We start from the raw sequence: 72089 nt of genomic DNA on the forward strand, positions 1-72089 counted from the left end.
TGAAACATTTTAGGTGCATTATCTTGGTCAAGGAAGACTTTAAAACTGTACACTGAGAGAATACATATTTGTACAGTTTTGCCTGTGGTGTCTGATAGTCTGTAGCTATCTTTTTTCTTATGGTGTGCAAGCAAAACTACTAAAATATAATTTTTGTTTGACCTTGTTTGGGGCACACAATATGAATGTACAAAGTGTGACTGACTGACCAGAGAAATTTGAGTGAACAATAAACATATTCTTTCATGGTCTCTAATATTGTTTTTCACATCTTTATTATCAACGTTACCAACAATTACAGAGAGTTCTCTGGATGGTTTTCATTAGAAAAAGCAAACGTTGCTTTGATGGCCATCAGCAAACATATTCTATGGAAAATATGAACTTGCGATGAACTAGCAGTACTTTGCTAGTATATGCTTGATACAGGTTATTTTAGCAAACATTCACAAGGGGAAAAGTAGAAATCCCCCAAAACTTGTGTAGCTTGCAGGATCATCATAAACCCAAGTCTTGTCCCAAAGCTTTGTGAAGATCTGATCTCCTTTCTCTAGAGTAAGAACAATACCATTGCTTGCATTGCCATTGGTGTTGGTAGGCTTCCAAGAAAACACTGAGCATTGCATGGCACCATTTTTGTAAAGACTGACAGCCATTTTGTTGCCAACATGACAATGAGCATAAAATCTGAAATAGTACACTCCTTTTACTGGTGCAGTAAAAATTCCTGAAAAAGAAATAGACACTGAGGAATTAGTTTACAGATTATGAACAGAAAAGCATTATTTCTGTTGACTGTTTTGGACCATACTCACACACAGTGTGTGATGGCATAAGCAATATATCACATAAAAGTAAACATAATATAGAGTATACCTGTGCTTGAATCATAACCATTTCCAAAGTTAGTAAAGACGTTTTTGTAGATCATTGGAGATGTCACACTGTTGAAAGGGCCATTATGTCCACTTGCATATTCTAAAAGTGATGCAGAAAATGCCACCTTTCTGGCTGGAAACAAACAATAATGAATCCGTTTTTGTTAAATGGCAGCATTACAAGGTTTGAAGAATGTAACTGACAGCTGTGACTATTTATGTCAATGACATATGATTCACCTTCATTCTCCTTATGTAAAGATTCAACCATATCCTGTGATGTTTTGGCCAACATCTTCACAGCTGTTTAAAACAATCATTTATACATGTAGCCATTAATTTTTTTGAAATATCAAATGATTTGCAAGCATTGTAGTTCCTGTGTTGCCTCCTAAAGAAAAACATCTCCAAATGGTATTTGAAGATGTTTTTTTCTTTGAATTTGCTTCTGAAGCACCATTTTTGGATAAAGATCATTCTTCTAATCAATAAGGCTGTATATTTGTATATTTATATATATTACTTTAGCAAATGTACTAAACTCTTTACCATGTCAATAAAGATGCAAGTACACATCGTTAACTTCATTTTCCATGGTTCTGAATATGGCAACACATTAACCAGATTTATTCCAGATTTTATCTTTCTTTCTTTATCTCTGTCTGACCTGTTAGAACTGGTAGAATACATTTAGATTCATAACCTTCACATAACTTTTCATGAGTGACGTATACAACTATTGTCTAATTCACCTTCATTCTCTTTCTGCAGTGATTCCACCTTATCCTGTGATATTAAGACCGTTGCTTGCAGAGCTGTTTGGACAAAAATAATTGCTTCACACATTACCAGAACAACAATTATGTATTGCTCACTTTAGGGAACACAACCTTTCATTCTAGTTTTTATAGTTTTATTTTTATCAAGAACTTTTATTGAAATACAACAGATTTGAAAGTCATCTCTGGATTTGAAATTTATTTAAAAGTAAAAATTCAAATCACTCAAATCACTGAGAGCTACTATTACCTCCCATCAGTTGCTTTCAATATTTGAGACAAGAAAAGAACAACTTTGAGCAGAGAAAAAGCATCATTTTGTTAAACATGATTTTGGCTTTGTCTCTTTTAAAACTACTGATCAATCAAAGTAAAATGTCAAAGTAAAGCAGACTGAAAGTCATATTGACTTTTACCTTTATTCTCTGTCTCCAAGCCTTCCACTCTGGAGTTTAGTTGAGTCACTAAGTTATTCTGGTTCTGCAACATTGCTTCTGATGTTTTAAGTCTTTCTTCCATATTCTTTACTTTGGCCAGTTCTGCAACAATGTTCACACTGGGTGACATGAAATCCTGTGCCTGTGTACTCCATGCACATAGCAGCAAAGCCAACTGTGGCACGATGACTGTCTTCAACATTTCTGCCTTTGTTAACAGCAGTATTCATAAGAAGTTTGGCTTGATAATAGTCAAAGTGTCTCTTTAAAGTCTTTTAAGGGGTAATACTAGATTCTGCTCAGATTGTGATGATCAGTGTTACTTCCAAAACAAACAAGAACTTTGTACCGTGGCAATTTGTACTTCTGTAATGTTCACAGTATTGTTTGCTTACTGGAAATCTGTGGACAATGTTCACAATGTTCACATTGGGTGATATGTGCCCCATGCACATAGCATCAACATTTCAGTCTTTGTTAACAGCAGTAATCTTAAGGAGTTTGGCTCAATAGTAGCCAAAGTGCATCTTTAAATTGCACTTTAATGGATAACTCTGAACTGTGCTCAGTCCGGGATCACTAGTATTACAGAAGTGTGTTACTTTCAAAGTAAACATGTACTTTTAATTAAGTGTGTTTATTTGAGTATGTGTAGCATCTTTTCTATATGACAATTAGCAGTTTTTGTGTAACAACATGTGTGTTTGCTCCCTCCCAGAACTGACATTTATGGGGAATGACTTGGAGATTGTTGTTCCATGAACATCACCTTCAGACATTGGCACTAACTACTGGATAGTTTTTAATATCTCTCTTAAGATATTAACACAGCTTCCCGTTATTTTAGCATCCTGGTACCTAAATAGAGAAACAAGCTTCCTTTTGTGGTTTGATTTTGTCTGTCTACATCTATGAAATGGCGATGAAAACAGAAAATAAGAAAGATGATCAACCAGCAGCTAAATGGCCCAAGTAGCCTATACTACAAAATTTGGGTCTGGAAAAAACTGCAAATGGAGTGTTCAGTTGGTTGCACTGGTAGGCGTAAACTAGGAGAATGTTAGTTTTGTAATATAACTGTGTGACATTAACATGCAGCATAGAACAAAGTCCTCTTTAAAAAGCCAATATAGCAACAAGTCTTCAATATTATTAGTGACATTATTCTTTGGTATTTTCTATTGTGGTATTTATATTTATATTTTGGTATTTTCTAATGTGTATATGTTGGTGCACTGAGCAAAAAAAAACAAACAAAAATGCAAAACAAAAAAAAAAAACAGAACAAAAAACTACTTCCTGTTTTATAAACATAACAATGACAGAAAATAAAGAGAAGGGGGGAGAAATTAAACACCCTAGACTGAACACCCTAAAAACCCAGATTTTAAACTAATACATAATAATCAAGCTTTGCTGAGCCAGGGAGAACATGTACTTTTCTGCAGGCTATGCTTTAACATAGTACAGGGTAGTAGCAGGCTTCCGTTACCATCATCAAAGCCATGTGGTCTCGCTCTAAAGTGATAGAATAGTAAGACAGTGGCAACCAGCCTCTTGCCACAAATGTCACCCTTTCCACAGCTATGGACTATGTGGAACCAGAGGCTTGCTGAAGGTGTATCTCTGCCCCATCTAACAGAAAACCTGAAGCCTCAGCTTTCTGTGTGAGTGACAATTCTGTTGGAAGAGAGGTTATTTCCATCTCCATCAAGGCCCAGGCCCATTCAGTTGGAAAATGATTCTGCTCTTGTAGGTTCCTGGACCCATGGCATGGTAAATACTCTTGTCACACGATTTCCCCAAAAGCTTACTTTACGCTGGAGAGGTCAATGCCATCATTAATAAATTCATAATAAGATATGCTGGTTGGATTTGCTACAAGTAATCAAAGAAATACTTTTAAATAATGCATAATAAAAACGACCAAGCAAATTAACACAACAAAAGAAAACGATCTTAAATTTAAGTGTCACAGTAATTGTCTTGGCAAAACTGAAATGGACAAAAGATTTACCCCCCCCCCCCCCCAACAAACAAACAAACAAACAAAAAACAAAACAAAAAACATAGTATAAACTACATTTACATTTACATTTCATTTACGACTCCATCGGGTAGTAGAATGATGACGCAGCTTGTCCTTGTTTTGTTTTGGCTGTATCTAATATCGCGCGACCACTCAGAAGAAAGGGGCCGATCACCTAGAGGTGAGAAGTGTTTACTTGGAGCTCAGCAATTTTCCCTAGTGGAGTGTCGTTGCGAACTTTATGAGAAAGTGATGTGCATCTGCAATATGAAGAATGGAAGAAGACGATGTCACGATCAGAGAGCAGAATTTCCACAGCCAAGTTCGAGAGTACATTGTAAGTAAAATACCATACAGTGTTAGCCAACTAGCTGGGCGATAACAAGATAGCTAACCTAGCTAACTGAAGCTAGCTAGTTGTGTGTTTTAACCTATCTTGTTTATTAATAGCTAGATGCAGTAGTAATTTCGCGTTCGGGGTATTGTGCAGTTACACAGAGACATCAGCTAGATAATGTGATTAAGTATAATGTCGTTTATCGCTTTACCGCACATTATAAATCCGGCTAGCTAGCTAGCGTTATTGCTCTAATAGGATAGCTTGAGTAGCTGAAGTCATTGGGTGCATGTTAGGGAGCTAGCCTAGCTAGCGACACGTTTTTCAATTTAGAACCGTTAAACTAGCTAGCTAACTCTTTGATTAATTTAGGTAGCTATCTAGCTCTATGGATTAACATTACATAGACTAACGTTACGTTAGTAACTAACTAGCTAAACACCTAACTAACTAGTTATCGGTACACCAGGTAGGTAGCTGGCTATCTACCCCATTAGTTATGTTTGCAGCTAGGTTTTCAACCCATTATAAACAAAAAATAACGTCTAGCGATTATCCACTGATTATCCAATCAGTACGTTTACTTGTCGTAATCTATGAGAGATTTTGATATGTCGGTTGAGAGTGATGAGGAGTGTTCATAGTCATAACTAGCTAGTTCAAGCAAAAATTTAACTCAATTTAGGTTGATGAATAAGAACGCACCTCACTGTGATCAGAACAGTGCTGACCGCGATCAAAGCAAAATTGCTCTGGAAATACAAATCTTGCATGATTTTCTTGCTTGTGGTTATTTCACAGCTTCAACATCCAAAGCCTTTTTTAACTAGTGAAAACACTCAAGTTTCTGTGCTGAAGTGCAATAATTTAAACAAATGATCCTCCCATGTGATGAATAGCCTGTTAAATGACATACAGTAAACTATCTGGTAATGCCAGTTTGTCCTGGAGGTTTGAGCTCTTCTAGGTGTAAGACTACTTTTACGAAAGGCATCCAGATATGTACAACCATTAAACTGTCCTCTTAAAATAGACCTGCATCCTTTGTTCAGAACACAGTAGGCTCAGTTATGTAACAGGTCATAAGTATGCTGAGTTAGAATACAGTGAAATGAGATTTAAATATGCCCTTTACACATTGCTAGATTTGTTTTTAAATAGGCCATCTAAAATAATGACCACAGGTTATTTCTTAAGTAGAGTACCAGTCGTCTTAATTCCAGGGTCTAGCTGTTTTACTGATAAGTTAATATTATTTATTATTTTGAATAATAAAAATATTTATTAATAAGTTTTAGTATTCTAAAAATGAAAATGTATTGTGTACATAATGTATGTTTATATATTTATTTATACCGCATTCTTAAGTTCTTGTAATTGGTTTTCTTTTTTTTCCCCCTCTTCAGATCTGCTTCCTCCTGTTTGCAGTGCTTTACATCGTGTCTTACTGTATCATCACTCGTTACAAGAGAAAAAGTGGTGAGAACTCAAAACCCACTTCTAAAAAAGAAAAAAGGTTGTTTTAATGTGCTAGCTTTGATGTGGGTCTGTTAACAGAGTCTTTGTACATTAGCAGATATTTAGATGTTGTACTAATACCGGTGTCTCATGTCAACAGATGAACAGGAAGACGAAGACGCAGTTGTTAACAGAATATCGTGAGTCACTTAATGCAACTTGATTTTGTTTGGCTCTGTTTAAACAATTTTTTAGTTTTTTGTAATGCTAATCTGCCACCCCTACTTTTATGTAATAATTAGAGAAAATCTGCTTGATACATTAACAAATTTGGACACTATTGCATACAAACTTAGACACCTTAGACCCTAGACACAAAGCTGAAAATCAGCTGCTTTGTAGTACAACTGATGTTAATTACTTCTTGGCATATTAATAACTTTTCCTGTTTCTCACCTGCTCTTTTCTGTCTGTTTGTCTGGCTGGCTGCATGTCTCCCTCCCCTCTCTCCCTATCTCTCTCCCCCTCATTAGCATGTACCTGTGTACTTTTACCTTGGCAGTGTCTGGAGGGGCAGTGCTCCTGCTGCCCTTTTCTATAATCAGTAATGAGATCCTCCTCTCCCTCCCCAAAAACTACTACATCCAATGGCTCAACGGATCCCTCATCCACGGTCAGTGTCAGCCCCCGCCCACACAAACAGTGCCCTATTAGGTGCTGGAAGAGGTTGCCCGCACTGTTCTCATATGGGATTAATTCTGTTTACGTTCTTGACATTTGTTTCACGATCAAATTGTGGTCATTGACGAATGCACATGCACAACATTAACAGTTTTCAGTGTTACTGGTGATGTTTCTAGAGATACTCATTCACTAAAATAGCTGTGTTTCATAAATCTGTCACATTTGACTTTCTGCAATAAAGTTATTGTATTATATGTATATAATTAGAGCCTGGTGTAGAAGTAGTTCCAAGGTTTTGCAGTGGGAATATAATGAGCAATTTCATTTATGATCAGCAGGGGGCATCAGAATTTAATATTGGTGCAGGCTACTGTTTGCTTAAAGGTTTGAGGACAGAGAACAAAAAGTCAACTTCTGAGCAACACCTTCACATACTTAATAATTAACAATGATTAAACTATACATTGATTGTATAGAGTTTAAATATATAAAACGACTTCTTTCATCTGATACCTTCTGTAACTTATGTATCTGAATGAGGTTTCTTGAAAAAAACTATTTTTCATGTGTTTCCATAGGCTTGTGGAACCTTGTGTCGCTCTTCTCCAACCTCTGTCTCTTCGTGCTGATGCCTTTCGCTTATTTCTTCCTGGAGTCTGAGGGTTTCGCTGGCTCAAAAAAGGTGCACAACACATGTAACAAATGTCAGAAATCACATCCTCTTACATCACTAGCCAGTGAATTATTCATTTTAAATAAATCTGCAGTTTGCATATTGGGCAAATTTTATGCAAGCATAAATGCTTATTATCCTCTCATGAATATAGTGAAAGTGCATTGGAATTTGAGCACTTACCTTAGCATTTCATAACCTTGATGCTGGACTCAAAACACAGACACAGGTTGGCCTTTGGAACGGCAGAAAAAAGCGACTTATTTAGGCTTTTCACTTCAAGGTAAAACATAATCAATCTGTTTGAAAGTTAAAAAAAGAAAAAGCGGATTACATGTGAGTGGAGAGTCGAGTCTTATACATCCCGCAAATGTACATGGCTAAACATAGTCCTGTTTTATTTGATGGCATACCAGGGATGTTAAAATCTGTGTGGAAATGTATACTTGGGTGTCAAAGAACCCAAGGTGTGATTATCACTGTGTGTGTACCTTTCCAAAATTCATTGTGTAAATAGGACATGCACACCTCTATAAGAGTTTCATGTATTCTCCACATGATCTTCATTTCATTGCAGTGTTTAGGGACGGTGGAGCAGTCGCAGCCGGTGTCTCCTCTGTGTTATTAGAAGGGAGTGTCATTCATTACTGTCCCCCTCAAACAGTCATAAATGTAAAGGACTTGCTTCTCGATATGCCACACAAATTCACACATGCCCCTCATGTCACCTAGTCGCTGCAACAAAGGGGAGCTTCACTTCTACGTATTATTTAAGGCTTCTAGTCTGCTCACTAACACATTTAGCCAAAGATGAATAGTGCCAGTACTCACAGGTCTTGTCAAGCTCCCTGTGCAGTGCTCTGAAGATGGCTACCTTCTCAAAAGCACTTGCTATTTAAGGGGATGTGACTGGGAGTGGGACTTTTGTGTGTGTTTGTGTGATAAAATACTTAATGGTGATGCTTTCTTTTTGCTCGGAAAAAACAGATCATTTTAGTCCCAACTATTTCAGATCAAGTCATGTGGAAGATGTGTTTCTGTCACAAGGTCTGTATAGCTGAACTGCTCTGAATTGTTTAGAATTGATTCAACCAAATGTGTTGTACCAAGGTTCCGTCTGTGAGAGCAACCCTAGAGGCTCTTTGGTAGTTTTTCACTCACATTCTCTTTGGAAAGTTTAGGGTTTTCGTGCTAGTTTGACAGTTTACCTGGCATATCACAGTGTGAGAGCCTGGACACAGCTTTAACTGAGAAACTTTAGTACGAGAGAACTCTTTGAGGTTAACTGGGGTTTTATTTAAAATAAATAAATAAATATATATATATATATATATAAAGCAATAATTTATGCTGTTTTGTTTAGAGGTCAGTGTGGCTTTATTTAATATGTATAATTCAGTTAATTTACATATTTCACTGTCTATGAAATATATTTAGCGAGATTTGATTTATTCTGTAGTTGGTAGACTTATAGGGAATGCCAGATATGCTTGCCACAGTAAATACGAGTAGCAATTCTGCTTAGTGCAAGTACTATAGTAAACTGCCATTGTTACGCATTTCACACGGATGTGCACTGGTCTCAGTTAAGCACAGGGCATATCATTACTTGATGCAACAGGCATAAATTCCTCACTAAAAACAAAAAGGTTTTGCAATTATGGCCATCTTGCTTAAACCCTGTTGGTGTGATCGGGCTGTTGCAAATTTGGCCTGACATATGGGGGGGCACCAAAACTAGGATGCTACAGCCACAGTACAACTTAAATGGAAAACTACATGAACATATTCCGCATTCAAATAGTTGCCATATCAGGACAATGGTTTGTAAATCCTTATTTACTTGCACACTACGCTGATGTTACTGATCTTGTGTGCAAACATTTCATAGATGGTGATCCTTCCATTTGTGGTTTATTTTATATAGAGTGTGCTGGTGGTAGATGATGGGGTGGTTGGTAAATTTTGTGAACAGGGAAGCTATCATTTAGAGCCAAATCTCCGAGCTTTGAACTTTAAAACTCCAAGCTCTGCACATCTTACTTCAAATACATATGATCCAGCTAATCACCTCTTTAACACCTGCCTGAGCTGAAGTATGTGAAAACAGCTAAAGCCCTCACAGGATGAAAGCTGGGAACCACACACACTAGATCATCTCCAAGGAGAATTAACTTTGACATAGACTGTTTTTTTAAAATATTGCTTTTTTGTTTCTGGGCTATGAATATCAATATGAAATGTAAACTTTAAAGTCATTGTCTTTTTGACCTTAGCATTCTTAGTTAACTCACAACCACATAAAACTGACTTTCCAGTTTACTGGACCAAGCACCATACCGTATACGGAACCAAAAAACGTTGGAGTGGCATTTGTGATCCGGAACTAATCGTCTATCATTTGTACCTTACCTGGCAGAATTAAACCAATCCTTACAGAAGTGTTCCAATAATTTGTGTAAAGTCTTTCTAGAGTAGAGGCAGTTATAGCAGCAATGGGGGCAAACACTATGATAATTGTTATCACTCTACTAACTGGTTATCCTACTGAATCATTAGGATAACATTATCATTACAGCTATCAAAACAGAGTTGGACTGTGAGTGTGAATCAGTGTGAGACTGAAGGTGAGAGAAGGTGATTTTTTTGATACTCTGGTGATGAGAGCGTGTGGCATCCCTTTCCAGAGCTTATATCCACTAATATGGCATCACAACCCTTGTATCATTTCTCAGACAAAACCTGGTTTATGGTTCTTTAAAGGAAAAAGTATATTTTTACATTTTTTATTGGAAATGAAATGAGCATGGATTCATGTGCTCTCTCTCCCCCCCCCCCATAACATTCAGATGTCAGCTGCCAATATTTAGTGTTACCACGATGGTTAATTAAAGTATTAAAATTACAGTCATGCGAAGAAGTCGAGTCCAAACATTGGTTACAAAGATGCAGGTAATTGGCAGGCATAGAGCAGACGGGTGGAGGACAGGTCTGCTTTCTTTTTCTTTTTCTTTTTTTTTTACCTAAACAGAAGACCCAAACACCATCTTTCTGTGTTCATTTGCTAAAACAAACTGCTAGCAGATTTTCTTTGTTAAGATGGTGCAGTCTGACTTTGTGTATGTGGCAATCTTTGGAGACATTTCTGTTATTGTTCTTCTGAGGTGTTCAGCCTTCTCGGATCACTGCAGCTGTGTTCTGCCTCAGCAGAACCTAGAAGCAAAGCATATTTGATAGAGGAACCTGGAATGTAAGCAGGGGCAACAGCCGAGATTCGTTTTGGTGGACTTTGAAGGTGGGGAGAGAGTGTTGGGCTAAGTGTTAAGTGTAGCAAGAAGCAAGATGATGTTCTTGGATTTCACTTATGTTCTTTTTGCCTTCAGTGCTGTTTTCACACATTTGACTGCAGCTAGCATTCCATAGTTTCATTCCTTTTCTGCAGTGTGGACAGCATCTCCTCCCAACGTGTAACTTCTCCCTCGTTTTCTGCTGTTCCTTTTGGATACAGGTGTTCATTGCACTCCTCTCTCTTCTGCTGTCTGTCTCTACATGTGTCTGCATTTCCTTATCTGCTGGGCTGCATCTCCACCCTCGTCAGTTCCGCTCCCTTTCTCTTTCGTTCTTTCTCACCCTCTAGAGGTTCTAAAGGTATTATAGAAAATACATAAGTATATTTTTTGCGGTGGCTTATTTATCAGTGCTGATTAACAAAGCATTTGTTGCATTCCTAATTTGAGCTGGAATTATTCCAGTATAGGTTTTAAATGTATAAATAGGTTGGTTTTTATTTAAGGATGCTCAAGGGTGAGAATTGAGAAAATTAAATGTACTGACAATAGTTGATGGTGGCAAGGAAAAACTCCCTAGAGCAGGAGGAAAAAACCTAGAGAGGGGCCAAGGCCCAGGGGGGCATCCTACTCTGGCTGACAACGAATACCACAGTAGTAATGATGTAGTCAATAAGAAGTAGAATAAGTAGTGAAAGAGAAAAATAAATAAATAAATAAATAAATAACAGTACATTAAAAAATAAGCATTAAATGTCCAGTCTGGTTTTCTAGAAATCCTAGTCTGGTCCCGATGGAGTGCACGTGTCTGAAACCCTGCGCGAGAATGTCTATCAAGGGCTTACAGCAGGGGACATCAAGGGGGTGGGGTGGGAGTAGCCATGCCAGCTGAGACGGTTTGAGGCTCAGTAACATCATGACATCAGAGGTAGTTGTACCTTGGCAGAAAGAGAGAATGGATTATTAGGCATGTCCAGGTACGAAGGTGTGTAAATTGGGGAACTATAATGTGCAAAGATGGGCTCCGGCAGATCTAGCTTTGGCAGCATAGCTAAAAGGATAGAGCCAGAAGGAACCACAGGCATGACGGCACCCTGGAACATCAGCACTCAGTTAAGAAACTTGAGTGACAAAAGAGAGGTGAAGTGACGGCATCATAACAGCCCAGTTTACCATAACACTCAATGCTAATGCACCCCAGATCCAGATCTATACCTAGGCATTGGTGTATAGCTTATGCACAAACTGGGGGCAGGAGGCAGCAGTGATTCACCTGTTTGAATATAGAACAACACTGCCACTGGCTTCTTTCTGTCCAGTGCACACTCGTTCACAGTATTTGCTAGCCTGATCGGTGGATTAACAGCTGCATTTTATTGCATTTTATAGTGTCCCACATAGCTAGCAGTGTACAGCACACAGGCCTCATTAGAGACTGTACTGTGGACTTAATGGAAACATCCAGACCGGGTGAATTGTGAACTCCTGAAATGTTTTTTCTGAGTTTGATATCAGAAATGACTTGTTTTTAAACTGTGTTCCAGTCCCCCCCTACACACACACACACACACACACACACACACACACACACACACACAAAATTCTTGAATACTTATTCACTCCCACTTATTCACTCTCTCATGCTTCTTATTGTTATTAGGGGCACATAACTACAACCCCTTAAAAATCCTGAAAAATAAAACTTCAGACGTCTCCCCACCTTCCCACACTAAAAAAAGAATCTACCGCTCCTTCTGCTTCCTCATATCATAAATTAGTGTGAGGCCCAGCAATGCTGCTCTCTCCACGGAGACAGATGGTGAAAATCCAAATCAGACTAGCAAAGGGGGGTGGGGGGGTGGAATGAGGGAGTGTGTTAAGGCCCTCTCCTGTCCTGCATGGGTCACAGTTGGAAGTGGCTCCTGGTTTGTGTCCTTTTTGGCAAACCTGCATAAATGTTAGTTGCTACTGTAGTTTACAGGGTCCAGGGCTCATTTGCGTGGGGCCAGGGGAGAGAAGCCAGCCTCTGCCGCCGTGCTCCATCACCTTTGATTTGGGCCGCGGCCGTTTCTGCCTACTGATCATCCATAAACATGGCACAGAGGGAAGCACTGCTTTATGTTGGCTTACACGTCTTGGAGTAGCCTTTCGTGTAGTGTGTGTGTGTGTGTGTGTGTGTGTGTGTGTGTGTGTGTGTGTGTGTGTGTGTGTGTGTGTGTGTGTGTGTGTGTGTGTGTAAAGAGAGGAAATGACCAGAGAGGCTGCAGTTTTCATGAAAGGCCCCTACACATGCAGTGGAGGGTCAAGTCTTTAGCCATAGAACTCCATAAAAGACAGATTTGAGGGTTTTTTCCGTTAAAAGCATTAGAACCTTACCTATGACTGGAGAGGTTTTTAGTGTTTTTTCATGTTGAGTTTTACTGCATGGTGCTAAGAGAAACACTTCTGGGAAGGTATAGCCTTTTTACTGAGAGTGCATGAAGTTGCTTTCTTTGTTCCCTCTACGTCATGGTTATAGAATTTAGTCTAGTTTAGATTAACCTACTTTACCTGTTCTTTATTTTTTTAAATGCCAGAGGAGACCATGCACACATTGTATCTTCTTTCTCCATTCTCCTTCTTCCATAGTTTTGAACTAAACTCTGAGCAACCTGAAATATGCAAGGATCACAGTTTTACTACTGATAGTTTAGTTGCAGGTCTGGATCCTAGAGCATATATCACAAAATAATACAAGGATAATCTCTGAATAACTATTTGTATGTAAATGTATTTTTGAAAGTAACATTTATGAACTACATATGCATATTTAGTGCTTTGCTGTTCCTAGGTCATGTTCTGATCTCTTGGGAACGAGGGTGAGATTCCAAACATTCTGCATAAAGCCAAAGGTCAATTATGGTGGCAAGACTGCAGTGAGAGAGATGTAAAATGACCTTCACTATGGCAACCTGGGACATGCTATTCTTACATTCCTGAGAGGAAACAAAACTGCATTAACCACTAACATAGTACTGAATGTTGGGCTATAACACAACATAACATAAAGTTTAGCTGACCTTTTTAATTGCATTGAAAAAACAGAAATTTGTATAGGTTTATACTGTTAAATTGTTAGCGATGTAAGGGTTATCTACAGTTCCATTGACGTCCTAAAGGTGGCACTGTTGCAGCTTCTCTATTAAAGGAGTTCACGCATAAGCGCCTAAACGTAGTTCTTTCTTGACCAACTCTGATCATTTGGACCACTACCTAAATTCTGCAGAAAATAACAGAAAATTGACCAGTAGGTTGTAGTCCCCAAAATGAATCAGTACAGCAATCTTGAGTTAGGGGCTCAACTTTAGAGATGACTAAACAACTGTTTACCCAACATTCTGTGTGTGTCTGTGTGTGTGTGCGTGCGCGCTCGATGACACTGATTGTCTTTCTTTGTGGACGCTCTACAATAGCTCGGGTGTTTATGTTTGAGCTGTGTGCTTGCTGTTTTCGTTCCCAGGGCTCAACCGCGACACTTCTTGTTTGCTCAACTCTGGCATTCTGCGCCAGTGTCTATGGCAACATATGAGCTTCTCTGCTGCAATGGTAGTAAAGAAAAATTTACACAACGCTGAGCCAATTCTTGCATTTGAAGGTCTCCTGGCCTTTGTGGCGAGATTGGTTTAGTATGGGCATAGCATCGCCTGCTGACTACAGCTTAGTGGTTGTTTTCATGTTCCCTCAGAAATTAGCGTTCAATTGTGACACTGCTGTTATATCCAGGAATCGTAATTTGGACTGGTATTTATGCACTTTCCTGAAACTTTGTGTGAGAGTGAAGCACCAAATAGTTTTATTTGCTGAGTAATGGTGTGATGCTAACATGCTGTTTTAATCACATTTTGCATTCCACTGCACATCTTAAAATGATTTTGAAATTTGTGTTTATTTCTGGATAAATGTCCTTGTTGTGCCTCCTAAGTATGATTTTGCCACTTGCCAAATGCCAGGTGATGGTGTGTTTTGTATTTTTTGTTGTTTTTTGTTTTTTTTTTTTTGAAGACATATTTGTATGATGCCCCATGCTAACAGGAAAAAGATTGGTTTACTGTAAGAGGCATGAGAGGACAGGACAGTTCATTTACACTTCACCAACATACACATTCTGGTTGTTGTTTTTTGGTTTGTTTGTTTTTTGGTCGTTCACTGTCTTGTAACATGTTCGTGAGAATTACACATGAATGAGCTGTAAAAGAGCGAGAGGCATGTGGGACTGTGATTTTGTGTGTGTGTGTGAGGGAGAGAGAGAGACAGATCGATCAATCAATCGATCTGTGTTTTGTCTCGGACACTGCTCTTGGTGTTACAGGCCCAGCTAGACAGGTACAGCCACTATCTGCTACTATCTACTATCTGTATCATCTACTAACTCTTTATTGATGAGAGTTAGTGATAAATTGAGTATAAGGGTGTGGGTGTGTGTGTGTGTGTGTGTGTGTGTGTGTGTGTGTGTGTGTGTGTGAGAGAGAGATCGGTTAATGTATATGTCTGAACTGCTGTTTTCTCTAGGAGTTTGATGGTATCCACATGTTTGCCCCCTGTGTTATTTTCTTGTTTTTTAATTCTCCTACTTTCTTGGTTTCTCTTATTCCTGTGCACACCCCCCCCCCCCCCCACACACACACACACGCATGCACATGCACACATACATGTATATGTACAATCCCTCCTCAGCCATGTGTGTCCCTCATTATTGCTAGGGATATGCAAGGTCAGCAGTAGCTTTGTGAGGATGACTAGGGCCAAAAAAAATGCATATGTGCACATCCACTCCCTCTCTCTGTCTCTTTTCCTGGTAAGCAGTGTAGTGTTAGCAGGAGCTCTGTCCAGGTTTGTGTATGTATTACAGAGAGATTGAAATGATGTGGACTGTGAATATTTCAGAGCTGCTATATTTGGTGCTGTTCACTTTTAGACGTGCTAGAATAGTGCAGCTCACCTCATCTCTGGCTGCCAGCGGAGAAAACTCCTCCTTCCTTCTGCTTCATCTCTTCCCTCGTTCCATTTTGCAGACAAAGTGCACTTCAGGCTGTTTTTAGAATGTGTGTGTGTGTGTGTGTGTGTGTGAGTGAAAAAAGTGTGTGTGTGAGGGAGAGAGGGAGCGTGAAAGAAGTGGTGGTATAGATGTGTGTGAGGAAGAAAGATATGGTTGTGCGAGTGTGTGTGATCTTGCATGTACGAGCGATGACCCTGAAAGTCTTGATGCAGTATTTGTGATGGTCAGATGGAGGTGCTGTCGGTTTAGTGACTCTCAGAGTCTGGAAAATTCCACACATGGCCCCGAGCCCATGGTCAGTGAGACAGTCGACCAGTCGATAAGCTAGACGGCTGTGAGCCAACGTGAGCTCTCAGACCAGTGGCCATGTTAAAGCCTCCTCCAGCACCTCTTGGCAGGTGTGCTTCCCTGAGCAGCTACATGCATCTACAGCTTTGTGCAGTCACCTAGCCCCCTGGAGCAGGATCGCCTCTGGGTGGAAGCACTCACCCAGATGTGCTACCATTCATGAATGCTAGGGGGCGATATGTACATGTACGCCTTGCTACCAGGCCCTCACTGGTGTGAATGTTTAAGTAGCATGTTGGGATGAGACGGTCCTACAGGGGCCAGCTTCTGGAGGAAGGGGGAGCCACTCACCTGGGAACTGGCCCTGACAACCACAGCCAGACTGCAGGCTGCCATACCATTGTGGGTCAGTAGCTAGGTGGGATCAACACCTTTTGAAGGAGTGGGTGGCTTTTTGATTTTGATTATGGGCAGAGGTGCTTAAAAGGTTATGACCGTTTACCCAGCACTTTTAGATATCTCACAAACTGTGGCATGGGGAATGTAAGACTTTAATGTCGCGAAAAACGTCCTAATGTCTTGCTCTCTCCCTCACTCTCTCGCACTCTTTCTCATTCTTTTTCTCTGTACGTAACACTGCTGAGTCTACACAGTCCCACACACCCACTTACTTTTATGATCCACTCAATTCTTGGTGACCCGGAAAAGCTCAAATGAATCTGCTAATAGACTCCAGCTGGGTTTCTGGCCACACTCTCAGAGTCTACGGCAGCGAGAGCTCCTCCGCTTCTCCAGGAACTACTCACTTTTTTTGTGTGTGTGTGTGTGTGGGGGGGGTGGGGGGGGGAGAGAGAGAATCATTAGTCTCTTTGAGTCTGTGGTTTGTGGTGTTTGTGGGTATGGGTGTGTGTGTGCAGACAGTCAGCTGAGTCAGTATGTAATGTATTATAGGGGAAGTCCTGCAGCTTTTAGGGCTAACTCCCCAATTAGAACCTCATTTACACCTGCTGTACACTGCGTGTGTGCGTGCTTGCATGTGTGCACATGTGCACGCATGCGAATGAGTGAGGGCATGCCATCTTATCACACATGCAGTAGTAGTGAGATTGCATTTGGGTGAAAACATCTGCTAGACACAGTTATAATGGTGTGTCTGCACACCCATGTGTGTATGCATGCGCATCCGCATGCATGCAAATGAGTGAGTGCATGCAAACCTATAATACATGCTGCAGTAGTGAGGTTGTATTGAGGTGAAAAACATCTGCTCGATGCTGTTGTAATGTGTCTGGGTGTGTTGTGTATTTCTCTGTTCTAGGGCATTAAGGCACGTGTGCTGGAGACCTTTGTCATGCTGTTCCTGCTGGCCCTGCTCATTCTGGGGATTGTATGGGTGGCGTCAGCTCTTATTGACAATGATGCAGCGAGCATGGAGTCCCTCTATGGTGAGGGGGTGTGTGAGGGACTGATACTCCACTAAGTTTGGCTGTGTAGGGGGAAAAAAATGACGATTGAAATTTGTCAAAATGAAAATTGACATTACAGGTACATTTTTCTACAGTTGATGATCAAGTACTGTGTGGTCTGTGGGATGTTTTTATTTTTTTGTGAAGATCTGAAAGGTCCAGTATTCTTTTGTTGTTCCTAAGGTCTGTGTCTGTGTGCGCGTGCACGTGCCACGTGGAGTGTGTGAGTAACATAGTCTACCGTTGTGTGCAGACCTATGGGAATTCTACCTGCCCTACCTCTACTCCTGCATCTCTCTGATGGGAGGCCTTCTGCTGCTGAGTAAGCCCTCTGTCAGACACACACACACACACACACACACACACACACACACACACACACAGACATATACATACATACATACACACACATACACACACACACAGACATATAGAGACACGCTTTACGAAAAACAGTGCAGTGTGGCAACTGTTCCCTTTGAGTAACCCAAAAAATTGTGTGTGTGTCTTTGGCAGTGTGTACTCCAGTCGGTTTGTCCCGAATGTTTACTGTAATGGGGCAGTTGCTAGTGAAGCCCACGGTATGTGCACCCAGAAAACTCTTCAACTGTTAACTTGAAATGTTTTACAGTAAAGTAGTTCAAATACAGCTAGTCTTTCACTCTTCTTTCTCCCTTCTCTCATTCTCTCAGATTTTAGAGGACCTGGATGAACAGATGTACCTTATCCAGCTTCAGGAGGAGGCCCTGCATCACAAGCTGAATGGTGAGTGTCTGTTCATTGTGTTAGCCAGATCGATGTCTGCAACAGTGGCTGGACAACTGCATTGCTGGACTTACTTTGAATCTTTGACCCTTAATCACGTTTGAAATAACTACATTTTTAATGAAGGAGCTTGTGTGAGGACCTGCGAGTGAAAGATGTCGAGCTGATAGTGGAACGACGGCTGTATTTGTAATAGGACCTTTCTCTCATGTGTGCAGGCACACATTAACACGCACTGCCTCGTCATTCGACTTTTATTGCTGTGGGGTGGGGGCAAGGTTTTTCCTATCGCAGGAAGTGTTCAGGCCTCTTGCCAAACTTGACTTTAGAGTCCACTCAAGCACGCAGTCAAGTGTATAGATATCAGCGAGCAGCAAGAAGAAGCAGGAGCTGCTTCTCTATAGAATTCGCGGAGGTAAGCGAGATGGTCCCGGTTGATAGAGCCCAGTGCCTTCGCTCTCGCAGCTGCCTCTCAATAGACTCTCATTTAGTTGTTTAGTTTCGTAGCGTTAACGCCAATGGCTCAGCCGCTTTGAAAACCCGATAAAAAAGTGTAATCTGTGCCAACCATTTTTTCCTTTTTTTTTCTTTTTTTTTCTTTTTTATAATGCATGTTTGATGTGTGCGGTGGTGGCAGTCACCGAGGCAGAGCAACAAAAGCCCGGTGGTGTTGCAGAATGCCTAAACACTCCACAACCTGGGAAGATACCGTTCAGCCCCAGAGGGGGAGGACAGAGCAGACCTTATCAGGAATGTAAAGCGTTTTTTTCTTTCTGTTTCTTTCCGTCTTAGTGGAGTTTGGAAATGACAGGTGATGCAGGCTCCGATTCAGAGAAGGTCCCCTGCCCCGCTCATACCCCACCCCTGCCCCTCTGTGTCAGTGTCTTGTCCTGCTTTCTAGGTTGAGCCCAGTGTGGGTGTCCATCTTTAACCTTCAGTCAGATCTTTGGCTTTAGTCTGCATGCAGTCTTGTGTGTTTATCAGATGCATCTGGGGAACATTGATAAAGGAGTCTGCAGCGGCAGAATCTGAACTTTGCATGTAAGACTTGAAGCAGACTTTAAACAGTATTCACTTAGCATTCACCAGTAAATTGGTGGGACCATAATATTGTTCAAAAAATACAAGGTCTGGGTCTGCTTACCACCAGTTGGACAGAGATTGGAGTGGTTTATGCAGGCATGAGCAGGAATGTATCCTGTAATTGTAACTGCTTTATGGGCCCAGTAATATGAATTACTGGCACTTGGTATCAGAACTCAGAACAGGGCCAAATACATCATGGTTCTTCAAAAGCGACACCCCAAGAGCCTTTGTGAGGGTCTTGCTGGCACAGCATGGCATCACCCTTATTCTTCCTGCTTCAGCCTGCTTCCCTCACTTACAGGGGTTAGGGCGAGGGTTGTCAACACGATCCCAATTCTCCCTGTTTGGGAAGTTTAATGGCTCTGGCCTTAGAATCTCTTGTCTGGCTCCTGCCTGTTAATGATGTGCACAAGGTTTAGGAGGATATTAAACACCTTACAGTGTTTTACTGCCTGTCTGTTTATCTGCCTGTCTCAGGGTTTTTATCCAGGTTTCAAAATAAAGGTTCAGACACACAATTTCTAGGTGCTGTATGCAGTTGAAGTCTGTCTGTCTCTCTCTCTCTCTCTCTCTCTCTCTCTCTCTCTCTCTCTCTCTCTCTCTCTCTCTCTCTCTCTCTCTCTCTCTCTCTCTCTCTCTCTCTCTCTCTCTCTCTCTCTCTCTCTCTCTCTCTCTCTCTGTCCTTGGTCTTCGCTTGTTCCTTGCTCTGTTCATTGTTGTCCAGATGCGCAGTGGCAGGGTGACCTTGCCAAGTGAGCCGTGACGTGCCCCCCCACCCCCGACTCTGCATAATAAGCTCTGATGTAATGTGGAAACTGGGCAGAAATGCCTTCCCAGAGCGCTGACATCATCTTTTCTGCAGCCACCAACTTCACCTCTGCAGCACAGCTACCACGTATCTCCTTGTCTGGTGGAGGCTACACCAGAGCAGCATGCCATTTAGAGCAGCACAGTATCCCCATACTGGGCTTCCAGAGCACCCCACTGCCTGTTTGCCTATTGTTAATAGTGTCGGGGTGTGTAAACATACATGCGCACAGAATGCTGCAGAATGCTGCAGAATGCTCTTTGACATGTAGAGCCAGTGCTATTTATTTGATCATGACATTTCCTGTTGTATTGTTCATGTAGTTTGGTTGGAGGACTCAGACATCCCCTAAACATCACCAGTACAGACATGCAGGAGACAGAGGGAAGACCTGGAATGCACCTGCCCCCCCACCCTCACGTAGTTTAGTTTCTAAATACATCTTCATTAGAGGAAGCTGCAACCCTGCGAGACAAGCCGTGTCATAATCATCTTAATCGCATATTGATCAAAGCCGTTGGCTGTGCTGTCCCTGTTTGGGGGAAGGATGAGAGATGGAGTTTTTATCGTGCGCCAGTAATGCTGTAACAGTGAACTAATTGCCACGGCTGTGCCAGCGTGTGTGCATCCCCCCTGGGCTGTGCAAACCGATCCTCCGCTTTGAGGAGGGAGGGAATGACAGGAGCAAGGCAGGGAGGCAGGCAGAATGAAACAGATTTATAAAAAAAAAAAAAGGGGGGGGCTAGAGAGCTTAAGACTGAGGTTTGTGGTTTTCCTGGAGAATCCCTCTCTGGTTTTGCCCTTTACACTCTAATTTTGCCAGAGGCGCACACACACACACACACACACACACACACACACACACACACACACACTCAAAATCCCACTCTCATTCTCAAATGTGGATCATCTGCCTTTGCACTTAAGAACCAGTTGAAGCAAGTATGCATCAGGCGTGCAAACATGATTTATGCCATTTGTCAGAGAGAACGCATTAAGTCTGACTTTCCGTGCCTGTTTTTCACTTACCCCTGACCCCAAGGTTCAGTGTCCCATCACCATTTGCCCCCTGATTCCCAGCATCTCTACAAGGAGCTCGACAGCGTGCAGACCCAGCGGAACAAGCTTGGTAAGATGGCCTTCCAGCATGCTTAACTGCAGCTTTTTCAGGAACGCTTTAGCACAATAAGATGTGCTGGCAGTGTGTGCCCTTTTCCACAACACCGACTGAATGACTCCCAGTGCAAATACTTCCAAGTTCCTAATTTGGAATGGGGCCAAATAAACTTCTTTTGGGTAGTAATTGTGAGTGTTGGTGCCTTTTTTGTGTGTGGGGGGGTGGCAGGTTATAAATTATTCCAGTTAGACATCAAGATGGAAGTTAAGGAAGCCACAAAGGCACTTAGGGTATTGGCTGGTGAAGCCAACTTCATCATGGCCATTTCACCCAGCGAGGTCGTTCATTTCAAAGCAGCTAAAAGCACATGCCAGAGATCAGCTGGCATGCCATGCAGAACTAGTCGAATACAGAGGCCTGCATGTCTAACCTGGGGTGAAGGGTAGCCAGGACATGTCTGTATGGTGCCAAACTCCTATTCTAATTTTACATTATTCCCCAAAGAAGAACAGCCTATAAAATATGAAATATTACATATTTAATCACACAGTTTGCACAATAAACTGCTACAGATATTGGTATGTAAGGAGTAAGGAACAATGTATGAGATTCTCACGAAGACCGTTTTCTGCCCTGGATTAATAAAATAAAGTTAAAATGCAGTTTTGTGATTATCAGTAAGTTATTTCACAGGTATATACCACACAACTAGAATGAGAAGCCTGTTTATAAAATAGGATTTCTGTAAACATAAATGTGAACATCTGACCAATGTAGCAACCTATTTTTTATAGTTAAAAACAATGTTAATATTAGTCAAAGCCTAAAATGTTAACATATTGGCCCGATTATATGAGATACTGATATATTGGACAGCCACTGCTCCAAATGTAGTGTTATTTAAAATGTTAAAAATGTTAAATGATTTTGTTAGCAGCCCATGCCTGTACATGGGCTCAGGGAAGGGTATGGTTTTGGTGTTCATAAATATTCATAAATATTTATAAATATTCATAAATATTCATTGATTCAGTGTAATCTTCCGTGATGTCTGAATGTTCAACAATAAGAAGTTTACCAGTTTTACCAGTTATTGGCCAGCCGTCACACAGCCATGACTGTGCTGATATTTTCTGTTTTATCTCTGGGTTTGATGGTTTCCAGATGATTGCTTAAGTCACCTGGAAGGAGCTAATGAAAGGAAACGAGATTTAATTTACAGCTGCTATGAGTGGGTGTGTGGGTGTGTGGGTGGGTGTGTTTTGGTACATATAAGTTCCAAAATCCACTACATAGATTTGTCACTGTGAAGTGCTGTCTGCTGAAGGACCATCAGCACACATACACACTATGGACTCTCTCCCCCCTCCCCTTTCTTCCTTCAGAGCGCCGACGGAAAGCCTCTGCTTGGGAGAAGAACCTCCTTTACCCCATTGTGATGTTGATTCTTCTTGCTGGCACGGTGTGTGTGTGCGCGACATAACTAATAATGCATGCCAACTATTGTTAATTGTTAATTCAAACCAACTGCAGCCTGTAATCCAGCACAGTTTAGTGATTTCCACGCTCAGACATGACAGAATTGAACTCCCCAGTTAACTGCCAGGTATAGGAGGTGATCACCAATCTGTGCTGGACTCTGGCACAGGAGAGGTGAGAGGCACCCTTATTTCAGTGATATCGTGGCGTTTGCTATATACATCCCTGTATCCCTGTGTCATCTCTAGGCCATCTCCGTGTTCCTGGTAGCCCTGAACATCTTGTACCTTCTTGTGGATGAAACGGCATTGCCAAAGGCATCGACGGTAAGAGGGCATGTTCGCTTAAAAATGTGAACACAAAAACAACACATCTGTAAATGCAAATGTGTCTACCAATGAGGGTACATATACACAGACACGTGCATGTTAAGTCAGCAGAGACACGCACTGCACAAGGAATTCATGTTGACACAAATAGAATTCCGGATATGCTCAGGTGGGCCTGGAGAGTGAAGATAGCACAAGATGGCTATCGGGACGGCCCCGTTTGATGTGGGTGTGAACGCGGTGCTGCATGTAGGAGCTTTTCAGACTCCATTCAGAGGCGCTCAAACACGTAGAGGCAACGAACTCGCTCCACGCACAGCACACACCCATGCGCAGATATGACCTCACCTGCTGCATGGCGTGGGAATTCCTATCTTGAATTAAATTTCAACTCAGATTGTAAAGATTTATTAAAGGTCATTCTTTTAAATGTACTTATTTAATAATGTCTGACCCAGTTGGTGAAGATTCAAGGATTCTTCATTTTTTTGTGCTTTTGCTTGTATAAAAGCAGTTTCAGTGTTGGATATGAGTAGCCTGTGCAGCTCTGCTGGGTGAAGCCGGCTAGAGAGAGATGGAGGGTGAATTTGGGAGGGCGGATGATGGGTGTGGTCTCCGGCTTGCAGTTAAAGGTTATTTTCACATCTTTGCACTTCTTGCTTTCTTTCAGAATGCTTTCATGTCTTATATTCATGCAGCGACTGTCTCTACTATATTTGACCTTGTCTCTCTGGTGTTCACCCCTCCTAGGGGTTGGGGGTGGGTGGGTGGGTGTGTGCGCGCACATGCATGCCCTGGCTACAGTGTAGATCCTGTTTCCACCTCTGTCCCTGTGCTCCTGTGGTTTTTTGTGTGTGTGGCAAAGCAATGCCCCCCTCCGCATTCCAATTATTTGATTAGCGCAGAGATCTTTGCCTTGGCATGACGCACGGCTGAAAATCCCCCAAATTAGGCCTGTCACAACGGCGCGAGACAGAGGCCCCTCCTGACAGGCCGCTAAACGCTCTATGCATTTGATGAGCTGGACTCGTGCCACACTTCACATCACACACTGCCGCAACAACCCCACGTAGTCACCCTTTAGAAAGATCGATATGATAAGCTTAGGTAACTTGGTACACGCGTGATTATCGTAAAATGTGGTAAGGGGGTGTAATGCTCTGAGATATTAAACTGATCAAAGCACTGCAATATAAGCAATAATGAAATCGCTTCCTATGGATTAAAAAATATGGCATTACTTAAAAAAAAGTCATTAATGTGCATCACTTATTCTAACACCATGATATTAATGTATATCACATATTATAACTTGGCTCTAGGATGTTGTGGACTGTAATGAGTGTGGGGAGGTTCAACACTAGTGAGAATGAGGCAGATATCAGATTTCATTGTTTGACCTCTCGACCTGTGACAGAAGTCAGCTGATGACATCTTGTTGCCTGCTTGTCAGCTGACAGCTTTCCGAAGCCGAGGGGGGATGTCTCTCTAATCCAAGGCAAAGGCTTTTCTTCCTCATTATCCTTCATTAGAGGAGGAACATGAAAGCATGCGGGCTGTTTTAGCATACCTGCAGGAACGCACAAGACACCCCCCCTACCCTCCAACACACACACACACACACACACACACTGCATATTCAAGCACACTTACCTGAGTGCAGGTGTTAAGTGGGAGGGAGATCTCAAAACCAACAACCACCCATGCCAGCCCTGAGCATTTTATACTCCTGGATACACGCTTTCAGCCACAGGAACAGAGGCTGACTGCTGCATCCCTGCATTATGACATCATCATCATCATCATCATCATCATCATCATAACGTGAGAGGGAGGCAAGTTTGGACAGTTGTAAATGGACACATAGTGCAGTAATCAGAGCTCTAGTTCAAGGCCTTAAAGTCCTTAAAGAACATAATTTTCTTCTTTAACATGACACATTTCTGAGTGAAATGGGGAAAGGTACGGAACTTGATTTCATCATTCGATATTTGATTGGGTTGTGAAAAGTGTCAGATCTGAATGCTAGCCTATACATGGAGGAGAATCCACGTTGACACTCTTTGCCACTACACAATGCTAGATGGTGAATAATTAGCTGAAGAACATTAGTAAAAGTGAAAAAGAGAACAGATCAGTGCCAAAGGTTATCTGTAGCAAAACTTATTTTGGCTCTCTGACAGAATTGCCATGTCCATTAATAGCAATGTACTGAATTCCATTCTTAAAACAATTTTGGCTAAAATGCCTCTAAGATAATCTGGAATTCTGCAATATTCCACCTTCTACAACATGCAAAAATTAGAGTCACCAGGCCCCTTACCATGGCATTTTAGGTATGGGGAACTAGGAAAACGAAAAACCAAATTCATGTCTCCTAGCCATGTTGCTGATGGCTCATATTACCACAGACTAGGTGGGAAGCATGCCATGATATTATTGGTTGATATTATTTTTGCCCCCCTTCAGTCCATGATGACATATTGAAACATCATAAGCTGTTTGGAGGTGGGCAGAAGTCACTGCACCTTGACTTACTGAAGATTTCAGATGAACCAGAATTTTTAAATGATTTTTGTCACTGTGAATCATGAGTCATATGACATGACATGAGTTAACAAGGTTTTAAAAAATTACATTTTGAATTCAGGTTGACATTAATGTCTTAAAAGAAGAGAGAAGAACTGCAGCTCCAGAGTGTTTTGTGCAAAATCCAACATAACCACTGAAATTGAGTACTCATTCAGAACATTCTTACTGTCACGTGCTTTCATGTGTCATTAGAGTTTTGATTTACTGATGGTCCTAAGTCATCCATTTACAGAAAAAAAAAAGACATGTTTGTTTAGCCTCTTGCTATGCAATTAATTCTAATTCTATAGGCATGTATTATTTGTCTGTTTTCCCTTCTCTTTCTTTTTTTTAATTTTTGTTTGAACACCTGTTCACGTATTCAGTGGAGCGGCAGTGAATCTGAAAAGATCTTTCATTGGCTCTGTGTCTGCACTCTGAAGCCATATGGGAATCTTTACTAATCTAAACTTTATGCATTTCTCTTAATGTTAATGTTCTATATATGTGTGTGAGCGAGAGAGATATAAAGATATGGTGTGTATGCAGGAGTGCTGTCCACCAGCATAGTGTGGCCATAGGAGGGAGAGTGAGTGGTATCGTGAGGATAAAGATTCCTACATTTTCATGCAGTAACTCGTGAATCTTTTATGCATCTCACTACCTCTCAAATCCCAGCTGCTTTGTTTTTTTCACCACATTCCAATTTCATCTTCCAGTTGCTATATTGCAATGTTTATGGCACAGTTTAATCTTACTAATTTCAGGGTTTGTTTTTTTTGTTTTTTTTTTTTCCAGACTACAACTTTTCTAAAAATTCCCAAACCCATCTTTGGCAATACCTATAAAACACCTTGAATGGAAATGACTTTCTCTCTCTCTCTCTCGCTCTCTCTCTCTCTACTGCTCTCTCCCAATTTCCACATTTTTCAGGATCCAGGTATTGGCAACATGTCCCTGTCCACATTTGGGGTTGTACAAGCAGTGGTCGAAATCATTCTCATGATGTATCCTTCAGTGCTGGTGAAAACTGAGCTGCAGTAGGGCCACTGTAGCCATTGAGATTTAGGGGAAAGTTTGAAAACTGAAGATGTAATGTTTAGAAGTGTGTGAAGGTTATCGGAAAGTGTGTTTGCAGGATAAAAGATACAAGATACCTTTAATGTCACTGTAGAAGTAGTGAGATGTCATGCGCATAGATGCGTTAAAAGTCAGAATTATAATGCAATCTTAGAAATATAAGGTACTGAAGTAAGAGGTCATGGTGCACAGTGGAATAGGAGGTTGCATCTGTCTGAGTCTGTAACTATTGCACTATCCACTGCTGTAGTGAAGTGGTCACAGAATAAATATCTGTGTACACAAGTGTTTGTGTAAATGTGATTCTAAGTAGTGTACTTAGCAATAATAAATTGCACTTAATTAAATGTAAAAAGTGGAGTACAGAAGGCAGGAAGCAAAAATACTGTAGCCTGGGTGAGTCACGTCCTTGGAAACGTTAGTGGTTTTGCTGCTGCAGTGTGTGTGTGTGTGTGTGTGTGTGTGTGTGTGTGTGTGTGTGTGTGTGTGTGTGATCCGATCCTTGACACTGTTGCAGTTACCTGATGGTATCCTCTGTGGTGGGCTTTTATAGCCTTCGTATTTTCCAGGGTCTCACACCTAGGAAGGACGATACTACCATGACAACAGTAAAACATAACATATTAAACATATAAACATATTAAAACCATAAATTGTTTTATAAAAAAATTCCCTGATACACTCTAGTTTTTTTGGTTTATAAATTGTTTTATAAAAAAATTCCCTGATGGTTTCTACATGGAGATTCTGAGTGGATTTTCTTGCAGATCATTGGTTGCTGTGTATCCATTCTGGTCTTGAGCTCTGCATTGCCAGTCATGTCCCGAACACTTGGTAAGGTCACCCAGGGGTTGGTGGGTGTGTGGGCGCACGTCTCACTGCTTGATGAGCCCAATTAGCTTCTATCTACATGTATGCAGAGACAGTCTTAAGGCATAATGTTTAAAGAGCGGTTTCCTTATCCATAGAGTACTTATACTTGCACACTAACTCTATTATCTTGCATTCTTTTTGTCTCTCTTACACACAAACACACATACACTAACTTGGTCTCAAGCACTCTTTTTCTCTCCTTACACACACACACACACACACACACACAGCTAGACATCCTTACACATTTCCACGTACTACACACCAGTTGCTTTTGCCTCAGTAACTTTGCAGTATAAATGTGGAAAAAGAGGCTGTGACTATAACTGCCACAAACATGCTTAACTCACCACCGCTGTTCACGTAGCATTGCTTGATGTGCCTAATTGTATTTGGGAACACAATTTTTTTAATCTGTATTTCTGTTACCTAATAATAAACATGTATTTTTATATATGTGTTTTAGAGTACAGAATTTTTATGTGGTTTGTGTTTGTCTAAATTTGAGAATTTTCTTTGTGTGTGTATGTATGGATGACTAATCAAAAGCTTAAGAAATATTAATTGTCCTGCTATGTAGCATTGAATAGATGAAAAGAAACAACTGCTTGAATCAGAATCTGAGAGAATTCCATCAGTTCCCCTTCTGACTTGCATGCGCACACAACCACACATAGAGATGCACAAAGATACAGTAATACCATCACACCCTTTGTCCTGATCTGGTCCTAAAGGAAGGGCCACAAGAGTGGACAAGAGTGTGTTTGAAATGTGGTGGGAAAAGCAAACTGTAGCTGTCAGCTTTGACTTTAACACAGACCATTAACTTCTGCCATCTTAAAGGCCCCATCACTGTTTGTTCCTCACAGTTTTGTATAGAGCCTTCTAGAATGTTCCCTGTTTGTGGTCTTACTTGACCGTTGAGTAATTTAAAAATTGGTGATTGCAGGGAAAGTGGAATGACTAGGAAAATGTACTTACATTTTTTCCAAATATTTTGATATTTAGTAATCTTTATTTTACTCTAGTTAGTTCTGTATATTCCTACACTAATTAGGGTGTAATTGAGCAGTTAGTTGGATCCCAGTTAGTCAGCATGCAGATAATGAAGTAATTACTGGCCTGCCCAGAGTCAGTTGAACGCATGAGTGCAGGGAACTCTCCACCTCCAGCATCCTGTTAACTTAAAGCAATAAAAGGAGTAGCTATGCAAATGAGTCAGAAAAGCATTCTGATTGATGAGGTGCTGACTTTGATGTGAGAATGAGTGGGTGCTTATTATGTGCTAAGAGTGTCAGATGGAAACAGTCTAACTCTATAATTAATCTGTCCTAATCAATCTGTCCGATAGTACAGTAGATAGATAGATCAGCTGGAGCTTGGAAGGAGTGAAGATAAATGTTTGCAAACTTTGACTTGTGTCATTCTAATGAATGTAGATGCTGAGGTTGATGGCCCAGAGACACCTACAGACAGTGGTGGCTAAGATTTATGATGTCAGAATTATACTTGATGAAAGGAAAGTAGACAAACAGTATTGATTGAGAGTTGCCTTGTTCCAGAAGCATCCATGCCCTCCCCAACCCACACACACACACACACACACACACACATATTTACCCTACATTTCTCACTCATTCCTCCTTTTCTTTCTTGTCCTTTATTTTTTCTTTTGCTCGATTCCCTGATGTCTCTCTTTCGTTCCTAATCCCTCAATTGTTCTCTTTGTGGTTAATGGCAGGACATTTAGTATATATAGACTTGTATGTTAACTTCAGATTATAAAGGAAATATTAATTTGTGGGTAGGTAGTTTAGCTGGAAGTCCTTGTAGATGGCCCCACCTTCATTTTATTTTATTGATCAGAAACATTTAGGTGCTAAACCGAACATTCTGCCTGAAATCCCTCGGTGATTAGCCTATTTATCTGTCTCCACCTGTCTACTGTCTCTGTGGCTTATTGCAAAGTGTTGTGAAAAGATGGTTTTACACAATGCAGTGGAGAATTGGTTTATATACATATGACTTTGTCACTGCAGTGTAAAATTGTCCATTTTGATGATAATTGCATCACAGTGCCCCCCATGTCTTTTGGCAGGAATAACAAGGTTTGACCTGCTGGGAGATTTTGGCCGTTTTAACTGGTTGGGAAATTTCTATATCGTCCTGTCCTACAACCTGCTGTTTGCCGTGGTCACCACGCTGTGTCTGGTGCGCAAGTTCACTTCTGCTGTGAGAGAAGAGCTCCTTAAAGCCCTGGGTAAGTGCCTAACACCTGCATCACATACCCCTGTGTGCGCTTGCTCTCTCTCTCTCTCTCCCTCCCTCCCTCCCCTCTGTTCTCTGTTTACACAAATACATGCATTTCATTGCCTGTTCCTGCAATCTGCCTCACTGTCTTTCTTTCACCCTGCCTTCATATGCCTGCATCTCCACCACCATAGAGCTGTCTTTGTTTAATCTGCAAAAGAACTGTGAATTTGGTGTGGACACATGCACGCATGCACACACATCCAAACTAAAGAGAGGATGGTCCCAGACAGATCAATCGTCTGAAACTGAGGGCATTTCCGGTGAGATGTGGGGGAAGGGCTGCTCTGTGAAGCAGCTCCGACAGGACCAATCTGTCTGGGAGAGTGGATGAAGCTTCTTAATAAACACTTTCTCTTATCTCCTTGGTTTCAGGTCTGGATAAACTGAATCTGTCAAACAGCCCAGCAGATGCAGAGTCAAGCAAACTATCAGCCAATGGTCATCAGAAGACTCTCTGAGATGTGTGCACGCTCTTCTACTCGCTCATGCTCGCACTCTCTCTCTCTTTCACATACGCACATGTACCTCCCTCACTCTCACTCCCAAAGAGCATACGGTATGTTTTCACAATTAAAGAAAGGATAGCAGTTGTTAAACAGCCTGTAAAATGAGGGGAGAAATATTCTTGAGTCAAGTACATGAAGATGATGATACCCATCCAACTTCTAGCAGGAAAGTGAGCGGTTGGCATCTATGGTACATCACTTGGCCAGATCAGACCAGTGTGAAATGGCTTCATGAACTGCAGTGAGAGAGAGACAGATATTGAATCCAGTTTCACTGTAGTGTCCTTTTTAGCAGGACTTTCCCACCATCCGACTGGCTGAGTGTGCAGGTGTACCCTTGGCACACTGGTGCACTGTGCTTGTTTTGTACCTTGTCCAGCTATCTGCAATGTATACATTCTTTTAGTTCATGTACTACCTATTTTTCTTTTCTCTGGTGTCTGCATGCCTGTTCCACAGTAATTCATTCTCTTTCTCTTCTCTCATTCTTGGTTGTATTTTGGACCTGTCCAGTGGGCACCTACTTAAGACATTATTCAGAATGCTTAATGGAAAGTCTGATGAGCACTGCATTATCACAGCCTCTTATACTTTTATTATGCTTTACAACACTTTGACTGTGCATTACCCACCCCCTCATGATTTGTGATTGGGTTTGTGATTAGCAGGCTCTGATAAGCATGGTTGAAGTAGGTGTACTGTGACAAGCAGACTGAGAGCAGCTACTGGATCAATAATGGTCTCTGCGGGGTTTTTGCAGCAAACCGATCAATGATGGGGTCTTAGCCATCACAACTCCTGCTACGGAGGAACGATTATAGGTGTCAATGAATTATAGATACCTACAAAGAGTTGTGGTTTCATGCAGCTATTGCTTGCGCCAGGCAGTAGTCTGCTGACTGTTCCATAGGTATAGCACAGCATATATATTGGTGTAGGAAGACTGATTTGGGAAGGGGGGGCGGGGGGATACCAGTGCATGGAAAAAAAGGTGATTTGCTTCACCATCGAAAAAAAAAAACAAGGCAAGACTTTTGTAGTGGTCATCAAATGAACAGTGATATAAATTTGCCTTATTCGTGCTAATGGCCCTAATGAAGTGTGTGCAGAGGCAGCGTGTGAGCTCAGAGCTGCTACTGCTAAAGGTGCTTTGCTTCCTGTCCCATGCCAGGCTATATTCTCTGTGCTGAAATCATTACAGGCGGATGCGCGTCGTGCATGCACGCATGCGTGCTGGGTGAGCTCGGCCAGCCTCAGTGTGTGCATTATCAGTGCAAACAGCCGAGGAACACGGAAACCAGGTCTTAGCTTATCACAGCTGGGGAAACAAAATCAGACACATGGCCTCTGGGGGAAAAAAAAACTCAAGTTAAATGTGAATTCCAAGGTATTGCACTTGGTGATATGCATGTATATAGCATATTTTGCTTTACAAATAGCTACTGTTTACTGAGACCAGTGTAGAGGTAGGTCTCTTTGTAAAGAGCAACACTAGATGTAGATAGCTAAGATGTATGATGATCATTTCTTTCTTACTTTTAGTTCGATGTAAATTGCATTTGCAGTAGTTTCTTCAGTCTTCATCATTAGACTCACAGGTCATTCTTGACATTTCTCTTAGATATGTTGTTTATTCATTAAGAAAAAAATGCAATGTAAATGTATTTTTGTGTGTGTCTTTTTGGCAGAATATATGGACAACATATTAGGTCTGTCAGCCTTATGTACAGTCTGTGATATCTGTAGAATAGGCCAGTGAATTCGTAACTCTGCAATGTTGGTGGTTGTCAAATATTCACCTCCAATGCCTTAACTAGGGAGGATTTTATAGGCTTTTCTATTAGTTGTCATGCATTGTGCAGTTTGTGTGTGTGTGTGTGTGTGTGTGTGTGTGTGTGTGTTTGTATGTGTATGTGTGTATTTTGCGTGAATAACTGTGTGTGAAGGAGACAGCAATGTCTGTTAGCACCTTTTTATAGACTAATTCACTGTGAACCCTCATGTGACAGTCAAAGCATGTATAAACCAAAAACAAAAAGCAGAACACTTCATAAAAAGGCCAAAGGATGAAGATTCGGATATAAGACTCTACAAATACATAATGGCTAAAATGATATGAAGAAGAAATGGTTTAGTGGTTTAGATTAAAAAAAAATTATTCTGTGACAGAAAGAATTCATATGAGGGGCACTGAATTTAAAGCCTGTGAAAAGGTAAGGTAAAAAAAATAAATTCCCTGAATCGCCAATACATTTTAAGCTTGAAAGTTGTGTAATTGTTGATTGTGTGTTGTGAATGAAGGGCTTTTTTGGGAATCTATAAAGTATGCAATGTGATTTCCTGTTTTGCACAAGCGTACAGTGTTTTGTAAAGAAATGGGTGAAAATGTGGGTGTTAGATCCTACAGTTACTGTGAACAAATCAATCTCTCGCTCTCTTCACTCACTCGCTCTCTCTCTCACTCTCTCGCTCTCTCTCTCTTCCCATAAGTCAGATAATAAAGGTCCATAAATATTCTAGGTTGACAGAGCTATTTTCTATAATTCTGTCTTCTCTGAAACCTAAAGGAACGTTGTCAGGTTGGCCCTTTCTGCAGTGCAGGTTTCTGTGTGCCACTCTTGTGTATGAGAGCAAAACAAATATTTCATTACACTAATTAAACTTTGAAAAGTTCACTCCGTTCTTATGACTTTTTTATGATTTGGTGTACAATGAAGAAAAAAATATATAGAATCTTCTGAACTTTTTTTTCTGCAAGAATTATTCAGATGTGAATTTGAGTCGGGTGGGTGGGTTTGTCCTGATGACACCGTTGCCTGAGAGGTCTATGAATTTCCTCTTGTTCTTCCTGAGTGTGCGCTCTCTCTCTCTCTCGCTCTTGCTCTCTCTCTCACGCTCTCTCTCTCTCTCCATGGTCTCTATCTCTCTCTCTCTCTCCGTGGTCTCTATCTACCAGAGGATCGATACAAAGAGAACTCTCCAACTTTTTTGTGTTTGTGCATGTTACTTTTTATAATGTGAGAATTGTTTTTGCTCAGTGTTTTTATGTCTTCCATGTATACATCTTCCCCCCCCCCCAAATTTTTGTTCATGTTTTTGTATAATGTCCCATGCTATCTTTTAGTTTACATTGTACTTTTTTCAGATTATAATAAAACTTGCGACAACTTGTTCATGTGTATTTGGTGTTCTGATGGTTGTGCTTTATTGTGCATGCAGCAGGAATCTGATTATGTAGTTTTATTCTCTACAGATGGCTACAGGTAAAGGTCATACATTGCTGGTTGTTCATGGCTAATGGTGGAGTCCTATACAGGCCTGGTAGTATAGGAACAGCGGCAGAGGGGGCACGTGGGCTCACTGTCTAGGCAGAAGCGCTCAAAAGCTTGAAGGCAGGTTGTGTGGAAGAGATGAGAGCAGGAGAGAAGCAGGAGGGGTCTGGCTTGTGTACACCTGACACCAGTGGCGCTCAGTGGGGTCAGGCAAATGGGGCAGTCCCGGACATCTCGCTGGATAGCCTGGAGAGTCAGGGCACAGATTGAGCGCTTGTTTTAATGTTGGTAAAATGTAAGTTTATAAGTACCTTTAGTGATTGAGAGAGCCTGAAACTGAGAGCCACAACCTTTTTGTTGTTTTTCTTTCACAATTGTATATGAGTTGGGAAGGATGGGACAGAAAGCTCATGTTGGTTCAGTTTTTATATACAAATTTCTTAAACAAGATATTGAACAGTGATGGTGCTGGCAGTGTACTCAAGATCTCAGGGTGACAAATGAGGCGTCACCCATTGCATCCAGGAAACATTAGCAGGAGGACCTGGATTTATGTCACTATTAGAAAGTACATCCAGTTCCAACCACCCTCGGTAACAGAAGGTGGGCGCACGCTGCTAATCATTAACCCATCAAGAACTTGCTTTATTCAGATGACTGTAAGATGGGTCGGTGGCCAGGTGAATGGCTCGATGGGTCAACGTAGCAGTGGAACATGTCAAAAGAGCAGGGTCCTGAAATAAGCATTGAAATGCTGCCATCTACCTGACCACTAACCAGGGGGCTGTTGTCAATTAGAACAGTAGATAGCACATGACAACTGGACAGTACAGAGCAACATCCTTGCTTTTCTTTTCAGCTCCTGCTGTCAAAGAAAGCCCATAGGCTGCCCTAACCTTGGAACTTGTGTGTTTCTCATAAACGCTGCATATATCCCATCATTCATGAGTAGCGTAAGCGATCTCTCAGAGAACAGATTCAGATGAGTTGAATCATCTGTGGTGAGGAACAGGGTTCGCTGGCGGGGCAGGTGAGGGCATGCCAGGTAGAGGGGCAAAGCTCAGGACTGCCAGCACATAGGGATTAGGGCCATTGACGAACTGCTCTGATAAAAACACAGCAGTGTTTGTGTGTGTGCACACGCATTGTGCCTTCATACCTTGTACTGAGCCTGCAGCCAGTGTTCTTCATCCATTTCAGAGATGCTCGAACGGCTCCTGTCGAAGTGCCGGAAGATGTCTCGACTGGAAGCAATGCTGCGATCGATGTCACGGAGGAACTCCTCCACATCACTGGGAGCGCAGGACTGCACCAAATTGTCATTCAGCTCCTGAAACTGATAAAAAAATACACTGCATGAGAATGGGTTTTTGGAGAGTTGGCTAGTTGTCACAGCTCAAGCTATTGCCCACAGGATTAAAAGTCTGACCAACAGACATGAAGAAGTGTTGGAAAGTTCTGGATTATCCCCAAAGACAAAGTCCACACAAACCCAGCACTGTACAGAAAGCCCTCAGCGTGAAACAAAAGGCTTCTTTACAACTCTGCCTGATCAGTAATTAAACATACACGAAAACATCCGAATGAGTTGAACATGTAAGAGCTCCTCAAAGAGAAGACAAACAGAACACAGTCATGTGAACTTTGCCTCCCTCTATTCAGAGAGAATGGAGCAGGTACAATCAATCTTAATGTCACCAATTCGCCTCTCTAATGTGTTGACTTATGGTAGGGAGCTGAAAAAGGAGTTAAAGAAAAAACAGGGAGCAGTTGATAAGCAAGGCTCCCTGCCTTGCTTGCCTTGGTTCTGTACTTGTTGAGCTGGTTAAAGAATGTTTTATTAGCAGAAACATTCCGGGGGGGGGGGGGGCAAAAGAAAAAAAAAAACAACAAGCATGTATCCTTCTGCTTGCAACATGTGCAACTTCATATCCTTAAAACCTGAATATGCAAACACGCATGAGTAAAAATGTATGTTTTGGATGTATTCAAGATGCTTTTACTTTATCATAGGCCTTAACAGAGCCTTTTCCTTCATGCGTCACCTAGTCAAGGTCAGATCAGTGCATATGTGAGGAAACCCCCCTCCCAGCCCATTCTGCAATACAAGACAATAAATCCTGCAGGCAGCAATGACTGGCCTGTACAGTCTGTACTCCCCAGCTCCCTTTTAAGCCTATACAGTGTGCTGTAAAGCACTCAAGAGTATAGAAACGTGGTGTATACACTCAGTTGCTGCTTTATTGCGTGCACCTATCTTACAACCACATTTTATACAGATTTGAAGCCATGTTTGTTGCCATCCACAACTGAAGATTGGTACAATCTTCCAGCTCATCACTAGTTATTTCTTGAGCACTGAACCACTGCTGACTGGGTGGTAACTGGGTGCCGGACCATTCTCAACACAGCAGGAAGATGGACATGGTAGTGTGTACTGTGCATAGTTCCTGATTCATTATCACGTATATCAGAAACTTTGTACACATATGCTTGGAAAGAAAAAAAAGACCAAATGTGCTTTCTCTCGGTATATAATTGATTCATATCTCAACAAGCAATTTATATCGACTCATATCACATGAAGCAATTTAATTTGGTCAACTGACTGGGGAGAGAACAGTAATTCCACAAACTGACTAAATCCTTTTTTCTTTATTTTCTCCCATTGTCCAAGCTGTGTTATCCTTTGGGAAGGCAAAGATTGATGTGTTTCTTCTAAGCGTTTTGTTGAGGTTGTTTCAAAATGTGGCTCACCAGTGGCTCACCCAGCCTTAAAGTATGGCCTGCAAGCCAAAGCAGGCTGCTGATACCATGGCAATACTCAGACCAATTGCCATGCTTAGATGTAAAGAATGGGGTGACGTTCAGTTGTTTGTCAGTCACATCTTACAAGAGGGTGGACACCCTCAGCTAAGGCACCTTGGGTGTAAAAAAAACAAACAAACCCAAACAAGTGTCATAGTAACAAAATAAAGAAAAAACTATGGTCTATGGACACATGTCAATGCTGTCAAGCCTACATTCTTGTGTACTGCAAAATAAGTTGTTTTTAAGTGAAAATCACTGGAGAAGTGTACTTGGAAGGGTGTATAAATGCTCTGGATTCTAATTTGCTGAAATACCCAAGGCAACATAAAACAAGTGGACATGGCACTGTAGGTATACAGTACGTAATGATGCATAAGACAGAATGTGATGGGTTTATGAGATTTTAAACCACTAGCCCTGATTTCCAGTGGTCATATGGTAATTGGATCAAAAGTAATGAAATCAGCCTTTTATTTAAGGATAAACACATCTGTGATTTTCTTCTCAGGAATCAAATAATTAAATGGATGCTGAGGAGGTGGGATTTACAGCCTTGTACCCTTATGCAGCCAATCACTCCTAAGCTTCTCCAAGAGCCTGAAAGTATATCATCCATCAAAACAAGCAAAAGGAGAGAGAGAATATGAATAATCAGGTAAAACACACACAGCTGCAGTGTTTGTGTGGGCCTCAGAAATGCCCAGCGTGTTTGAGCCACACACACACACACACTCATCAAAACAAAGTATCAATAACAAACACTCTGACTGCAGATGTGAACTGGGATCAGCCTCATATATTGCATTTGATGCCCAACATCACACTGCTGTCTTAGCTTATGTAAAGACAAAACAAGCATGTATGTGTATGAAACAAATATATACTGAACATGTAAAACCATAAAGGAGGAAAATGCCTAAGAGGATTATGTTAGTGTAATTTGGTATGGTAAAATTATAATAATTCTAATTCTCATAATGTAATTTCTAATATGTTTATGTAAATGTATGTTGTTATGCACAATTAGAAAACAAAATTGCACTTAGTCAAGCAGAATCCAAGCCCTGGAGTTATTCATGTATTTATACATTACTACTCATATGATCATCGTATTTCAAAATTAATGATTGCATTGTTTGTCTGCAAACTGGGCGGGCAGCCAATTCTCACACCTTTTGTGCCATTTGATTGAATTATATTGAAAGCACTGGATTCACAAACAAAAAGCACTGTTTTACCTTCGCCTCAAAGAACTGTCGTCTTAAGCACGGGTCATTTGGAGGAAGCCGCTTCCGGACATTTCTGTACCATTTGCGAGCAGCGTAGCCGCGCCAGCAGGCCTGGATTCTGAAGCACAGGGAAAGGGCACAGAGAAGACACCACACCACCTCTGATAAATTTATACCTACAGAATGCATTTAAGAATGATGAGACCACCCTATGTTGTACAAATACACACATTTGGCATTAATGGACTAGGCCTACTTAATGTATGTTAGTTGCATCTGTGGCCCATGGCCGGCATACCTGACAGTGCACTTCTCCCTATAGAGCCTGGCACCATCGTGGATCAATCGGGTCTCATACTGCTCTCTCCTGCACATGGGACAGCACTTTCTTCCCGAAAAGCACTCAAAGGCCTCCAGACATGTCTGCGTGCCAGCAATGAATCTCTCTGTAACCGGTGTGGTTGCTGATGGCCTGTCAGGCCAACACACAAACTTCACAGCTATTTTATGCATCACATGGAAGTGTTATCCATGGCAACCCATGATTTAACTTACTTTGTGAAATACATGAGAACAGGAAAGCAGAACCTATCAGGACATACAAATGACATAAATGAAAATAAGTAAATAAAGTTAATTGGTTAATTTTTTCTAAATGTTGGATCAATTATATTGAATTTACAGATATATTTTATAATAATTTAAGAATGTTTGGATACATTTCAAAACCTTGCCATTATCATCATGTAGTACCTTGGGTACAAACAAAAAAGTTAATAAATAAAAATAGCTGTCTGTGTCAAATTTTTCATATTGGTGGCAAACCATCCAAGCAGACACAGTAGAAGTCAATTCCCTTACAGAACGTTGAACAACTTTATTGGAATATTGTAAATGGGCAACAACACTGGAAACAGCCTAGTCAAATCTCACACCAATAGCAGAAGCCATACCTGGTGCGTTTGGGGATTACTATTGAAACCTTCAGTAGTTATTGTCTCAGGCCCAACACCACACAAGAAGATTTCTATTTTTCTTACCCAAAGAATTCACTTTGAATTTTATATTAGCATTTCAACAATGGCACACAGCAGAAGACTTGTAGAGACGTTCTTGTGATTGGTCACATATCTGCTCACAGGGGACACGGGAAAAATTTGAATGACTGTTCTCATGTCTGATTGATTGAAGTGTGGACATATTCCCTAGGGTCTTGCAGAGAAGGGACTGTTTTCCACAGTCTATTTTCTAAGTTTTTTTTGGAAGTACTCTGTGTGTGTGTGTGTGTGTGTGTGTGTGTGTGTGTGTGTGTGTGTGTGTGTGTGTGTGCGCGCATGCATGCAGAACAAGGAGAACCGTTGATTTCTCATTGTTTTCAGACAAAACACTGAACATCCCACAGGGCAGACTCTAGTATTTATAATCAGCTACTGCAGCTTTTGTAAGTGTGCTAGTGTGTCGGTCTGTGTGGGGGTGTGTATGCGCAGCATCAGGTAAAATGTCACAAACACTCCCGCTAAGTCCACACATGAAATAATGCAAAGATAATTTTGCTCACATATCCACAAAAGATAGAAATAAGAAAGCAACAAAGTCTAACCAAAAATGAACTCATCAGAATATGTTAGAGCTCATGTTGCAAAGACAATAGATATTTTAGCAATTGGAGATTTAGAAAATTTGCTTTTGGCTATATAAGCATATGTGCCCTTAGTAAACTGATAATTATACTAAAGTGTCACTATGCTGCTGCTTTCAAGCTACAAACTAAGGTAACAATCACAAATAATAGCAATCATGCTCCCATTGCTGGGAATTAAAGTGAGGTTTTATTTGTATTTGGCCATAGATTTTGGTTTGAAGACAACATTACATCTTGATGAAATCCCTTGTAATTGAATCTATATGCTTAACAGGCACTAAATGTATTTTATCTTTTGGAAGATTTAAGGGGTTTCCAGCTTTACTTGAAATTCTTTTTAGAACTGATCATAAATGTGCACAAAACCAATTTTTCACATTTTTAAAAAACTTTACTGTCATCATAGATGATGTGGACATCTTTACTGTCATCATAGAAATGTACAGTGAAAAGTTGTATGTATGTTGTATCTCTTCTATAAAGCAGCTAAAACATGAAAGAGTAATAAAATAATATATAACAACAAATAACAAAAACAATAAGTGAAGGTGCATGTGTCTGCAATTTGACCATAGAGGGGAGGTGCTTCTGAATAAATGACAATGCAAATTTTCAAGTAATCTTTACCACCCTTTAAACAAATTAAATTTAAATTAAACAAATTCAAATTGAATTGTCTGAAAGGAAAGTATTCATTAATATCTTAAAAGTTTTAAATATGGTAACCTGAAGAACAACACAATGTTTAATTACTAGTCCAGTGTATGATTTATATTTTAATTTCTTTGACTGTACTATTCTCCCATTTTAAAGTGTGTGATGAAAAAGTGGAAATTACAAACAGCTTCATGCTTTGAACTCTTAAATTACTGTCTAATCTAGATAGCAACCCAGAACATTAAGACTTAAATAATGATTCCACACAGACCTAAATGCTGACTGTCAAACACATTAACAGGTAATATATTACAGTTTGCAAACCTATGATTATACCTTACATGCAATCAGCATTTTATATCTCTACTGATTTATGTCTGCAGTAATTACTATTAGTGTAAATGGCAATTATGTGGAGAAGTATACCAAATAATAATTGCTTTGATAACTGTAACTGCTTATTAACTTGTAAAAAAAATTGTTGCAATTTTTTCCCATTTCAATCCAAACCAATTACTGTGCTTTAATTGATCTGAAATGAATAACAAGTTTGTTTTCTTAAAGCCTCTGAGGTGAATTCACACACACATAGAAGCTAATATTTACACATGTGTCAATGGCAGCTGGGCTTTGTGGATCTGTTCAAATGGTGCTTTCCTTTCCCAGGACTTTTTGGCCAGATTGGCCTCAGATTGCTCAGAAATGAAAGATATCAGCCCATCCCAATCAAGCAGTGAGCCAGCAGTCCAGACTAGTTCTAGTAAAAGTCCTCATGTCCCACCCAGACACTTCACATTTTGCCACATTGCAGCACCCAGCATGCCTAAAACAGGCAATGAACACTTAATATGGGTCTAAAGGCTCTAGTAAAATGGGGACCATTTGTTGGGTCCTGACAGACAGAAACACTAGAAACACTGGATAACAGAAAAGCCAATGTGATTTGTGTGTATATTATATGATTATAAGATGTCTATTATCAGTAAAGATCATATATAAATCTTACACCGAAGATTGGCAGACATTCACTTAAATGCGTCGTTATGTTTGTAGTATGTGGGTGGACAGGAAATTGGACTGCAGGTGGAACATTGCTCATGTGGAGTACTGTGGACCTGAGAGAAGCACATACTGGTGGATATATGTATGTAATACTCATGGCTGTGGTGGCTTATGGATAAACATTACTTGTGGCTGAAGGCGGAATTCCTCTCTGCAAATGACACAAGGATGGACAGAGTCTCCTTCCTGGAGAGACCTGGACTTGATGCCTGTCCATTCCACAGCTGTCAGTCTTCTAGGAGCTGCCACTAAACCCAGCCTCTGGGCTACTCATAGGGAACATCACAGACATAATGATATGCCATGGTGATAAATGACCTATCCCTTGCTGCAAACCATCTCAGAGCTTAGTAAGACAAGCACTGTGTCTCAGTCAAAACATCAAAAACGAACATGTATTCAAGTTCACATCACATATCTTTGGTTGCCATACTGTGTACAACCAGTTATAATACAGCATGTATACAGCATGCTTCTTCTCAGAAGTTTCTCAACAGTCTTCAATTTAACTACACTGTGCACACTGTTAATGATAAGGTTTATTTGGGAGAGAAAGAAAGAAAATAAATCTAAGCCTTTGTGTGAATGGCTTGTCATATAGTACTTCAGCAGTGTGAGAGCACTAGGCTACCAGCATACCCAGTGTTAGTGGTGGAGGTGCTGGGTCCAGGACATACTCTCTCTCGTCTCCTGGTCTGTGTTCAGTGTGTGTGTGCCTGACCGTGGGTTGCTGGGCTCTGTGGGGTCCACAGCATGCGTAGTCTGGCAGACACAGGCTCTGTAGTTTAGGATCACTCCGTATGATGTGGTCCTGCAGTGCTACAGCTGCAAGTGCCAATTTCCTTCCCCCCACTCCAGAGCCACGCCCCTGTGTGACATGAAGCTGTTTGATTACATGAAGCATTTTTCATACACATATCCAGCTCTGCATAATAGGGAACGTGAATAGGATCTGTGGATATGTTATTCAGTATAGGTGTAGAGTTAGAGACTATAGCCTGTCAGTTTGCACGTTTTTAACCACAGGGCTATGGTTGGCTGTATATTTCTGACCAGCAGTGCAGTAACAGGGATGTATATTACCAGCAACAGTGCCATGCCAGACAGAACACCTACTACCTTGGGTATACAATATCAGTGTCAATGCTCTGTTGAGAACAGTAGTTCTTTTGGGTGGTAATAATAGTGATCAGAAACAGAAGTGTTGAATTGGCTAGATTGTGCCTGACTAATTGTTCGTTGCAACAGCTGTTCTGCATTGTAATTTAAATCAATAAAATAAAGTGGCTTGCAGAAAGGTTTCCGGCTAATGTTTTAGTGTCTTAAGATGTCTTACCCGAAACTCATAGGCTATATAAACAAATGCTAACTGTTCCTTTCCTTCAAATTTCCTACAGTTGAACTCCAAAATGTTCTTGTAACGATATACAACAAAACCAACAATTAGGGCCTTAATACTGCTCAAGCAGTCAGCTACTGCTGTGTCTATGGCAGGTAAGCACCTAGTCCTGCTGGAACCGAATGTTTCGGATAAATAAATAAATGGTGCCTACTGTGATACATTAACAGGGCTACATTTAAATAGATACATTTAGATACATCTAAAAGCAGCGCTGACGTATACGAGCAGCAGTGATTTTGGGGGCACGATGCAATTTCTTTACAAATGTAAGGTATGTATGATTGTTGTTAACTAGCTAACACAGTGATGTGGGAAACGTGGGCAGTATAGTCGCATGTTTCCTGTTATTTAACTTAGCTAACGTTAACGTAATCTAGCTAAAGGTACTTTGTAACGTTAATCTAACTACTTGCAGTTTAAAATGCAGAAGACCAACTAAAGGTTTGTAACGTTATTCTTAAAACTGTAAAATAAAATCAGTTGACACTGAACCGTCGGTATACTGGCAACGTATACTAGCAGTGCTACACTTTTCAAGCCTGTTCCAGTTCAATAACCTCTGTATCAAAACGCTGCCATCCATTTTAAGACATCATATCTTAGAAACTGAAGGCAGTCAATGACGGCGACATAGCTACGCTAACCTAGATGCCTTCCTATGAGTTTTCTTGCACCACAATCACCTAGAGCGGTGGGCAACTACACGTACATTCAGCCTGAAAGAACATTAATTGAGCTAGACAACCGCTCACAAAACTATGCAAAACGCAGCTCGTAGCCAGCTAGCTAAAACAACACCACTATTCATGAATTTAAATTGATATGAAATATGTAACCTAGCTAGCTATGTAAATGCTAGAATAGCGTCCTCAGACAAGCAACATAAATTCCAAACCTTTTAAAGATGCTATAAGTAAAGTGCTATAAAATATATAAATGCATATATTTTTTTTTACATTTTCTAATGTACTCATACTCGACTCGAAAAGAAGTAATGTAACATAGCTTAGCTAGACTAAATAATAAAGTAAGGTTATACAAGGAAAAGCTTACCTTCAGCATTGTCATAAAAATCTCTGTTAGCTGGTTGCTTAGTAACGAAGTTCCTTCCCAGACAATGTAGCTGCTGTTGGTTATTTTTTTAGCAAATGTGCATAGTGATTTACTGCTGTAAGAGTTTCAAGCCACAGTGTGATCTTAAAAGAGATTGTTTACTTCAGTTTTATGTCATAGAAACATTTATTCTTTGGGACAATTCCTTGGAGCTGTTTGAAGAGCTCAAAGAAACATTCCCACTATATCAAGAACCAATGTATATAAGTCCATTAGTAATGTTAGCAGGCTGTAATTATGCATTTTGTCAGCATAGCTCCTATTGCTTTCTGTGAGACTCCTTAAAATAAATGAACAAATGTTTTTAGTGTCAATATTCATTATAAATATTTGTCCTACTATTTTAATGTGATCTTGCAGACAAAGACAAAGTGAACTAATAAAAACAGTAAATGGTTGTTATTATATACACACATATGATCTGTATACACACATAAATTATTACCTGTTAATAAATAAATGAATGAAACTAATTAATTAATTAATTTAAAAAAAACCTCCTTTAATATACACTAAATGTGATGTCTATAAATGGTATCTGTAAAGTGAAGGATTCCATCCAGCTGTCAGCACACAAAGCTAATCTGCACATGCCTGCATCATGAGTTCAGGTCTCACTGACTGGCCGTTCGTACACCATGTTCATCAGTGTTCCAGAAAACTGTGTGGAACAATTTATTAGTGAACAATTTAGAGTTCCCAGTGAAAAGCTTGTTGTCTCTTTGCTCTCTGATTCTTAGACTTTCAGTTGTGTTTTGAAGTAGGCAATCAATTTTTTTTTTTAAAGGCATAGGCACCCAATCCATACCATAAAGGTTGCTTTCTTAAAACTGTCATCAAAATGGATTTCAGTGCACACTCTCATTTTCAACAGGGACACTGTTTGTCTTCACTCTCTCTATAAATGCCATTTTTAAAGGGCTTCTCTGTTTGGCTTTCTTCCCCTTTGAGCCTCTTCACCTGTTCTGTGGTATTTTGAAAAGGAAGAACTCAGCGTGTCGTGCAAAGAGCTCATGAGTTACGGAACGGAGGAGAAAAGAGTGAGAAGAGGTCTGGCGGTGTGATGTTTTAAAAGGAAGCCTCCGCTCAGCTCCTTTGCAAACTCGAGGAGGCACAGACAGCCTGAAAAGGCCCAAGTAATCCAGCTATTTATCTCTGTTCAAAGAGGAGAAGCAGGTATGTGATCTAAAAAGCAAGTCCAGATACCATAGGAAAAAGGACATGTTGAAGGAACAGCCATTCTTTACTGAGTTTGTAAACTGACAATAGGGGCTGGATGACCAGTTGAACACAAAATAAATGGAAAAACACCATTATAGATTATATGATTATAAACATCAACAGTGTTTAAAAAAAACAAAAAAACAACAACAACCACCCAGAGGCTATATTTTCACTGGAGTTATTTTTTATAGATAAAAAAAAGAGTAACACATAGAAAATGTAAGGATGTGAGGATATTTTATATTCATGCATTCTTTATTTTTCTGCATTTTAACAATGGATTTTTTAAAAATAATGTTTCTGAGAGTAGATTGAGTCCTTGCTTATGGGTTGATGGCTTTTTAAAAATAAATGTTTAAATTAAATCAATTTGATGAGCAGTTTTTATCTATACCTTTGTATTGGCTTGCATCAACCACATATGATACTCATTGTAGAAGTCTGTGGATGATTTCATATTCTGTGGACAGAAATTAAATGTAATTTTCCACAAAAAAACCCCCACCACAATTTGTGTCTCATAACAAGGAGGCATATGTAGTTAAACAGGGCTTAGACCGCATGCAAATACAATATACTTTGGGTCTGCTAGAGGGAGCCAACTATTCCTGAAAGTTCTCCATCTCATCAGTGGTAATATGCATTTCACTTGCAGCTAACCTAATGAAAAGGCTGTAGAAGTAATAGAAGCCTTCCCCTAAAATGCATGATAAAATATGGCATTGTGTGATTTTGAATAATTGGATGGGGTCTGAGCTAATGTCAGGGTGTTACAGTTAATTACTAATTATGTCAATTCTAGCAATAACCCTGAAACCAGTTTCCTCTGGTGGAGAACAGACAGATATTAAATTATATTATGAGCTAGCTATAACAATTTCCTAATATGACTTTAATTACCTGATGGATAACTACTCCTTGGCTGGTTTGAGTGGGAACCAGAAATGCAGTACTGCTGTCATCTCTTGCATCATCACTGACTACATAAGCCTGTAAAAGTAATGAAATAAATAAATAAAATAGCATTCACAGTATTTTGAGAGATAGAGGTCCATATTGCTCTAACATGTCCTCTGTAAATGAAATACAAATCACTGTTGGCTTTGGGTTTTTTATTTCATCCACTAAGTGCTACATTACCTCATGCTTTGGACCTGACAATGGATTTCCCATAAATACTTTGGCAGCCAAAATGACAAACACTCACATATCACAGAATGTGGCAGAACCTATTAGCACTTGAGAAGTTATCGATCAGTTGCTTAATCTGTCTGAGGGGTCCTTCTGTTGTTCTGTTTTGGCTGCCTCTTCTGAAGACCCTTCTGAACTCCTCATTGTTAATTAGAAAGGCTAAGTCAAAATTGCAGCATGTGAATCGAGAGTCAGAGCATCCACCACAGTGCACAGGAAACTTGCAGAGTTGCATAGTGAACGTCTTCATCCCTACCTCCTTAGTTGCCTACTGCAACTCCAGTTCTGCAGTCTTCTCATGGATCCTAGACCATAGTCAAAAGGATTACATTTGCCTCAGCTAATTGCTTAAATGCCATATAGACATTGCCCTATGTTTGGATGAAATAATTTCTCATCTGCTGCTACTGAACCCATGGATTTCTTACCCACTGACTATAATTTTTGATTGCTGAGATTTGATGTAGTACCCTGGTTAATCACTGTTTCTTTCTGAATTCAGTTGAATCGCTGAATTCACTAACAATATGTTTGCCCACTAATGTTATCATATAGATAATAATAGGTCTCAAATGGGTTAGCATGGTGTACATGTGTCTATTCTGTTTTAAATTTAGGAAGGGAGTTGTTTGCATTTCAAAATCAGCCTGCAAGTTATATCTGTAAGGGATTGCTGAGTGAGAATGTAAAGGTCACAAAATATTTCTGCTCAAAAGCCACAGGAAACAAAGTGCTTTTGTGTTCCTCTATCATCAGGAAACCAAGTGAGCAAATTACAAAATCTCACAATGATAAACTGATTCATTTATTGTCTTAGAAGTCCATTCTAATATTACATGCCATACTATTGGATGTTTGCAGTCTCTCTGTATGTGCCTTCCCACCCACCAACATGGCTGTGATCAGAAATATGTTTGCTCATCTGTAATAATTCTTCTGTATTCTTCGCTGTTGTTCTCCAAACCCCTAAACACTCTCTCTGAGTGCCAAGCAGATTTCACTTGAATGTCGCAGTGGTGCCTGCAAATCGGCGCAGCTCAAAGCCATCCCGTCCCCGTAATGGCTGATAATTGAGCAGAATACATCGCAGGGGCTGAAAATAGGCCGCTGTAATGACCATAAATTGTAGCCCAGGAAGGCTTAACACACAGAACACGGCGGTCCCTGCTGTGTCTGAGAGCCTCCTTAACCTCCTGCTCAGAACCTGCCTCGCGCTGCTCCTTTCCCCTCCTGCTGATTTCATATATGGGGCCAGTGATTAAAATTATAGCTTCTGAAATGCTTACACCACATTATGGATCTGTAAAAAAGCACAAAGCTGCCTCTCATAATCTCGTCACAGAGGATGTCTCTCACCTGTGGTGGAATCGAACCCGAATCCTTCTGCGGAGGGGAGAGCCTTCTTTCTGAAAAAGTGAGAGGGGTAGTTTAAAGAGCTGCTGCTTTCATCTGGATGCATTTGGCTTGTCTGATCCCTGCTTTGTTTCTCTCTGCTGTTTACAGCACAGGGAGCAGCTCAGCATGGAAAATCAATGTTTTCAGCACATGTGGATTTATTACTGTAACCATTAATGCTGTCACTCCTGTGTGCAAGCTGGTAATTAACTCATCTAATTTAAAATGGCCATGTGAAATAGAGATAAGACCAAAGACTTTCTTACAAGTCAGCTATAAATCACAGCTCACTTCAGGTGGCATATATGGTACTAAGCGTTGGAGGCAGCAGTTTGCCTTGGCTTGATGTTTGTAGTGAAATCTCGTAAATGCTCTATTTCTCTGGGCCATAAGAATAAATAGATCCGAAACCACTCTCTAGAATTACCACATAATTGGGGACTTTCCGAGGACTGTAGGGTAACGCTCTCACCAAATGCTGTCTTTGTGCTGGAGCACGGAAAAAGTTTTTTTGTGATGCCAAATGATGTTTCAGATCCAGTCAGCTGGATTGCAGTGATCCAGACAGCAAAGCTCTCAGAAGCTCTGGAAAGCTATGCAGATCTTTTCCTGTTGTAAGTGCAAACACGTCTGAGGTTTGTGGTTTGACAAAATGTTTCTACATGGCCTGACATATTGCCTTTATTGTAGATATTGTTTCTGTATGACCCTTTACTAGGATAACCACAAGCCTTCTGTTTTGAGGTAAATCTTGAACTGTTTCATTGATTTGTTCTGATTGCTACAATCACTGCTTTAACCATCTCTGCAGAATTTGCTTAGACTCTACTGTCACTACAAGTGTATCCCTTTTGTTCACTTCTTAACATTGCTCTGCTCACTCAAAATCCAAATGATTAGCGAGTTGAATCCTAGCCCATGGGGGAAAAAAACCCAAAATGCTGTCTAAGTGACACATGTTGACTAACTGTTCAGCAGTAGAGTCATTCAGCACAGCTCAGGAACTTCAAAGCTTGTTGAGGTTGTGCCAGACGATAGCACTGCTTTGACCTTGTGTTGTAATTTCAGATGGTGATGACAGGTTAACTAGAGCAGCATGTTTACTTGTTTTTCATTGTGCCAAAGAGCAATGCTATGTTGCTTTTTCTCCATTAAGCTCAGTCATCTGCAATTTTTATGAATGATTTTTTTTCAGGTCCAATGTTTTTTCATGTTTACATATGATAAATGAGCATGAAGGTTTTGCTGTTTCTTTTACCTACTAGTTACACCTTTAGATTTTTGGTACTTTGGTAAATAATGATTTCCACTGTGAAAAATGTAAAGTGGATTGCTTGCATATGTATACTCTGTAGACTGATATGTTATGTCAATGTACACATTTATAGGATATTTTCATATCTACCTTGACTGTCTACCTGTACATATGATACAGAAGCTACAAGAGTAAAGCCACTGGCAATCATATGTTCTTTTCTGCAGCTCTCAAGATTGACATTGGACTGACATCTGCTAATGGCTATTCAAGCTTTCAATATGGAGCGTTGAAACATACCTCAGCCTTGCCAATGTTTGAGATATATAATGTTTGAGATTCCCCCCCTTTCTTAGTGGAAGAATGGTAGATAGTTTGATATGCTCTGTTTCAGGCTGTTAACATTGAGAAAACAAAATGTCTTGAATTTCAGTGATGTGAAAACACACAGTAAAGAGATGGAAAATTCTATGCTGGACCCAAAAGCAATGCCATTGGAAACTGGAAATCATATTTGCAATGTATTCATTTTTATATAATGGTTTCATATATGTAATTACTTAGATTTATGCTAAAATTTAACAACATTGAATTAATGTAAACATTAAGGTTAAAATTAATATATTATACTGTGACATACTACTTTAAGATAATCTGTTTCCACATACCAGTGGACATATTCCCCGAAATCTTGAAATGTCATGGACATTTTCAAAGTGAACATATTTCCTGTTAAGCATGTGATGATCAGGTGAGATGGACAAGCTTCAAGTACCAACAAATCCCCAGTTAAAAAGATCCTCACATCTCAAGTAATTAAGAAATTTCATCTTTATTTTGATGGATACATGACTTCAGGCTGTATGTATTGATAAATAAAGCAAGTGTTTTTTGTTTATAGACATAACTTGGATCTGTTTAAAGCACTGGTATATTTCCACTTGTTTAATACTGAAATATTCTGAAGCCTTCATAACTGTATGGATCTTTGGTTAGGATTAAGGTACTTGACAAATCAAGTTCATAAGAAGCATGAAGATAACTATTCTGTCATGTATCTGGATCTCTCATTGGATTGGTAGATTGTCTCAGGAGTGACAGTTCATTGGCCGATGGCCTGGTCTGTGATACCTTCCAAAGTAAACAGGTGTGTTTCTTGTCACTTCACACCTTCTTAGCCATGTCTCTCTGATAACATGAAGCAGAGAGAAAGATGTTTCGGCAGACTCATCTCACAGTGCCTTCCTCACCTGGCTGCATGCTCCCAGGGCAAGTTCACAGTCTGAGCCTTGCGGGCAGACCCAAAGCAGAGACCCTAAGAGAATATTAGTATTTTGGGTATTTTAGCCAGAGGATGTCATTAGGTATTTTTACATTTTTCATCTGATACCTATGAATGCTGGTCAGCGTCTTTTGAACAGCAAGAAATATTTGATGCAACTGATGCTCACATATATTGACTACAGATTTATAATCACATATTTTAAAATTCAAGTGTACTCTTATGAGGCAAAGAGATCCTTACAAGGTTTACACAGTGTATTAAGCTGTGATGGTACATAGTGATGTAAAAGGAAGAATGCTTACCTGCTCTCTGCATGTTCTAATACCTGCTCTCTCCAAAACAAAAACAAAACAAAGTTTTATTGGCTGTTAGACTTGGTTGACAGTTCCAATTGGCTGGTTGATCTATCTCACATTTCAGAAGGAACCAGTAGGCCCGCCCACACATCAGCAAAGGGAAATAGAAGATCAAGGGCACAGACGCATGACATGTTTACATTTTTCTGTAATGTCCCACTCTACATCTCTCATCCACCTTGCTGAGCGCACAAGTGAGTCAGGGATGAAGTGGAAGAGGAGCACCAGCACTCTTGTCAGGGAACTGCTCCAGGTCACGTGACCGTGTGCACCAACACTCTGTCAGGGAACTGCTCCAGGTCACGTGACCTCTCCACTTGATAGCTGGGCTTACTGCCATTTTGGTCAACCTTCCAGCCTTCATACACGTACTTCATGTTTATGTTCAGTTAGAAAATGTGTGGCAGTTTGAACAGAAAATTTGAAAATGAAAATTGAATTTTTTCTGTATTCTCAATTTTCTGAAATTGTAAATGAAAATGAAAATAGCAGTTGCTGTTTTATTTAGTGCTTGATGATCCCTGGTTCTAACAATTATTCTTATAAGTTATTATTCTTTAAAAAATCTGCAAATGAAGTGGCTGGTGTAGGTGGCAGGGAGTGGAATGATATATTGTCCTGTGCAGCAGTGTTTCCTTGCACTAGAGAAGCCCTGCCCTGCACCTTTTAGGATCACCTGACTCCAATCAGCAGCTAATTAACAAGTCCTTCAGGATATGGAGTAGGAAAAACCCAGTGGTTGCAATTGGTGACATTCTCCAAAAGCTAGACTGGGAAACACTGCTGTTCGGTACTGGTGATGTTTGGGCCATTGAAATGGCTGACCTGCTGCTGATGTCCTCTACAGTTTCTTAGACATGTTGCCTTCACATCAAAGGGGGACGTTGAGGGGAGAGATGAAACAAAACAGATGAGGCTCAGACACATCAAGCTTTGCGTTCTCTTCAAAGCTTAATTACAGCTGTAAGGGTGATGAGAGACATATCACACAAGCCCCGTGATTAATAAACAAACCATCAAGGGACCAACAAGTTCCTGCTCATCAGTCTGATGTATATGTTCAGTACAAGAGGACATATCAAAGTATATGCCTCAGACTCTCCTCTCTCTCTCTCTCTCTCTCTCTCTCTCTCTCTCTCTCTCTCTCTCTATCTCTAACGCACACACAAACACACATATGCATGCAGTTAAATGAACTAAACAAGACGTGGGGGGGTGGACACAGGTTGCTGTGTTACAGGAATTCTCTCTCCTTGCTTCTCTGTCTGTCTCTCCCTATTTCTGTCACACACCTGTTCGAGTGACGGTTGATGAGAACAGAGTGAAATATGCAGCTTGGATGAAGTGAGAAACGGCCTCAGTCATGCTTTTATCTTTCAGCATTGCACTAGAAGGCTACAGCAGGCCACAAAGGAGAAGCATTGCATTCACACCGTTTCACCGTAAACAGACACACCTCTCTGAGACAGGGCAGAGATGGAGTTACTAAATGGTGTAGCTGAAAAACACAGAAGGATGACCCACGATTGAGGTCACATTCGAATTCTTCCTTTGAACGGCTTATGTGCTCTGAGAGTTTCACACTGGATATTCATACAAGCGTACCATCATCAAAAGTAGATTGTGTGTACTTTGTGCAGAATATGCTGACAAGAGGATGTCACATCTAAGTAGATTGTATTTAATAAGTAGGTGGCAATGACAATGTCGAAAGACATGTAGAAGTGCTGCCCAAATGTTTAATAATGTCTGAGCTTGTGGATATGGTTATGGGTTGTCTTTGATGTTATGTGCAATGCTAATCCTGGTCAGCCAGTATGCTACTTAACCTTTTCCTGACTTTAATGATGGATCAAATAATGCAAAAAAACCCTCCAATTATAATAGTAAAAGGATGGTTAAACCAAGCAATACTAATGTCACTAATGATAAAAACCTGCTGTTGGTATTTAACAGGATCTCAGGTTAACTACACAAGCAAGCATTGTTTGGTTAAACCAACCTTTTTTGGATAATCGTTTTGATTATTCATATGGTGTTTCTACAGTTCTTTTAAATTATTATTTACATAGTCACTTAAATAGTACATACAAATATTCAGTAGCACAAATATTCATTTAAATCCAATATGTACTAGTATAGTATTTAGTAGTGTAACAAAGCAGAAATCAGATTTACAGAGAATCTGGGTCCAGGCCCTTAGGAGGAAGGCAAGGTGACTCCATAAGAGCTAGAGGAAGAAAACTTGAGAGGAACCAAGGATCATAAGGGACTTCCTATTCCTACTCTCTGGGCAATTAACTATATTGTTTTTTTAACCAATTGGTTTTTAAACATAAAGTTACATGAATTGTGAGTTTAGAAATGAATAAATTAAATAGAAGATAAAGAAGCTAAATGAATGAAATGATTTTACAGAAGTATTCAGATGAACCAGAGAAAACGGATGAGTAGTTGTAGTCAGAAGAACATTTAAACATCTGGCGGGAGTGCAGAGGGACATGCTGATGGGTTGGTCGTTGAAGTCTATATGAGCCAGAGTTTTAAATATTTTGGGCACCTTCTGCCTTAGAGTAGCTATATGGAGAGGAGCAGATCTCCTATACACATTCTATAATGTCCTATCAACTGCCCATTCGCTGAACAAGAGGCGTCCAGGTAAATGATTTACCGGAGAGACAACAGTAAACAACCATGAGCAATGCCTTCTTTAGAACTCAGCCTTTACCCAACAAGATTAGAGTGTTTAAAATATCATCAATCTAATCTGTTTTTCTGTGATTTTATTTCCTCAAAAGAGTGTCATTCACTTCTGGAAATCCTCAAGATGAATACATTCTACACTCCTAGCTTTAGCCAGCTTAAATACACACCTAGCCTTAGTCAGCTAGCATACACGTCTACATTTATTCAGCCAGACTGAGAGATCTGCCAAAAAAAGAAAGTTTTGATAAGGCAAACCTTTAATATTGACTGTAATCTTAATATTTTTGCATTAAGATGGAAATCACCTCCATTTTGTGTAAAGCACAAGACCTCCAAGATATTCTCTTCTAACTTCTGTTGTAGCCGTGTAGAAAAGCTGTGCTTTCTTGAAATAAATGGACAGTAACTTGGCAGCCCCAAAAGCATTGACATCTCATTGGCCAGTTTCTCTCACATCATTTCCTACTCTGTACAAATCAGCCTGGAGGAATCGAGAGTTGAAATTGGTTCTGTCCATCAGTGTAGGTCCTGGGGAAATGGAGCTGCCTGAAGCCTGCGCTGGTTCATCTCAGACTCTCTCGACTGCAGAGCGAAAAAGCAGAAGTCTCCTAATTTATACCACAACAATGGCAATTTGCTAGAGAAGAGCTATGCTCAGCTACCAGCCATGATATTTCACCAGGCTCTTTATACAGCCTTCTATATAGCGTAGTCTAGTGTTGGGCTGAAAAACAGTGCTATCAGACATCACGATGTTGAGCCTGCATCGAGATGCCATAGTAATGCTTTATATTATCATTTTTATTTTGTAGAATGTATATCTCCAGAGCCAAAATCAATTTATAGCAGCAGAGATAAAGAGTTTCCTTGTGTGAGCAAACATTTAAATTTAAAATATTGCCTGATAAGCGGAAGAAACGTTTTCATGCCACTTTAATAAAAATAAAGGACATCAAACAATGTCATACCAGGTTAAAGTGATTTTTACAAAAGTAATATCACATTTTTGTTGCAAGAACTGAATTGAATTATATGAATTAATGTATTAAAGTAATTAATTGAATAGTCATTGGAAGAAAACATAAAAGAAAGTATATAAAAATGTTTAGTAGGCTATCTTTGTAAGACCTCCCCCCACCTCATCCCATCATGTCATTTTTCACTGTGATGTTTCCCTATAGACATTGTCATATACAAGTTAGGTAGACATCACCCAACTTTGTATTTATATTTATAAATTTGTATTCATACTTGTATTTATAGCCATGGTGCCATACATCCATGTGGACATCAAGATAACCATCAGCACAGGATTGTGTGAGTTGTGCTTGAACAGGACTTAACCCTACATTGTGGTAGATCTCAAGCAATATCACTTTGATTAACTTGAATTTCAAACAAATGCTAAATGTACAATGTGATTTTCATGTCTGCACTGTACTGTGTCATGTTTTCATATAAATTAATGGGCATACAGTGGCAGCACCTTTCTGAAAGACAGGTCCTTGTCATTAACTACAGCTAAGTTTATTATTAATGAAGGATTCAGTATTAATCAATCACATTTGTTCAACATTTTCTATTCTGTCTGCTGTACCTTAAATGTGACATATCCGCAGATCCTCAACTCCAGTCTCCTGGTTTTCATTTCTCAGCATAATGTGCTGGTGCTCACAATACTGTTTGTTTCCACTGCATTCCTCACCTTTTAAAGAGGCCATTCCATTGGTCAGTGTTTATGTAAAGGAGCTGAACAGTGACCCCTCCGATCTGCCTCGCTTGACATGTTTCCCGCCGGCTATCTCCCTCAGTCTCTCTGGAGGACAGCTGTTCCTGTCTTGGAGTGTTTGACCAGTGCTAATGAGGGGAGCCTTTGTGGTGCGGTAGTATCTCTGTATTGTCTCTGGACCAGGCCCTCTGGTCCAGCAGTATGTCCAGACCTTTCTTCCTACAGGCTTCTCATTAGGAGAACAATTCCGTTAAAGTGAATGGGATTTAGGCTGTCTGTGTGTGTGTGTGTGTGTGTGTGTGAGAGAGAGAGAGAGAGAGAGAGAGAGAGAGAGAGAGAGAGAGAGAGAGAGAGTACTCTGGGAAACAGACTTGTCTCTCTTTGTGTGCATACTTAGGGCATCTGGGCCTACTTTAAGCTCATCCTTGCAGATATATGTTGAGAGGAGATCTTCTTAGGTCCCAACAACTACAAAGGGTGAGGAGTGGAGTTCTGTTAATTGACAGCAACCATTCTGTAAGAGAATGTAATTTTTTTTTAAAGTTGAACTTGAATTTTTTAATGAAAAGTTTCCATAAAATTTTATGAATTTCATAACTACAAAGGTTTGATGCAGGCTAGTATTATACAGCACCTGAATCCCCCAGTAATAATGTTTAACAGAATTGTGGGAATGTAGCATCTAGCTGATGTGGAACCTAAAAAAGTATACTGCATTTAAAAGATTTAAAGAACTTTACTACAATACTTAATTACCCAAAAATGTTATGATTAGAGTAGAAACACATCTTAAAGTATATGTTAGAGATATACCCTCAGAATAATAAAGGAACAATATAAATATATTGTTTCATGAACTGTTAAATCCTGGTTCTCCACAGACTTACAAGAATGTGCTGATCCATTCGTAGTGATCTGTAGACACCCTGTGCCCAATGTCACGTAGTCCTCAGAGGCAGGGCAATTATGTCCAGCATACTTGGATATCCAATATAGTAATTTTCAGTAATCTTCCATCTGCTGAAGTCTGAGAGGTTCTTCCTAAGTAGTGCAGGGTAATACTATTTTGATAAATTCTGTCTGTTTAAAGGTTCTGGTTTAAGATACACATTTAAAGCAACACTTACAGGTTTTTGTCAGATTTGCCATGTGCCATATAGGGGCAGAAATAGACACCTGTTTGTCATAGATAAGTTAGATGCTGACAGACTAGGACCCAAATCAAAAGCAAAAAAAAAAAAGAGAGAGAACTACTTGTTTAGAGCTCCAAGAAGCGTGGCAGAGGTATACATGATCAAACCTTATCATTGCTATTACTAATGATGAGTGCTCTCAGTGCAACAATAGTAATTTTGCCATAAAGCTGTCATCAGTTCATTAATCTCTGGAGGCCTTTCCCCTCCTGTAGCCCAAGATTTATTAAATGCTTTGAGGCACGAGACTGGACTTGCCCTGCCTGTCTACAGCATGCAACGAGCCATCCTCTCTCTCTCTCTCTCTCTCTCTCTCTCTCTCTCTCTCTCACACACACACACACAATTTCTCTCTCTGCCTCTCCATCCCCTCTCTTTCTCTCCCCCCTCTCTTGTTCTCTCTCTCACTTCTTATTTATGTTTATCATCATGTGTTACAAAAGTCCCTTTGGTTTACCGGTGCTTTACCGATGCAGTTTGGTCGAGGGTGGCCACACGTCACAATCCTGCAGGCCAATATCACAGGTGACAGATCCGTTTCTTCAACTTCTTCTTTCTACCATTTTCCTTTCCTTTTTTGCCCATGTGTTTCGTCTGTGTTCTCAACACTGCCTTTTGCAGCTGAGACATGCACACTCAATGCCTCAGGACCTGTGAGCCCTGCCTGCCAACAATAGGAATTCCCCTTGTCTACATAGAGCTAGACGCTGAGAGGCTAGCTGCAGCTCATCTTCTTTTAGCTATTCAAACAGCATGGCAGGGCAATGTTCAGAAACACTGCTTAGGTTAATAATGCGGGTGTCTGTTATCTGTTCTCATCTGAAGGACAGAATGAGCCCTTTCCATCATTTGAGCATTTAAATAAAGAATCCCTCCTGAATTAGAAATAGGTAGTTAAGTGATTTTTTCAGAATTAGGGAAATAAAACTGACTTGGCTTCTGTTAGGAGCATACCTCGTTTATTTGTGTGTGTGTCTGTGTGTGAGAGAGAGAGAGAGAGAGAGAGAGAGAGAGAGAGACAGAGAGAGAGAGAGAGAGAGAGAGAGAGAGAGAGAGAGAACCATCAGCAGAATGCCTTCAGGGGTAGGAGGCTTTTAAACATTACGACATACTCTCAGACCCTCTCTGACTTTCATCCTTAACCCCGTTTTCATCACTGCAACCTTCTGCTTCTCTGACCCTGTTTGCACTGCCACTGCCTCAGACATTCCCTGTGCACGGAATGAATGATTGCAACATAAATATTTGCATTGTGGCTTACATTTTGAATGTCTGTAGTCAAATGGCTTGGCCCACTCTCAGCCTGCGTTTGAGTTAATTAAGATAAAGCTTTAATTATCACCTCCAAAAGCAAGCTTGATACTGTTTAAAGACCTACCCACCGGAATGCTGGAATTCAGGTTTGAGTCCCAGTTGTCCTTTGTGCTGCTTGTAGCATTAGGTCCAAGAATGCAGCTGAGTATGCTCTGATTGGACAGGAAGCACAGAAGGATCCCTCCCCCAACACTAATATAGGCATCTGTTCTCCAGGTTTGATGAGCTAATCTGCAGTGCTGGGTGGTCAGTGGTCAACCTATTGAAAGGTTTGAGACTGAAGTATTTATGCACATAGCAATGGGCCTTGTACAGTCCTTTGACTTACTTCAGATTAATCCTTGTAACTTCTGTCATGATGTATGGGCTAAAGCTAATGGGAAACCTTGCTGTCTACTGGTCTGTGGTTAAATTGGAAGAAAGTTTAAGCAGAACTTTAATTAACATGTCAGTGATGCAGGGAAGGAACCAAGACAGGCAGTTGAATTATCAGCATTGATTCTGGAAGGAAAAAAGTTCAGTGAGTTTGTAATGTGTATGTGTGTGTGTGTGTGTGTGTGTGTGTGTGTGTGTGTGTGTGTGTGTGTGTGTGTGTGTGTGTGTGTGAGAGAGAGAGAGAGAGAGAGAGAGAGAGAGATGAGGCTAAAGTCACATGGCAGCTCAAGCTTCCTAACCTTTTATTACACTGAGTAAACATCATAAAAAGTAACTTTTAGATGATGAGAGAAATACGAATTTTACTTAATATTTATAATGATGTGATTAAATTATTGTTTTTGCTGTCAGATTTTGCTCCTGGTGCTCTTGTGTTGCTCCTTTGAAGTCAGTGAGTATTAAAGCTCTGTTTTATGTGGTCATGGAATCATATTGCCTTCCAAAGTGCACCCAGCCTCTTAAATACACACAGACAACTGTAATTTCTCTACAGGTGAAGGCACAATTTGCTCTAAATGCAGTATCAGTGTTTCAAATCTAACAGAGTACCATATCATTCAAAAGTTAACTTTTAATATTTGCAGGGATTAAATGAACCCCAACTAGTGTTTCTCTGCAGCATATCATTAGAAGTTAGGATCTATTCTCATGAGAATAAAGTGCAGTGGAGCTCATTTTTAAATAAGGACCTCATTTCCAGACTCAACGCAAAGGGACCCAGGCAATTTTTTTATTTTTTTTTTAATCAATGTGTCTCGCCTTCACAGGTCACCTATAGTGCAATTAATATGAAGACTGCAGCTGTGATGAATCCACTACACACAACATAAAAACAAAGCAAATGATGATAATTTAATCATCCACCCTCAAGCCGTTTTGGGCCTGATAATATGTCTAAATAATTGCTGCTAATGTATTATTATGTGATGTGAACAAAAATGAGGATGTGCACTCTGTGACATACTGTGAGTGAAAATCATCTAGGCATATGATATAAGGCTTTGGATTCAAATCCAAAAGGCCATCCTTGTGTGAATTCTGACTCTGAAGCATAACTGAAAAGAACAGATTTTACAGACACTAGACAATTCACACTTCTCAGCAACTCAGGTGTTCTTTATTCATTTCTGTGCTACACTCATAATGACCAACTACCTTTTTGCTTTTTCACACGTGAAAGCTTCATAAGGTGCCAGCATCCAAATCATTTTTAAATTGCCAAGCAATGTCAAATTAATAGTAAGTGAGTAAGTTCATCAGTCACACTGACTGCAAGTTCCGTGAGCGTTCACCACAGGAGATACTGTGTGGCAGGAGCACAGGCCTGAGTGGCGTAAGGAAGAAACTCTGGGGTTGGCCTTAATCTCTGTCTTAGACAGGGAGAGCTACTGTCTTATAATTCAAATGCATTTCTTATAATAAATGCATCTGAACATTGTTCAACATTCTTCACTTGTGGTAAATATATTTGGAATGACTTCACAGAGCCATCGGTGAGGAGTAAAAAATCATTCATCTTCTCCTTTACTGACCAGGCTCTCCCTTGCCTAAGTTGTTTTTCTTCGGCAGTTTGTGACAAGACTGAGCACAGTAGGGTGGTGAGACATGCTTCAGATAGCTGAGCAAAAATGCCATGTGGTTAGTGAGCTATGTGTGGAAATCATGTCAGTGACACTCTGCCAGATACAATATTTCACAGTCATGTTAGGCAGAAGGGTGATGGGATTGATAAGAAAAGAACAAGGTTTTCACCGGAAGCGCTGGATTGAGGAAGCAAGTGCTAAGTTTTCTAGTTGACTTAGCTGCATGTTTTTGATATTATAATAATCTATGTAGTTGCTTTCTTGTCATGGTGCACCATTTTTAAAATGGTAACAGGTTTCTCTACAAATGTGGTTGAGTTGGATAAGCCATCTACAGTTTAGTTTGCTCTCTACCTGCCCCTGACCCAACACCGCTCAAAAGGAATTACTCAGCATTCTCTGTTTCTCTCTGTTTCTCTCTCTCACTCTGCCCATCTCTCTTTCTGTTTCTCTGTCTCTCTCACTGCCCCACATGGGTGCTGTCTCTAAATTCACTTTTCACTGTGCTGTGTGGAGTGTTTCTCCGCAGAGGGTTCATGGTAGCTCTGTTCCCTCAGCATTCTCTCAAACCAAACGGATCTGCACGTCAGTGTCTTTTCATTATGAAATACGATACAACGCACTCAGGTGACACCTGTGTCTGGCATGTCCACAGCGTCCACAGCTCTGAACTGCAGCCACACTGACCATCCTCCATTTTACATTACAAATGAAATATTAATTCCGAAATAAATATAGGGTTTTCTACAAAGTCACTTTTTCAATTTGAACAAATGAGTTTTCTTGATGTTTAATGGATATTTTTTGAAAGAGTGTGATATTTCTCTCGCTGTCTCTCTGGCTCTTGTGCTTTTCTCTTGCACATACACTACAAGGAAGCCAAAGGATAACTCAACTCTGTCATATAATAATTAAAACCGCAACATGTCTGCCGGTCCGTGCCACAGCATGCAAGTCGAAAGTGTAAAAACATGTCTCATTTACTGTCTTGACACAGCCAATTGCTTAACTCCCTATCAGTAAAAGTCACCCACAGCCAATGCAGGTGTTCCATTAGAAGTCCTACTGGTCTTCTTTGAGTGCATGAGACCACAGTGGCTTTATCATTGCGTATTTAGCCTGGTAACAACATGGGGCACACACAGTCAATCTAGCATTTATCAGTTTTTTGCTGTGGTATCTTTTGAGTCCTTACCTCCATAGACCATTCTATACAAAAAATAAACAAACAAGTAAACCAAGAAACAAAAACAGCTCTATCCGACCATATATTTCAACTTTTACTAACAGGGTTACTTTACTCAAAGATATTTGTTTTGAGCCCATCTTTGTGGCTTCTGCACATATCTGGCTGGCTCATTTTAATAAAGCACATGTTTTCACCATGGCACTGTGTGCATCTTAAACAAGCTCAGTGACCATATGCCCTGTAGCTTCCGTTATACAGCTGTAGCTAGGTGCGAAAACTGCAGAATGGCTGTTCTAGGACAAGCTCTGACCCACCTGTCAAACGTGATAAATATATGTGGTACAATCGAATAGACATAATCTTTTCACACTGGTTTTGTTTGCTCACAAAGGATTCTAACAGGAAAAATTTTTCTGAGCTAAGAAGCATGCTGCTTGCTTGGTGTGTGTGATGTGTCTTCAAGGACAACTATGCTTTCTGATTCTCATCACTTCCTTTACACACTGAACAAAACAGAAGTGTTCCAGTGTACTAATTATTATCATCAAATGAAAAGTGCGTGTGTGGGTGTGTATGTATGTGTATGTGTGTGGGTGGGTGTGTGCGGGTGTGTATACGTGTGTGTGTGTGTGTTTGTATAAGGGTGTGGGTAAGCACAGACTGAAGTGCCCACTCAAGCCTGTTCATTAGTTTTACCTTGTTTCTCCTCTTCCTCTCTCAAGTGTGTAATGCATGTTGGTGCACAATAGCAGAGCTCCTGAGAGCAGTAGCGAGGGCTTTGGGCTGTTTGCTGCTCCTGTGAAGAACCCTCTCCACCAGGTTTCCTCCACAAAAGCCTCTGGGATGCGTTGATGTTCCGATGCCTTCGCTTTGTCCCACTGCAGCCTTTCACACGCACCCGGGCAACCGGTGGCCTGTGGCCACGGCCCAAGAGCACTACATGCTCATTCAAACACTTTTTGGCTTTTTTTTTTTTTGTAAACCCCATCCCCCGTTTTTCTTAGAGCCGTCTTTTTATCCTTGCTGATCAAATACCACTGCTGTTCAAATTTGTAATTTTTTTCATAGTCTGTCTGTTTTTCCGATTACGTTATTGGAATTATGAAAACTGACATTTTTACACCCTGTCTAAAATAATGTGCTGAGCACTGTGCATCTTTTTGGAGAAAAAAGTTACATTATTTCATTAGAAAAAACCATCTCACCAACTAAAGTAACAGTTGTCTCTATTAAAATTTCACAAAATCACAGGTAGGATGAGATATGCTCAGCTGACACTGACAGTGGCATTTTAGCAGTATGCAGAGAAAGGGGAAATAGGTTGCATGTATTTGGAGCATTACGACGGTCTTTCACTGGCAATTTTTAGACTTTTCAAATTTAGATAAAGCCATTTATATAGCCATATTCTTTTTTCTTTTTTTTTTTTAAGATATTAAGTATTAAATGACAATGTTGTCATACTAGATTGGTTCTTTTTTAAAATCACTCTTATCCCTCACAATACTATCCTGTATGGTTTTAAAATAAGTCCATAGTGCAATTTTAAGGTTTGTTATGTAAATCTATGTAAGCAATGTTGTGAGGCTTTATGGAGTAAAATATACCTATTTTTGTAGCTTCACATATTTACACTCTTCTTAAAACATTAAAACATTAAACATGAAAAAAATAATAATTTTCTTCTTCATCAACTTCTTTTTAAATTATAACCAGCTATATATGAAGTACAGATGATAATCGGGGTTTTGCTTAAAACAAAGAAAGCTGAATATGGCTTTGTGCCAGCTTAAATCTCAAAGCAGAAATTTCTGAAACAGTGGCCAGGGTTAAAATGCCTGTTTCACAAGATCATTGGCTGTATATATGTTAGCTGTTTTAGTACAGGCATCATTAGAATTCAACATTCTAAAATTGGTCTGCACACCATGATGACTCCTGAATGAAATTTTAACAATATTAATTGTGAATGACCTGACTTCTAATATAATACATTTTAAATGACACAAGCAACCTCTCAGCATCTGCTCAGCTGTATTCACTCGTGCCTAGTAAAGACTTGAGCAGACTGAGAACGGTCAGCCACATGCACGTGCCACATTTCTGTGTATTTCTTGCATAAGTGAGAGGACCAGAGAAGGACAATTGCTCTTCAAAAAAGCCCACACTCATTTTTAAGCTTCACAAAACATAAGAGGTGCCCAAGTGATGTCAGTAATTAACATGAAATGTCATCTTTAGTAAAGACTGGACATTGATTAGTGCATTGATTAAAGAGATTAGTACCTTCTGTAAATGGTAACCAAAGCAACGTCCTATAGTAGGGGAGGTTCTTTTCAGGTGAACAGGGGAAAAAAGAAAATAGCAAATTCACTTTGTAAAATCCCAGTGGCTTTACAAGCCTAGAGCTCAAGTAGAATGGATGTGTCAAAAGATAACTCCTGATTGGTCTACTAGGAGGAGAATGAGCCAGAAGAAACCCCAAGCAGAGGCCTACCTGCAGTCACCGACCATGGACAGTTCAGCCAGGAGCAGCCACCAAAACCTTTCACGGCTGATTATATTTGTTTCATATATTTGTTTTTTTTTAACATATGCTTGCATAAGATGATGGACATGTCTAGTTTCCTATATTATGAAATTGCACTTGAGCATTAAAACTGCCCACTAATATTAGACTGTTGATAATACATTTTGTAGCATAGCTTCATGGTGGTATCAGGCTAATTTGCTTATTCTAGCTCCCACTGGCTACATAAAAGCATTTGTTCAGAATTATCCAGTTTACTTTACATTTATAACAACAACTAGTGTTTAAAATGTTTCAGTAGATATAAAAGCAGTAAACTTTGTTTTAAATTCATCCATTTATTTTAATCATTGTGAACAAAGGAAGAAAAGTAGTTCATTTTCCCATCTGTGCATCTCAGAGCCCATGAGTCAGCTATTCTGAAATGTCACATAAAATAATCATGGGTTGAGATAGGGGCCTGTTGAAAGATTGATGATGTTCGGTGGAATGGTTTTGATGGTGTAGCGTAAATTTCTAGTCAGAGACAAATAAAGGTGCAGCTTGCTCTAATCTTAAAAGGAGATGTCTCAAAGCATCCTTCGGGTCATTAACTCAAAAACCACAGCCCTTAAATAGCCAAATAATTTGGAATGGATTTGAATTCTGTGAAATTTAGTGAAATCACATTTAGCATTTACTTCACTAAAATGTGAAATCTTAGAATGATACAGAATATTTTCAACCCACGGTTCACCAGCTCACAATACACAATTTACATATTTATTTCACCAACATAAAGTTCACCAACACATGGTTAACCAGCACACAGTTCACTAGTTTGTGACACTTTCCTCTGTTGCACTGCCAAGGGCCATAGAAGTATTAGTTACTTGCTGCATGCCCACAAAGAAGAGCAGATTAAGGCATCAGATAAAACTCATGCTAACACTGGTCTGATTAAAAGTAAAAACAGCACAGAATATTTGGCAGTATAATGCACTCAGCGGTCCAGTAATGTTGTTATGTAATCTGACTTTCTGAGTAACACATTTTATCACTTAATCCAAATTAGTTTTAGCAGCAGTTTTCCCAGATCTCATGGGTTTGTCCCCAGATCACATAAAAATATTACAAGCTACACTGTCCAGTTTCACTGAGACTATTTGGACATGTGACTGGTCAGTATGGTAAATTTTGTGTAAATTTCCCCTTTTAACCAGTGCCTGGCCTCTGAAACGTACATTCAGACTAACCTTTTTTTTACTGCTTACCTTTGCAGTCTCCAGGGCAGAAGAGCAGTAGAGAAGCAGAAGGGATGCAAAAGTAAATAATGATGAGAAATTATAAACGTTTTCTGCCTTTTTTCAATGTTGTAGTGCTGTGTGGATGGAACATGACAGGAAGGAAGGGGAAAAGTAAATAAAACACAAAAAGCTGATCAAGGTTTGGAGTTGTTGAAGATTTAGCTCATGAGTCAGGGTGGGGCAAATACAGATCTGTGCAGTGCAATGTTATTGGACTTGCAAGCTGTGCTAGATGGAAGACAATGCTTTCTCTACCATGAGTAAAATTGGTGCAAGATATGCATTTTCTCTTCATCAGGAATGGAAAAATTCTAATGATTACTATTCAGCAGGCGCATTTTTTTCAGCACACATTGACAGCAACTATTTAAGATGGTATCATGTAGATTATTGTAGATGATCAATACATTAGTCCAACACATCACTTACATCTGTGACAAACCAGTCCTGTGTAAATGGTTCTTTATGATCTACTAGAACCCACGTCGTTAGTCATTCAACTCCCTCATCAGCCTGGCTGGGACTCTCCCAAAAATGGTTCCCATCTTCAAGACTAAGAGCAATAGACTTCAAGATCACCACATCTTTGTGCTTAATTTCATATTCCATATTGCACCTGCAGAAGCCTAAAAGCAGTCATTTAATCCTTGATGCAGCCCTGTAACTAGAGCTCGTTTGGCTGCAGAAGAGATGGAACATGAAAAGCTCTTAAAGGAGTATTAAAGGGTCCACAACAGTCTTTATCACATCTTTGCTTTACCACTTAAGGCACTTAATGATATGCCTCTTTCTGTCTATGAAGAGGTAGGTTCCAAGCCCTGAACTCTGCACCATAACCTCCATCATGATTTGATGGCTGTCCTTTAGGGCCAAAGTGTTTTCCACTTGTTATTTTGGCACATTTGATACTACATGTTGTGCATCTGACCAAAGCAGTGCAACCAATTATTTATTTACTTATTATTATTATTATTATTTTGCATTCTGGTGGTGCTTCCACAATTGTATTATTTAAATTGATGTGAATTTTAAAAACGCAAAGAGAAAATGCTCTTCTGTCAGGATCTTTCCTGTATTTGATCAATAAATATGATACAACTCATAGATTCAGCAGATGAGACCAATCTAGCCCACATTACTCAAGCCTCTCATTACATCTTAATATGTATGCAATCCGTCCTGTTGTTCCTATTGCTACCGCCAAACATTCATCAACCTTTGCCCAGGAATTTAGCAATAATTCATGATAATTTGAAATTACTATCTTGCTAAATCACACAGAATTTGGTTAGGTTCCTGCTGGAAACACTTCACTACCTATGAACAATCGAAAATCACACCTTAATTGCAAAAATCAATACATGTTAAATTTGCAAGGATGAGGAATCATCAAAAAGTCTTGATTTTCCTCCCAGATTACAATAAAATGCACATATTGCAGTATGTAAGGATGACGAAGGCCACCATACACCTCTCTCTGTAAAAACTGCAATTATACACACCATTAAACAAACCATCATGCAGAAGCCCATTTAACACTACAGACCTGTTTGTTGTGTTCCTGGGGTTGTTTGCCATGTGAAACACACATTTAGACTCAAGTACAGCTTTTGTTCAAATGTTGATGACCCACAGACTCTTTGAAACGCATAGCCTGCTCCCAGAACCAAACATTGAATTGCTAACACCAGTGTTATTTAATCATGCTGTTCTAGAGATGTGTATACTGTGCTGGAAGTGTAAACAACTTGGTTTGTTATAGATCTACAACAGGAACATTAGCAGGTGTTGCATTGAATGTGTAAAAAAGGACAGGGACTGATTAATAAAAAGGTAGTAGGATGTTAGATGTTTAGTCCCATGTTAGTCCCCAGGAGAACTGCCTTTGTTGCACATTCAGAGATAGTTGATACCTCTACACCCTGGGCTGGGTGAAGTAACACCTTGATTCTTTGGTCCAGACTTTAAAGCATCCAGCATGAGATCCAAGAAGGGTGTTCATCGGCTCTCTGCGGTCTGCAAGTCTGTTTAGTATACGGTGTATGACTGTTTGTGTCTTTGTGCAAACAAAAGGGAGTTAATTGTTATTTGGGAAAAAGCCAATCCTTTTATGAACGGTTCCTACAGTTCTAGACATGGGTGGACCTACAATCAGAGATGAATCAATTCCATCAACTTTGAGAAGCAGTCCCATGGCATACCCACAGTTTCTTCTCCAATCATTCCATAAAAGATGATTCTGAAGTTCTGGGGACTGGACTAGGTGTTTTGGAGCAGGCATATATGATCTTGCTCTGGGCATGGCAGCAGACTAGGTGTACATACAACACCATACAACTATGAAGGAAGACCCAAAAGATATTATAGTGTTTCGGTTTTAGGTACTTCTGCTGTTTTTGTCCCTTTATAGTGTGTATGCAATGACCCCACTGTTTTACACAGTTTATCATCCTGCCCTGAAGATTCTCCTTGTTTTTTTATTATCTCACACTAGGCATAACCAAAACCACCCAAATCATTTGTGTACCACTGCAAAACAAAATACTTCATGTTTTAACAAGTGGCTTTCCCCTCACATCTGTGGTGTCTTAATTGACAGAAGGTATTCATCATCTGCTGTTAATTGCTCCGTTACTGAGTGTGATGGATGCTGCAGTTCGTACAGCCTCATGTTGAAGAGACAGAGGACCAGTGTGAGTGCTTTGGATGTGGATAAACTTCAGAATCTCTGACAAATGCAAAATTCTGTTAAATTCAATAACTTCCTTTGAACGATGGAAAATGCAAGATAGAGTTTAATCTATGCCACATTTTACGTACCTACACTTTAGATAAATGCCATACATGTAAATCTAAATGTACACTGGAGGGATTTCTTAACATGTAGGGTCTAGAATAATTTGAAGTTGCAATTAACATATACATTTTTATATGATATTATATAGTATACTTTAATTACTAGAACTTTACAAAATGATTTTGATATTTTCAATAATATCCCAGGCTTCTAAGCATTTAACAGACATCAATGGTTTAATCGGCACACATCAGTGATGTAATGGATCAGTTTATATCTCCTGCTGCCACCTTGATGGACAGGTAGCAACACCAATGTCATGAGTTTTACACACACACCCATATTGATAAATATGTAAGATGTTCTGGATAAAAGCATCTGACAAATGCTGTGAACGCGATGATGCCGATGAGTTCATGTTTATAATGTCAAGTGAAATTGTGTTAGGAAGGTGTGGTGTAGTAATGCCAGCTTCTTCAGAGAAAGGTTCAATAATGTTTTCTGTTATGCACTGTAGTTAGTCTTATCCCAGAACTAGAGCACTTCATAAAGCATTTTGTTTAGTTCTGTGTGACTTCATGCGAATAATAGCTCCAAAACACAAAAACAAATCCAAAAAGAAAAAACACAGGGCAATAAATATCATAAGAATGGGTGAACAAGCATGTTGAACATGTCTCTTTTAAAAAGAACTCCTTCACTAAGTCCAAATGTTTTCAATGCTGTCAGAATGCAGAGTTCCCCCTAATGGCTCTGGAATTTGGTTAGATTAGTTCCATGAAAGGCCATAGACATATTCCCAGTGTGTCCTTCTTGACATAGATAGTAAGTGAACCTCTTCTTATGTATGGATCAATAGAAACCCTGTGAACTCCACTTTCCTGGTATTCCTTAAAGGGCTGCACAGCTCTGATGCTTACACTCCAACTTTTTACATGGATCAAAAATAATCTTTTAATCTGTGTGAACAGGCTCCAGTATGTGCCATGTTATCAAAGAATAGAGATTTGTGAATGTTGACCAAGTTGCTTACACCATTAAGAAAAAAAAAAGTCCAATGACTGCCAAAACCCTGTGGATTAATAGGAGAATTTAATGAAAATTAAGCATGTGGTGGTGTATAGTCATGCAATATACAGATGCACCATAGGAGGGACGTTAATCCTCATTAGTTTATAAAAGTCCAGTTTTTTACTGATTCCAGTCAGTGTACCAGTTCCTCAGTCTGTGTCAGAATAATAATTAATTTAGTTCATTTCAATTGTATTTTACAGACACACAAATGTATATTTCAAAAGAATGAAAAGTAAGCATTCACCATACGTACACAAAGTAACACACTACTATACATCACATGAAGACCAAGGACTGTTGGGGCATTTTGTTCTAGAATATTCTCAGTAGTAAACATGACATGACAGACAGTCCTACCATGAACTACTTTGCATGTCTTGTAAAGGAACTCCACTTTGGAGTTTCTCTTATTTACATTATTAATTGTTTTTTAATTCTCAATATTCACTAGAGGTTATGCTTTTCTAATGGTCTCTTGAATAAGAAGGTTAGTGCTTAAATACAAAATGGCAGCACCTAGAGAGGTAAAGTGAAACGTTCCATGATCTCTGCTTCTCTTTCCCACACAGGTAAGGTTTCTTCACTACCTACACTACAGCCATGTAGACAATCAGAAGCATGACTGGAAAATGTGCATTGACATTCTGTAGTATTATGGCAAGCAGGTAATAACTGCATTAATCTGTTTGAAAACCCACCTTGGAGAGTAGAATTGTTATAGACGGTTGACAATAAGCTCCAACGGATTAGCAAGATCAGTCCAAATAGCCTTATTTTCTTACTGAAATAAGAGGTTATTGGTTTGAGGGGGTGGAGAGGATGGAGGTAATCATTCCAAAGTGGAATTCTGCTGAGAAAAGATCCCCTCTCTGCTAATCCCAAACTTTAGAACATTGGAAAATTCCTAAAAGAAATTCCTGAAAAGAAAAGGCAATTCGTACGCCTTTTGTAGGAGAGCCACTCAGCCTTTGATTTCATTATTGTTTGGACTTACACTCTAATCCCCATGAGTGGATACTACATGGCAGTCTGTCTCTCTCTTTCTCTCTTTCTCTCGCTCTCTCTCTCTTCTTGTCTGTTTATCTCAGTGTGGTGCTCATTTCCACAGCACAGTTTCAAATCTGTATCTCTCACCACTACTCAGCTGAGAGTTACACTGTGTAAAGGACTATTGCAGTGCTAAATGTTTGGTTTTTTATTAGCATTACAGAGGGTGTAACAATTACCTCTCAGAAAGGTGGGCATCATTTTAGGATTGCAAAATATATAAATATGTTTCTGATATAGTGACATAACAGTTTATTTAATGAATTCCATTTTATTGTGTGACATGACAAAGAACATAATGTTAATATATATTTTAATTTATCTGGGACTGTTTTACTGCTCCGGGTTTGATTGAATGTTAGGCGTAGTGATGTGTTTCTGCATGCCTTGGTTATATTCACCATGAACACTCAGGTTTCATCTCCTTCTGTACTCCAGTTCAGTTAAACACAGATTTGCTTTATATGGCTGCATTGCTACTTTGTCATCAGAAATGCTTATGTGTCAGTAAATGTCGCACTTAGTTATCCTGTAACTATAACCGCTGCTTCTGTAACGAAGGGGTCAAACAACCAACAGCATATGACTACAACTAGACTACAACAGCTAGGTTACTACCTGTCATGCTAGCTGTAATTAGCCATTTGTAGTTTTATGTTTGGGCATACTCATCAAAAAAATTCACAATGTAACTTCAGTGGGTGATCATGCAAAACTGTCTTTTAGTTTTATGGTTTGTAAACAACTATTCCTTGAATCCTTTATGCCCATGGAAGACTACCCATGTTATTTTGCATCTGTATTTCTAAAATTAAAATTAAAATGTATTTGAATTGAAAAATAAAAGGTGTAAAAACATTTTTAATTAACCTGAACACTGAACTTAAATATTGTTTTGTGGTTTGGCACTGGAATATTTAATTTCATGAAATAAATAGAATGAGAGAAAAGTGGAAAAACATGGATACTTTTACATACACTGAATGGCCAATTTATTAGAGGAGTGCATTGGACCTCCTTTGGCCTTCAGAACCGCAGCAATTTGTTGTGGCATTGATTCCACTAGTTCTTGAAACCATTCTGCAGGAATCTTGGCCCATGCGAACAGAATAGCTTCTCACAGTTGCCGCAAATTAAATGGAGGTACTGACATGCTCTGAACAGCTTGTTCTACCTCGTCCCAGAGATGCTCTATAGGATTAAGATCTGGAGACAGTGAAGGCCAGGAAAGCAAGGAAAACTCACTGTCAAGTTCCTGGAACCAATCCATTACTATATGACCCTTGTGGCATAGAGCATTGTACTGATGAAAGTGTCTCTCTGTCATAGGGTAAATAGCTCCCAAGAAGGGATGAACTTGGTGGCCACAATGCTTGGGTAAGTCCTACTGTCCAAACATCCATCCACAGGTATCAGAGGACCCAAGGTGTGCCAAAAAATCATTCCCCACACCAATATACCAGCCACCTATACCAGCCTGAACTGTTGACACTTGAGAATGTTTCAATTCATGCTGCTTGTGCCAAATTCTGACCCTCCCACCAGCTTGGTGCAACAGAAACCTGGACTCATCATTGTGCTCTTTTGCCCACTGGAGTCTCTTTTTTCCTTAGACAGCAATTGCACTCAAACTGGTCATCTGTTGTACACCGCCTGTTCATCATAATATTTCTTGACATCCTCTTCTGACCCCATTTGTTGACAAGTAATTTCTATCCTGGATCACACCATTCTCTGTATACTCTCAACACTGTTGCATGAGAAAACCCCACAAGATTAGCAGTTTTTGAAAGATTGCAAGATTATTATGCCTCATTAAAAGTCACTCACATTGCTTGATATTCCCATTCTGAAGTGGATTCACTCAGAAACTGATCCATGGAAAACTCGCTCACCTGATTTAATACTGCCCTCTGGGGTCACATGTCTAATTACCATACAAGGAAGCTCCAATTCTGAAAGGGCAGGTGTCTCTAATAAATTGGCCTTCAGTGTTCATCTGCATGCAGTTTTAACAACAGCTATGATATCTCTGGATACAGTGCTGACATAGAGCCAATTTCTTTGTTTTCGGTTAAAATATTAAACCCAATAATTTCAAAATTAAGACCACCTTTTTAGCCAGCAGTGAGGCCTGTGACAGGTTTTGTTAATTTAAAAGAGAGGAACAAAAAATGATATTTGTTCTAATCATGCTGAAGGAACTGTTGCTTGTAAATCCCTTTTTTGTGCCTAAAAATGTGATTTAAAAATGATGAACACTAAAAGCCTCAGAAGTCACTTGTGTGAACGCACATTTATATTTCTGACGTTAGCCACACCCGCAGTCTTCAGGGGTGAGGGATAAGATAACACTGGCAGTTAATCAGGCTAATGGTTGCCACGGTGAAGGACTACAAGCTCCACCCTCTCTGCCCCCAGTGCACCCTACCCTCCAGCATGGGTGCAGCTGCCTTTGTCCAGGCCCCTACACTCTGTTGCCAGTGGCTCACTTTAGCCCATGTAAAGGAAAAGGCTGTTACGTGACCCCCCCCCCCCCGTGCCCCGTGCGAGCTCCCTTGTCTTCTCTGCAGCCAGACAGCTTGGTCACTCGCAATCACAACCTCTCTGTGCTTTATGGGGGTGTTGCCATGGAAATGGCAGGTCCTTCCTCTAGGTATTCCTCACTGATGTATGTTCTGATTCTCATATCGATGAGTGTGCTACACATGTTGGGGGAGTGGGGGATGATTTTACGAACTTAAAATGTTTTAAGCCTGTACATGCAAAGGTGGTACAATCAGTGTGGTGAGAGCAATCTCGAGATGCAGTTTCAGAGCGTAGGAATTGGTGGTTTCTTTTGCATGGTTTCTAATACACATCTCAATCTGACTTTCTTTTTAGGGCAGTAGCCTTATCAGAACATTAGAGCCTTTGATGTGAACATTGCATGATTTGTGATTTGTTTGCTAATCTGTGTCCCCATTCTTTCAGATGTTTGGGGGTTTTTTTGGGGGGTGGGGTGGGGGGTGGTACGAGATTTCTTTTAAAGCCA

The 72089-nt window shown here is 40.0% G+C and overlaps 3 protein-coding genes across 6 annotated transcripts; 1 reads left to right on the forward strand and 2 right to left on the reverse strand.

Annotated features, from left to right (window-relative positions):
• Positions 1-258: 258 nt before the first annotated feature.
• On the reverse strand, positions 259-2374 carry LOC113585046 (cerebellin-1-like). Its single transcript, XM_081703477.1, has 5 exons — positions 2074-2374; positions 1631-1693; positions 1119-1181; positions 877-1011; positions 259-727 (listed from the first exon to the last, which is right to left on the reverse strand). The coding sequence occupies exons 1-5, from the start codon at positions 2294-2296 to the stop codon at positions 447-449; spliced, it is 765 nt and encodes a 254-aa protein (XP_081559603.1). The 5' UTR covers positions 2297-2374; the 3' UTR covers positions 259-446.
• Positions 2375-4265: 1891 nt separating this feature from the next.
• On the forward strand, positions 4266-33449 carry lmbr1 (limb development membrane protein 1). Of its 3 annotated transcripts, XM_027022337.3 has the most exons (17): positions 4267-4460; positions 5867-5939; positions 6079-6118; positions 6452-6591; positions 7181-7284; positions 17204-17330; positions 17605-17673; positions 17868-17932; positions 18044-18116; positions 21053-21139; positions 22513-22589; positions 22855-22932; positions 26440-26513; positions 27104-27194; positions 27354-27420; positions 29558-29719; positions 30145-33449. In XM_027022337.3, exons 1-17 carry the CDS (start codon positions 4398-4400, stop codon positions 30228-30230), a joined length of 1476 nt encoding a protein of 491 aa, XP_026878138.2. In that variant the 5' UTR covers positions 4267-4397; the 3' UTR covers positions 30231-33449. The 3 variants fall into 3 exon arrangements, with proteins under 3 accessions (XP_081559409.1, XP_026878138.2, XP_081559408.1); XM_081703282.1 differs by lacking the exons at positions 26440-26513; positions 27104-27194; positions 27354-27420; positions 30145-33449 and having other exon boundaries at positions 29558-29689; XM_081703283.1 differs by lacking the exons at positions 21053-21139; positions 22513-22589; positions 22855-22932; ... (3 more) ...; positions 29558-29719; positions 30145-33449 and adding an exon at positions 18754-21046 and having other exon boundaries at positions 4266-4460.
• Positions 33450-33503: 54 nt separating this feature from the next.
• Positions 33504-43516, reverse strand: rnf32 (ring finger protein 32). 2 transcript variants are annotated; one of them, XM_027022338.3, is made up of 8 exons: positions 43407-43516; positions 41591-41819; positions 41078-41217; positions 38146-38178; positions 37889-38013; positions 37600-37708; positions 34710-34886; positions 33504-33796 (listed from the first exon to the last, which is right to left on the reverse strand). In XM_027022338.3, the coding sequence occupies exons 1-8, from the start codon at positions 43419-43421 to the stop codon at positions 33587-33589; spliced, it is 1038 nt and encodes a 345-aa protein (XP_026878139.1). In that variant the 5' UTR covers positions 43422-43516; the 3' UTR covers positions 33504-33586. The 2 variants fall into 2 exon arrangements, with proteins under 2 accessions (XP_026878139.1, XP_081559411.1); XM_081703285.1 differs by lacking the exon at positions 38146-38178 and having other exon boundaries at positions 37889-38082.
• Positions 43517-72089: the final 28573 nt, after the last annotated feature.

This window comes from Electrophorus electricus, chromosome 20 (assembly GCF_041902795.1).
Source record: "Electrophorus electricus isolate QZ-2024a chromosome 20, ASM4190279v1, whole genome shotgun sequence".
NCBI lineage: Eukaryota > Metazoa > Chordata > Actinopteri > Gymnotiformes > Gymnotidae > Electrophorus > Electrophorus electricus.

Excerpts from the sequence above, each read along its gene's own strand:
- rnf32 (XM_081703285.1), bottom strand. Across the intron at positions 34,887-37,599 it reads GACAGTTCTTTGAGGCGAAG|TTTCAGGAGCTGAATGACAA; the intron begins GTAAAACAGTGC and ends TTTTTTTATCAG. Across the intron at positions 33,797-34,709 it reads GGCTGCAGGCTCAGTACAAG|GCTATCCAGCGAGATGTCCG; the intron begins GTATGAAGGCAC and ends CTGACTCTCCAG.
- lmbr1 (XM_027022337.3), top strand. The coding sequence starts at position 4,398 with ATGGAAGAAGACGATGTCACGATCAGAGAGCAGAATTTCCACAGCCAA. Across the intron at positions 7,285-17,203 it reads GTTTCGCTGGCTCAAAAAAG|GGCATTAAGGCACGTGTGCT; the intron begins GTGCACAACACA and ends TCTCTGTTCTAG. Across the intron at positions 22,590-22,854 it reads TGATTCTTCTTGCTGGCACG|GCCATCTCCGTGTTCCTGGT; the intron begins GTGTGTGTGTGC and ends TGTCATCTCTAG.
- LOC113585046 (XM_081703477.1), bottom strand. The coding sequence starts at position 2,296 with ATGTTGAAGACAGTCATCGTGCCACAGTTGGCTTTGCTGCTATGTGCA. Across the intron at positions 1,012-1,118 it reads TTTACATAAGGAGAATGAAG|CCAGAAAGGTGGCATTTTCT; the intron begins GTGAATCATATG and ends GTTTGTTTCCAG. Across the intron at positions 728-876 it reads TGGTTATGATTCAAGCACAG|GAATTTTTACTGCACCAGTA; the intron begins GTATACTCTATA and ends TTTCTTTTTCAG.